The 68908-nt window shown below is 56.3% G+C and overlaps 2 protein-coding genes and 1 pseudogene across 6 annotated transcripts; all 3 read left to right on the forward strand.

The window, feature by feature from the left end:
• Positions 1 to 10515: 10515 nt before the first annotated feature.
• On the forward strand, positions 10516 to 15591 carry LOC308234871 (BOLA class I histocompatibility antigen, alpha chain BL3-7-like). Of its 3 annotated transcripts, XM_080643291.1 has the most exons (8): positions 10543 to 10662; positions 10779 to 10952; positions 11296 to 11421; positions 11541 to 11825; positions 12073 to 12348; positions 12924 to 13199; positions 13322 to 13501; positions 13648 to 15591. In XM_080643291.1, exons 1-7 carry the CDS (start codon positions 10590 to 10592, stop codon positions 13459 to 13461), a joined length of 1350 nt encoding a protein of 449 aa, XP_080499417.1. In that variant the 5' UTR covers positions 10543 to 10589; the 3' UTR covers positions 13462 to 13501; positions 13648 to 15591. The 3 variants fall into 3 exon arrangements, with proteins under 3 accessions (XP_080499418.1, XP_080499419.1, XP_080499417.1); XM_080643292.1 differs by lacking the exon at positions 13322 to 13501 and having other exon boundaries at positions 10516 to 10662; positions 13648 to 13958; XM_080643293.1 differs by lacking the exon at positions 10779 to 10952 and having other exon boundaries at positions 10529 to 10662.
• Positions 10555 to 52788, forward strand: LOC308234884 (popy Class I histocompatibility antigen, A-1 alpha chain-like). Of its 2 annotated transcripts, XM_080643305.1 has the most exons (9): positions 10555 to 10662; positions 30937 to 31062; positions 49798 to 50082; positions 50313 to 50588; positions 51178 to 51453; positions 51574 to 51675; positions 52102 to 52131; positions 52262 to 52309; positions 52455 to 52788. In XM_080643305.1, exons 2-9 carry the CDS (start codon positions 30990 to 30992, stop codon positions 52457 to 52459), a joined length of 1095 nt encoding a protein of 364 aa, XP_080499431.1. In that variant the 5' UTR covers positions 10555 to 10662; positions 30937 to 30989; the 3' UTR covers positions 52460 to 52788. The 2 variants fall into 2 exon arrangements, with proteins under 2 accessions (XP_080499431.1, XP_080499432.1); XM_080643306.1 differs by lacking the exons at positions 10555 to 10662; positions 30937 to 31062; positions 51574 to 51675 and adding an exon at positions 49554 to 49682 and having other exon boundaries at positions 52455 to 52784.
• Positions 52789 to 59359: 6571 nt separating this feature from the next.
• On the forward strand, positions 59360 to 60611 carry LOC308234876 (phosphatidylinositol 5-phosphate 4-kinase type-2 gamma-like; annotated as a pseudogene). Its single transcript has one exon. The product of its transcript is annotated as a phosphatidylinositol 5-phosphate 4-kinase type-2 gamma-like (transcript).
• The last annotated feature ends 8297 nt before the right edge of the window (positions 60612 to 68908 follow it).

Raw genomic sequence — 68908 nt, forward strand, 5'->3', positions numbered from 1 at the left:
CAAAGAGCTTCCAGCAAACAAAAGCCCGGGGCCAGACGGCTTCACAGGAGAGTTCTACCAAACATTCAAGGAAGAACTAAAACCTATCCTCCTCAGACTATTCCAAAAAATTCAAGAGGAAGGAACACTTCCAAGCTCCTTCTATGAAGCCAGCATCACCCTAATACCAAAACCAGATAAAGACAACACAATGAAGGAGAATTACAGGCCAATATCCCTCATGAATGTAGATGCCAAAATCCTCAATAAAATTCTAGCAAATAGGATCCAGCAGTACATCAGAAAGATCATACACCATGACCAAGTAGGATTTATCCCAGGAATGCAAGGATGGTTCAATATCCGCAAATCAATAAATGTGATACATCACATAAACAAATTGAGAGATAAAAATCACATAGTCATATCAATTGATGCAGAAAAAGCATTTGACAAAATCCAACACCCTTTCTTGATAAAAACTCTCAACAAGGTGGGAATAGAAGGATCATACCTCAACATAATAAAAGCTATATATGATAAACCCACAGCTAACATCATACTCAATGGGCAAAAACTAAAACCATTTCCCCTAAGAACAGGAACAAGACAGGGATGCCCACTCTCACCACTCCTGTTTGACATAGTACTGGAAGTATTAGCCACTGCAATTAGACAAGAAGAAGAAATAAAAGGCATCCAAATTGGAAAAGAAGAAGTAAAGCTGTCCTTATTTGCAGATGACATGATATTGTACATAAAAAACCCAAAAGACTCCATCAAAAAACTAACAGACTTAATAAATGAATTCGGCAATGTAGCAGGATACAAAATTAACACCAAGAAATCTATGGCATTTCTATACACCAACAATGAACTTACAGAAAGAGAGACTAAAAAAGCAATCCCATTTTCCATCGCACCAAAAAAATTAAGATACTTAGGAATAAACCTAACCAAGGAGGTAAAAGACCTATATGCGGAAAACTACAGGACACTGAAAAAAGAGATAGAGGAAGATGTAAACAGATGGAAGAACATACCATGTTCATGGATTGGTAGAATCAACATCATTAAAATGTCCATACTACCCAAAGCAATCTATAGATTCAATGCACTCCCCATTAAAATACCAACAGCGTATTTCACAGACCTAGAAAGAACTCTCCAAAAATTCATCTGGAATAAAAAAAGACCCCGAATAGCCACAGCAATCCTGAGAAAGAAGAATAAAGTAGGAGGGATCTCAATACCAGATTTCAAGCTGTATTACAAAGCCACTGTCCTCAAAACAGCCTGGTACTGGCACAAGAACAGACATATAGATCAATGGAACAGAATAGAGAATCCAGATATCGACCCAAACCAATATGCGCATTTAATATTTGACAAAGGAGGCATGAGCATACAATGGAGTCAAGACAGTCTCTTTAATAAATGGTGTTGGGAAAATTGGACAGATACATGCAAAAAAATGAAACTAGATCACCAACTTACACCATACACAAAAATAAACTCAAAATGGGTACAGGACTTAAATATAAGACGGGAAACCATAAAAATACTAGAGGAATCCACAGGCAGCAAAATCTCAGACATATGCCAAAAGAACTTTTTCAGTGATACTGCCCCTAGGGCAATGGAAGCCAAACAGAAAATAAACAAATGGGACTACATCAAAATAAAAAGCTTTTGCACAGCAAAAGAAACCATCAACAAAACAACAAGAAACCCCACTGTATGGGAGAACATATTTGCAAATGGTATCACTGATAAAGGTTTAATTTCCAACATCTACAGGCAGCTTATACAACTTAATAAAAGGAAGATAAAGGATCCAATAAAAAAATGGGCAACGGACCTAAATAGAATCTTTTCGAAAGAAGACAGAAGGAAGGCCAAGAGACACATGAAAACATGCTCAAAGTCACTAATTATCCGAGAGATGCAAATCAAAACAACAATGCGATACCATCTCACACCTGTCAGAATGGCTATCATCAACAAATCAACAAATGACAAGTGTTGGCGAGGATGCGGAGAAAAAGGAACCCTCGTGCACTGCTGGTGGGAATGCAGACTGGTGCAGCCACTGTGGAGAACAGTATGGAGTTTCCTCAAAAAACTGAAAATGGAACTCCCATTTGACCCAGTAATCCCACTCCTAGGAATATATCCTAAGAAACCAGAAACACCAATCAGAAAGGATATATGCACCCCTATGTTCATAGCAGCACAATTTACAATAGCTAAGATTTGGAAACAGCCTAGGTGCCCATCAGCAGATGACTGGATCAGAAAACTATGGTACATCTACACAATGGAATACTATGCTGCCGTAAAAAAGAAGGAATTACTACCATTTGTAGGCACTTGGATGGAATTAGAGAACATTATGCTAAGTGAAATAAGCCAGTCAATGAAAGAAAAATACCACATGATCCCACTCATTTGGGGATAATGAAAAACATTATAAACTGATGAACAAAAAGATAGTTACAGAGGCAGTAAAGCATCAAACAGACTGTCAAATTACAGGGGTAAGGTTAGGGAGAGGTGGGGGAAATAAGAGATCAACTGAAGGACTTATATGCATGTATATAAGAGTAACCAACGGATGCAAAACATTGGGGGGTGAGGGCATGTATGGGAGTGGGGTGGGGGTGGGGGGCAATGGTAAGATATGTACACATATAATACCTTAATAAAAATTTGAAAAGAAAAAAAAATAAAAAAAATAAAAAAATAAAATTAAAAGAAAAACAAATAAATAAAAAATCCTCCAGGTCCAGGTAGAGCCTGCACACACATTGCTCCCAGCGAGCGGCCCCGAGAGGCCATGACTGGAGGCCCCTCCGCCCCGTGAGGCCCAGGGAACAGCACAGCCCTGAGATGGGAACCAGCGCCAGGCTGCCCCGCTTCTGAGCGTGACACGCCCCTCCCGATGTCAGCCTTGGACAACGGGACAGGGTCTGAGGTTGGGTGTAAACACAACACTTTATTTTCTTAAAGGTAATGTTATTGGTTTCAGAGAGGAAGGGAGAGAGAAACATCAATGAGGAGAGGGAATCATGGGCCGGCTGCCTCCTGCACGCCCCGCCCCCCCACTGGGGAGGAGCCCACACCCTGGCACGTGCCCTGGACCGCAATCAAGCCCAGGACCCTTCAGTCTGCAGGCGGCCGCTCTCTCCACTGAGCCACACCAGCTGGGGCCACATGGTTGATCTCCTTGCTGAAATGCAGCATAAAGAGAGGGAAACCTCGCTCGATGAGGCACGCAGGTTGCTGATGTGGTTTCTCTCTCTCTCTCTCTCTCTCTCTCTCTCTCTCTCTCTCTCTCTCTCTCTCTCTCTCTCTCTGGTTTCTGCAGCGCTGGGCAGTGGGGAGAACCTCTGACCTGCTGGGAGCTTCCCCAGCTTCTCCCGCGGAGCCGCTGTTTCCCTCCATCCACTCTCTCAGCAAACGGGGCTGAAGCGAGGCCATTAGGAGCTTGAGTCGCGGGCTCCGTGCGTGCCCCTGTCTCAGGGTCCTCTGCACATGCGCGGGCGCCTGTCCCCCGCCCTCTGCGTGGGCAGCAGACATTCCTGTCGTCGTCAGATGGGACCTGGGCACCATGACCCTTTCCCGGGCCACGGGGTGCTGTGCACAGAAATCCACTGGGGTCCCGTCCCCCCACTCAACGTCGCCTGAAGTGAGTGCCCCTTGCTTTGCCGAGGGACGTCCATCCCGGCTCAGGGCCACTCCTCCAGCGGCAGGACACATGTTTCTTGGTGCCTTTGCTGATTCTGAGGCTCATGGCGCCACCTTTTCAGGCTGTTCCCTGTTCTGGAAGGAATGACCTTCATTCCCACCAAGGGCAGCACGGCCATTTCTCCAAGATCCTTGAACGTCTCGTCCTGAAGTCCCACATAGTTCTATCTCTTAAAACTGCCAGGCCGTCTCCCTCCAGGTCACATCCTGGCTTCCTCTTCTCCTTCTTTTTAATCCTCACCCGAAGTTATTTTACCCATTGATTTCAGAGAGAGTGGGAGGGAGAGGGACAGACAGAGAGAAACACCCATGTGAGACACACATTGATTGGTTGCCTCCACTTGCCCCAGACCAGGCCAGGAGCCTGCAACTGAGCTACATGCCCTAGACCCGAATCGAACCCGGGACCCTTCCATCCGCAGGCCCACGCTCTATCCGCTGAGGCAAACTGGCCAGGACTGGCTTCCTTATTCTTATGTGTGTGTTTGTGTGTGTTGACCAAGAGTTGAGGTCCTTCCTCTTTAAGTTGAGCTCCTCCTTCTCTGTCAAGAAAGTGATTAAGCCCTAGCCCTAGCTGGTGTGGCTCAGTGGATGGAGCGTTGGCCTGCGGACTGAAGGCTCCCGGGTTCGATTCCAGGTCGGGGCACATGCCTGGGTTGCGGGCTCCATCCCCAGTGCGGGGCGTGCAAGGAGGCAGCGATCAGTGATTCTCTCTCCTCATTGATGTTTCTCTCTCTCTGTGTGTCCCTCTCCCTTCCTCTCTGACATCAATAAAAATAATTTTTAAAAAAGAAAGTGATTAAGAGCATCCTCCCCTCGGGCTCCTGGACCCGCAGACACTCCCGGAGCCTGGGCCCAGGGAGCACTTCCGGCTGCGCAGGCGGCGCCCAGGTGACCCCCCAGCTGCTCCGTGTGGGGGGGCGGCCCCAGGGCGCAGGGAGCAGCAGGGAGCCCTCGGGATGTCTGGAGACAGGAAGGGCCACTCCCGAGGCTCCTGAGAGAAACCTGGGAGGCATGGCACCCCCTCCTCTGGGGGCCCCGGCCTGGGCCAGCAGGGCACCCCTGCCCCTGGCGGCCCTGGCGCGGCTGCGGGTGCCAATGGGCTCAGCGCCAGGACAGGGGCGTCCTGTCCAAGGGGACGGTGAGGGGCGCGGGCGTCTGCTCCGTGGGAATGACCGGATCACTTTTCCTTGAAGACATCGCCGCCTCCCACAAGCCCAGCCTGCGGCCCTGTCTGCCCTGCACTCCAGGTCGTGGCCCCCCAGCCTTTCCCGTGCGACACGCTCTGCAGCCGGAGCCCCCGGGGGCCACCCCTCCGGCCTGGAGCGGAGCAGGAGGGAGGCAGGCTGCGCGGGCGCCCACCCGCTGTGGGGCTCCCCTCGCCCTGCCCCCCCCCCCTACCAGGCCCCCATGGAGGGCGCTGCCTCCCAGGGGAAAGCCGGATTCCTGGAGGAGGAGCAGGAGCTGGGACCCAGGCCGCAGGGTCTCGGGGTTCAGCACCTGCGCCCCAGGCGCCGGCGGAGGCTGGGAGGCCGCAGGGGCGCACGAATCCCCCGCCCTCAGTCAATATGTGTGTTTCTAGGACGCGTGGGATCTTCTAGAATAAATGCTGAAGGGCAGGGAGGAACGTGTCAGACGCGGGCACATTTACATTAATGGGACGGCGGCAGAGGCAGCCTTAGAAACGGGTTCAGTGTCCACTTCCCGCTGAGACGCTCACCATCCCTCATCTTTATGAACGGACAGGGTCAATTAATTCATTCCTTTAATTTTTGAACGGACGGATTTTATTTCTTTATTTTTTAAATATATTTTATTGATGTTTTACAGAGAGGAAGGGAGAGGGATAGAGAGTTAGAAACATCGATCAGCTGCCTCCTGCACACCCCCCACTGAGGATGTGCCCCCAACCAAGATACATGCCCTTGACCAGAACCAAACCTGGGACCCTTCAGTCCGCAGGCCGACGCTCTATCCACTGAGCCACACCGGTCAGGGCTGAATGGATGGATTTCCATTTCATTCCTGTTTCTCTTGTTCCACGTTCTCATTATTGTCCCCATGTGTCTGTCACACAGACAGGTGTTTGACATCCGCATTTCTTCTTCCCACGTTGTCCCTCACGTGCTTCACGTGCGGATTGGGCTGTGGATGCTTTTAGACATTGGGCTTCGGAGAGAAGGACACGCAGCCCCCACGGGTCCTGGTCTGACCCGCGAGGCCTCAGTGCTGTCGGGAGCTGGCCTGGAGCTCACAGCGGGGCCGGTTCCTCTCCCGTTGGACACGAGTCACCTCTCAGAGTGTCACCCTCAGACACGCCATCCCGAGGCCATGACAAGGGAGACAGAGCCACACCACCCTCCCTGCGTCTACACACAGACACACACAGGCCACACAGCTCACAGAGGACCACACAGCCCCCTGCGCGGGCTCATGGCAGCGAGGCTGCTTCTCTCCAGCTGCGCCCCATCCTTGCTGCCGGCGGCCTTGTCCCTGGACAGTCACTGAGCTGCCCACCCACAGCGCTGCCCCCTGACACCACCCATCCGATGAGCCTGCTTCCCCAGACCCTCCCCAGGTCACCATCCAGAGCCCACCTCCTAGATGTGCCCATCTCCCCCTTCCCGCTCAGATGCCCCATGGCCCCCGAGGGACGCGATCTCCCCCAGCAATGATGACTAACCCACCTCGCCTGCCCACAGGGGTCCCCCTGGGCTTTGGCTGAGGAACACTGGTCCACGGGGCCCTTTCTCTGTCAACATCTTTGTGCGTGTCTGAGTTTGATTCTGGCCTGAGTTTGTCTCTCCCGAGTGTGAGGTTGACATGGACAAGTTTTATATTTTCCTTCCTGGTTTCCATCTTTGGGTGTTGGTTTGAGAAATTCTCATCCACAACTGCAAACGCTTCACATATAATGTCCTCTGTGGGAGAGCATTCCAGGGCGAAGGAAAAGGGGGCTGTTAGAGTGTTGGGGGGAGCTAAGGGGAGGAACAGCAGGTAAGGGGTTCTAGGGTGGAATCTACAGCGACCTCCTCCGCTTTCTGTTCTCCAAGTACGTGCGGGGCCTCCAGGGAGCTGCGCCTGCTGGTTCAATAGACACTTTCTGTTGCGGGAAAGCCTGCTGTGCCTGCTCCTGTCACCGGGTCACCAAACACAGCACCGAGGTCCGGGGGACGCACACAGGAAGGCTGCAGGGAGGGGCGTTGTGAGCCCTTACACCCTGAGGGCGCTAACTCACATCTGAAGTCATGCCTGTGAGCTCGGTGTCACATGCGTGTTCATTACACGCTCCTGGGCAGCTGGGATTGAGGATCACCGAGACCCACACACACAACTGGCGTCAGTGACACATGCAGCCCCGTGGCTTCCACGTGCAGACACGGTCACCTCCATCCGTCTGTGAGCCCACGGGGCCTGCGGGGCAGGGACTGGACACTGAGAGCATTCAGCCGGGCGCCGTCTCATGGGGCGGCTACACGCCCCCCGGCGGCTGGATGACAGGTCCCTGAAGGGAAGTCCCTGCTCCGCACAGGAGCCACGTGTCAGGGGCGCAGTGGCCACGGCAGCTGGTGGCCGCCACGTGGGAGAAAGCAGGGCAGAGCGAGTTCTGGCTCACAGAATGTGCTGCTGGACAGACTGCTCCGCTGTGGGCGGGGCCTCAGGGCTGAGCACGCGGCTCATTTGCATAAAAGGGCCTGGCCTGGCAGGGTTCAGGGTGAGTGCTGTCCTGGGCACTGGAAGGTCTCAGGTGTGACCCCTGGTCAGGGCGTGTGGGGGAGGCAAACATCAGTGCTTCTCTCCCATCCCCGTTCCTCTCTCTCTCCCTCTCCCGTCCTCTCTCTCTGAATCAGTAACAACATGTTTTAATTAAAAGGAATAAAATAAAGGGCCAAGATGGCTGCTCCTACAGACACGTCAGGTGTCTGTGTGGGATGGGAGCGCTCACTCAGCTGGGGTGTAGACGCCACAGGAGGGGTCTGGGGGACTGGTGTCTTCAGGCACAAACTGCTCCCTGTCCCAGAGGGGACACCCCTGTCCCTCCCCCCACCTCCCAGGCTAAGGGCTCTCCCTGTCGGATTTCCAGGGTGAGCCCTCTTCTAGAAGGTCCCAGGGGCAATGCTGTGAGCTCAGTTTTGGGGCGCAGGATCCTCCTCATGGAGAGGGATTCTGGGAAGAGAAGAGGAGGCAGAGGCAGGGACAGTTGGGAAACCCTCTCTGGTTTATCCAGAACAACCTTTCTCAAAGTGTGGTCCGTGGAACCCTGCACTCTCTGAGAGCCTTTCCCGGGATGTGGGGTCAACACTGTTGGCAGGAGATGAAGGACATCCTGGCCTTTTCACTCCGCTGACAGGGGCGCTGAGGCCAAGCTCAGCACGAATGGGCTGACACCCGGCCTCCATCGTCGTTCCTCCCACCAGCACTGCCCTGCAGAGAGAAGACAGACAGACAGAGAACAGAACCAGTTTCCCTTTAAACGACACGGTGGAAGGAGGTGAAATTACTCTCTTCACTGAAGCCTCATCCTTCCATCCACATTTTAAAACACCGTGGTCTCTGGTGGACATGCCCCAAAGGTGATCGCGGTGCCTGCATCCGCCCACAACCACAGAACAATGACCACCCTCCCCACAGCCTGCACTCAGAGCCCCTGGGATCAGCCCAACAGAACCTACAGCAGCCACAGACTCAGAGCCACAGGGAGCAGACTGCTGGCTGCCGGAGGGCGGGGGACTGGGCAGAGCAGGTGGAGGAGGAGGAACTACAACACGGTCCCTACAGTGTGGTCATGGGGAGGAAAGCACAGCACAGGGAACACAGTCACTCATGTTGTAACAGCTACATGTGAGGTCACATGGTCCTACATGTATGGGGCGATCCCTGTATAAGTTCTATGAATGTCTAACCACAGAGTTGTCCACTTAACTAATACAATATTGTACATCAAGTGTAATTGAAAAATAAAAAAAAAATTTTTTAAAAGAAGATATATACATATATCTTGCTTTCATTACACAAGTGGATTAATGTCTTAACTGTCTTTAATAAAAATGGAGGATTAAAATAACCTTATGTGATGACCTGGGAAGTACACAGAAAACCCTCTGACACATTCCCTGGTGTCATGTACCAGGGAGATCATGTGTATGAGCGGGGCTAGGCTCTTCTCATGGGATCCCATGTTTACCTTTTAAAAAATTTCATTTCAGAGAAAAACTGAGAGGGAGAGAGAAACAGAAACATCCAGGATGGGAGAGAACCATGGATAGGCTGCCTCCTGCACGCCCCCCACTGGGGATCCAGCCTGCAACCCAGCAGGTGCCTCACCGGGAATGGAACCCTGACCCCCTGGTTCTTTGGTCCATGCTCAGCCACTGAGCCACACCGGCCTGGCCCATGTTCATGTAACAGAATGAATGACACAGACACTAGGATTGCTGAGATTGGGTGAACTGGCACACACTTTCTCAAACAGGAACGAGAGCTTCTCCCTTCAGGACATGTCACCTGGCAGGGGAGCACGGACAGGCCTGTTGTCTTGATGAAATGGGAGCCCCTGAGAGAAAACCAGAAGTTGGAACAGGGGTGTCCCACCACGTCAGCTAGACCCTCCCCAGTGCGGACACACTTTCCTAGGGGCTCTGTGGGAACAGACTCACATGTGAGCTTTGATGCCGGTGATTAATGCACCAGCACGGGAAGGGCTCTGGGACTTAGAGACACAGGCATCACTTTAACTAACCTGCATGAGGACAGAGCCACCCAGCAAGACAGCCCTGGGGACAGTGACATGACAGAACAGGAAATATTCAATATTCCCCAGCCAGCGGGGCTCGGGGGTTAAACATTGATCTATGAACCAGGAGGTCACACTTCACCTTTTTGTCAGAGCATATTCCCGGGTAAGAGGCTCGATCCAAAGTGTGGGGCCTGTGGGAGGCAGCTGATCAATGATTCTTTCTCATCATTGATGTTTCTATGTCTCTCTCCCTCTCTGAAATAAAAATATATATTTAAAAAACAAAACAAGAAGAATACAGTCAATATGGTTTCAGGTCTCACTGTGCAGAGCCCTTTCAGAAACGACCACTTGTGTCGCTGCAGTGACTGTCACAGGTGAGCACCCACACTGACCTGAAAAGGTAAGGAAAAGGCTGCTCCTGCCCATTTCTGTGAGGCCGGCTGTGTCCTAAGAAGCTGCATCCACAATAACAGATAAAACGCAGAAGCAAATGTGAACACCCAGCGTCTCCCAGGGAGACGGGGAGGATGAGAAAGGGGAGCAGGTCCCTCCTCCCTCCTCCTTGTTCTCTGGGAAATGGGTGTTTTCCATAAAAACATGCTTCTGTTACCCTCTCACGGGCAGTGAGCATGCGACGTGCATTAATACCTGTTTCCCGTGTGATTCCGGGAGTGGTGACTGTGACAGACGGAACCACATAAACAGGAGTATTGGGCGCCTTCCTCCTGTGTGAGGTGCACAGAGATGGTGAACCCCAAACCTTGGAAAGTCCCTGAACAGCACAGCGCCTGGGCCAGGCCTCGGGGGACAGTGTGACGGGCGCTCCGCGCAGGAGGGGGATCAGGACCGAGTCCAGGGCCCAGGCCTGCGCGCAGGTCTCAGCAAGGGACAGAGTCTGGGGGGGCAGCTCCGTGGTGGGGATTCCCCAGCGCCCTGGGTTCACTTCTCCTCTCCCAACCTGTGTCGGCGCCTCCATCCTGGATACTCGTGACGCGTGCTCATTCCTCACTCCCATTGGCTGAGCGGTTTCCAGCGCAGCCAATCAGCGTCACCGCGGCTCCCGGTGAGAATCTCTCTGCGGAAGCGCCCGGACTCAGAAGGTCCCCCCGGGACACCGAGGATGCGGGTCCTGAGACCCCCCACCCTCCTCCTGCTGCTCTCGGGGGCCCTGGTCCTGACCCCCAGCTGGGCCGGTGAGTGCGGGGTCGGAGAGGTCGGCTGTGCGGGGAGGAGCGAGGGGACCCGGCGGGGGCGCGGGGCCGGGAAGTCGCGTGTCCAGCCCCGGCCCTGCCCTCCGTCCGCCCCCCAGGCCCCCACTCCCTGAGGTATTTCTACACCATCGTGTCCCGGCCCGGCCGCGGGGAGCCCCGCTTCCTCGCCGTCGGCTACGTGGACGACACGCAGTTCCTGCGGTTCGACAGCGACGCGGCGAGTCCGAGGATGGAGCCGCGGGCGCCGTGGATGCAGCAGCCGTGGGTGGAGCGTGAGAGGCCGGGGTATTGGGAGGAGCAGATGCTGAGGGCCAAGGAAACCGCACAGCTGTGAGGGCCGCCTCGCACGTTCTGGGTGAAGTGGAGCTCAGAGCACCAGCCTGAGGCTCCTTTAGGGAGAAGTGGGCAGAGCGCTCCCCCTGCAGGAGGAGGGGCAGGCCCAGGCCTGGCACTCAGGTCTCAGCCCAGGGAGGAGTCTGGAGCAGGGCCGCTCAGTGTTGGGGCTCCCCTTCTCCTTGGGGTTCCCTTCTCCATCTCACATCCCTGCTGAGTCCTCCTTCCCGGATACGCATGACGCAGCCTCACTGCTCACTCCCATTGGGTGTCTGGTCCCAGGTTATAACATCTCCAGGAGCCCCCGGGACTCAGATGGTCCCTGGACACCGAGGATGCGGGTCCTGAGGCCCCCCACCCTCCTCCTGCTGCTCTCCAGGGCGCTGGTCCTGACCCCCAGCTGGGCCGGTGAGTGCGGGGTCGTAGGGGGGGGGCTGTGCGGGGAGGAGCGGGGGACCCCAGGGGGGGGGGCGCGAGGCCGGGAAGGGGCGTGTCACCCCCGGCCCTGCCCTCCGTCCGCCCCCCAGGCCCCCACTCCCTGAGGTATTTCGACACGGCCGTGTCCCGGCCCGGCCGCGGGGAGCCCCTTTACCTCTCCGTCGGCTACGTGGACGACACGCAGTTCCTGGGGTTCGACAGCGACGCGGCGAATCCGAGGGAAGAGCCGCGGACGCCGTGGATGCAGCAGCCGTGGGTGGAGCAGGTGTACCCGGGGTATTGGGACCGGAACACGCAGATCTACAAGAAGAACGCACAGACTTTCCGAGTGGGCCTGAAGAACCTGCGCGGCTACTACAACCAGAGCGAGGACGGTGAGCCGCGCGCCGGGCCCGTCACGACCCCCCTCCCCACGGACGGGCCGGGGTCGCCCCGAGGGTCCGGGTCCCAGCGTCACCCGAGGCGGCGAGACCCGCCCGGCCCCCACCCGGGAGCAGCCCGCGGGGACTTTGACCCGATTTCACTTTCAGTTCAGATTCAGGCCCGGCGGGGCGGGCGGGGCGGGGCTAACCTCAGGGCGCGGTTGACCTCGGGGCGGGGCTGACCTCGGGGCGGGGTCAGGGTCTCACACCTTCCAGAACAGGTATGGCTGCGACGTGGGACCCGACGGGCGCCTCCTCCGCGGGTACAGTCAGTTCGCCTACGACGGCACCGACTACCTCGCCCTGAACGAGGACCTGACCTCCTGGACCGCGGCCGACATGGCGGCTCAGATCACAAAGTGCAAGTGGGAGGCGGAGGGTGCGGCAGAGTCTTGGAGGAACTACCTGGAGGGGGAGTGTGTGGAGTCACTGCGCATGTTCCTGGAAAAAGGGAAGGAGAACCTGCAGCGCTCAGGTACCAGGGGCCCTGGGGCCGCCCCCTCTCCCCGGGGCTGGGGCTCCTACAAGGAGACTGGACAGGGGGTCAGTGTCAGACACCCCTCCTTGGGGTCAGGAAGGGTGTCCTCTGGATGTCCAGGTCAGGTACCAGAGGGACTCCCCTCCTCTCAGGAACAGGTAGGGGTGCAGGCTCTCCTGGGGTGCAGGGAGATCCCCTGAAATAACTCATCACCTGCAGGGGCTCTGGGACCCACGGGGACCTTCTCTCTCAGGCCTTGTGCGTTGCCCACAGCCCTGTGTCTGAGGCCTGACCCCAGCTTTTCTGAGTCACGTGGCCTCCACCCAGATCAGGACCACAAATCCCTTTTCTCCCCTCAGAGACCTGCCTCCTGCCCTGGACTGTGTCTCTCTGAGTCTAGAACTTTCCAAAGACTAGAAGGGCCTTCCAGGTGCTTCGGTCCAGGCTGGTGTGGGGGCTGTGAGCTGCCTCCCCTACCCAGGTGTCTGTCCACTCTCAGGATGGTCACATGTGCACTGCTGGAGTGTCCCATGGAGGATGCAAAGGTCCTGCATTTTCTCCCCCCCCTTCAGAACCCCCAAAGGCACACGTGACCCACCACCCCGTGTCTTCCCGTGAGGTCACCCTGAGGTGCTGGGCGCTGGGCTTCTACCCTGCGGACATCAACCTGAGCTGGCAGCGTGACGGGGAGGACCAGACCCAGGACATGGAGCTGGTAGAGACCAGGCCTGCGGGGGACGGCACCTTCCAGAAGTGGGCGGCCGTGGGGGTGCCCCCCGGAGAGGAGCAGAGATACACGTGCCATGTGCAGCACGAGGGGCTGCCCGAGCCCCTGACCCTGAGATGGGGTGAGGAGGGCCGTGGGCACAGAGCCTCTTCTCAGGGCAGCAGGGACCCTGGGGGACCTCAGTGGGGTCGGGGCTGAGACCTGGGGTCAGGGCCCTCACCCTCCCTTCCCTTCTCCTCCCAGAGCTGCCTTCTCACACCTTCATCATCATCATGGGCATGGCTGGGGGCCTGGTTCTGCTAGGAGCTGTGGCTGGAGCTGTGATGTGGGGGAGAAGGCACTCAGGATGGGGAGAGTGGGGTCTGAGTGTGCACTCTAGGTAGTGACAGCGCCCAGGGCTCTGATGTGTCTCGGCTTCTAAAGGTGAGACCTGCCGTGGGGAGGGGTGGGCAGAGGGAGGCCTGAGTGATGGGGACTCTGTGAGACATTGTAAAAATGAAGTGAACTTTGAGAATGTCACCAGTTACAGCCAATGACCTGAATCTGCTCATGATGATTGTCCTCCACAGCGTGAGGCGACTGCCCTGTGGAGACTGAGTGATGGAAGATGTGTTCACGCTCCCACTTCCTGACTCAAGAACCTCTGATGGGGGGCTGGCCCCGCCCTGCTCCCCACACTTTCTGGTCCAGCAGAGGCGGCTGGGCCCTCACTATCGCTGTCTTACCTTCCTCATGCTCTGAGCTGCAAGCTGTTCCTTCCGCATTGAAATGAGGTTCTGGGGGTGACTTTGTTCATTTCTTGCCATGAAGGGTGGTGGGTAAATTAAAGGAGAAGATGCTACATTTTGAGGGAAATAAATATAAACACCAAGAACATTCCAGAGCTCATGTGTTTGCTGTGCTGAGCTGTCCCAGGTGTGGACAGGGGAGGTGGTGAGGACCGAGTGTGGTCGGGGCCTGTTCCCAGGGCGTGCTCAGTACATCGTGGGCTTGGACGTGGTCACTCCCTGGCTGGGTCACTTCTCTGCTCCTCTGACCTTGTCCCTCAGGGTACCCTGTCCCACCAGGACCTGTGGTCACTGGAACTCAGACATCACTGAGGCCTTGAAATGTGTCCTAATGCAGCGCATCTTCAGGACCCTGGACAGCGAGGGCTTCCTGGGGCGGGTCAGCCTGGGCTCAGGCCTGGATGGGGCCCCAGCACCCATTTTCTGGGTGTTCGTTATTTCTTTGATTTTGTAGATATAATGCCTGTTAGTGCTTTCATGTGTGAGTTATGATCTCATTCTCTGGGTGTCCCCGTCTGACAGCAACAGGGTACATGTTCCCCGTCTGTGTCCCGCAGGCCCAGGGTCCCCGCACACAGGACTGTGGTGTGGACAGATGGCTTTTCAGGCTCCTCCTGCTCTGCCTTTTTCTAGAGCCTGAACGTTCCAACCCTCTGATCAGCTTGGTCTTTCTTGGGACCAGCCCCCACCCTGATGCTCTCCAGGACCCTCAGCCAAGAGCCATCTCATCAGCATCCCAAAGACACTTGTCACTCAGGAGGTGCCCAGGGTGTTAAGAGCTCAGTGCCAGGGGCAAAGACCAGACATTTCTCTCATCCCACAGGTCTGTGCCCACAGATCCATTAATAGCCAACATGTCCCAGTAGTTAAGGACGCTGGCACCTTACTAGGGTCCACTCACTCATGAACAAGAGTCCAGTCCATTGTCCTATTGAGGATGCTTACATGGTCCACACATTGATTAAAATTGCCCAACATATTTAGTCAGAGGGGAAACTCAAGTTCAGCCACCATGTGATATTGGTGCCCACCTCCCAGGAGAGCAAAAATGAGAGAGTCAGATAAAGTCAATTATTAGCAGGAATTTGGACTCATTGTTTCTCTCCTATATTCCTGGTGGGGGAGGAAGTGCTTTCAAATACTGTGAAAATGCTCTGGCAGCACTCACTACCTCCAGCATTTGGCAGGATTCACCACACCCACTGCCCCAGCAATTCCCTTCCTGGTTATATCCCCAAAGACACTCATACATATGTGTGCCAGAACATATGGAGAACTTACTCAAAGCTGCACAGTTTGCAAAATCTGCGTATAAGACAAATGCGCGTGAGCAGTAGCGGAGGAGTGTGGTGTGTTCATAGGACAGAACCTTGTAGCCCTGAGAGTGGATAAGCTACAACCACAAGAGCCAGTGGGACGAGGATGGACATGATGTGGAGAGAGAGCAGGTGCAGGGAGGAGGCCCCTGTGACATTCCTTCCCTCAAAAGCTGATGGGACTCACCTGTGGGGTAGAAATCTAGGTAGGGGTGAGTCGGGATGGGGCCAGTGTGTGACCAAATAAAACTGAAGAGGGTCCGCTGAGGACTGGAATTTTCTGTGTTGTTGATCGCACCTTCACTCTGTGAAAATCCACTGTATACATAGGATTTGTCCACGTCTCTCTGGGCATGTGATCCTTCATCTTTTCATCTATTATTAAAATTTTATCTTTGTCATTTCACCCCATTTCCTATTTGTTCTGGTTCTTTCCCAATTTTAGGTTCTGAGGGTATCTCTCTGTCTGTCCTAATTATTACTTTCCCTAAATCCTGTCTGTATGTCAAGAATAATTCTTTCCAGGGTAAAACCTCAAAAAAAGAAGCAGAAGCAGAAGTGGAGTAAGAGGAGGAAGAAGAAAAAGTAAGGGGAAGAGAATGGGGAGGAGGAGGAGAGCTAGTGGTTATACAGTGAGTCACCAAAGAGCAGGACTCTGTGTGGCTAAGGAAGCACATCATGGTCTCCTGTGGGGTCGTGTGGACATTAGGGACTCCCAGGACTCTGAGCAGGGTTAGCACAGCTCACAGGGGACAGTCTCCAGGCTTACCATCCCTGGGGCCCCCGGAGGAAGAACCGTGGCGTTTCCATCAGGGGAGAGACCAGCTTCCTGAACCAGTGGAGATGCTCAGCCTGCACCATCCTGGTGTCAGCCTGACGTTGGGAGCAGGGGAGGCCTGAGGACGGTGCCCACGTGGGAATGGGGGTGTGATTGTACCATGAATGGAGGGGGAGGGATGTGCCACAGCCGTGGGATTCAGTTCACCCCAGAGAACAGCTGTGACTCGGAACTCAGACCCGTCCACAGGGAACAGAGACACCTGTTCCTGCCCGTTGTTCAGCTGCTGGTGAGGATCCTGAGGACAGCCCTTCCGGAAGGAAGGTCTAGATGTCCATGACGAGGGAGATGATGTCACAGGCTTGGGGTTGGCCTCCCACAATCCCGGTGGGGGCGCAGGAGTCCATGGGGTTGGCCTCCCACAAACCCGGTGGGGGCGCAGGAGTCCTTGGGGTTGGCTTCCCACAAACCCGGTGGGGGCGTAGGAGTCCATGGGGTTGGCTTCCCACAAACCCGGTGGGGGCGCAGGAATCCATGGGGTTGGCTTCCCACAAACCCGGTGGGGGCGCAGGAATCTATGCGGTTGGCTTCCCCCAAAATGGGGTCCCTGTCAGAACGCCCTCTCCCCTTCAGGACAGGGAGGCGTCGCCAGCTTACTCAGTGACTCACCCTTAGGCCCACCTCAGGAGTGTTGGGAACTCCCCTTCTCCCTGGGGTTCCCTTCTCTATTTGACACATTAATGGCCAAATTACCAATAATCACCGCAGTGGCGGGTAGAGATTTGAGTGGGATAAAGTCGCTCGTCTTTGGAGACGTCCCAGACTCCACGCAGACAGTGTCACCTGTGCCTCAGGTGACCTGATAATGGCATCTCTGTGGGAAGATAAGGTCCAGGAACCCTGTCCCTGTAACTATGGGCTCAGGGACCCCGGCTCGTCCTCAATGACACGTCCCTGCCCACAGCTCGAGAGCAAAGACCAGCCAGGTGAGGGCTCCCTCATGTGCCACCTCAGGGCAGACACCAGGAGAGGAGGGTGGTCCCAGGAGGAGACAGGGAACTGGGGTGGTCGTCCCATGGGGCAGGACAGGCGCTGCCCCACCTGTATCTGAGCTGCTTCTGCTGGCTCTGCTGGGCCGGGGAGGAGGGGGGCATGTGCTGGGGAGTGTCCCAGGTGGGGTTCCCGCCAATGCTGGGCTTCCCGCACCTCTCTGTGTCCTCGAGTCCCCGACAATGAGGGACCCAAGCACGGGGCTGCCTTTGGAATCTGAGCCAAGGGTAGGGCGGCCAGGGCCACTGAGCTGCTCAGCCGTGTGCAGAAGGGTCTGCTTCTCTTCGCAGACCTGACCGAGCTTGAGGCGTGGGTGTGAAATCCATTGTAAAATGGATTAAATTGGTGTGTAGAATTTGGGGGATAACTTTAACATTCTGACATAAAATAAGGTCCTTTCACACAGACACACACACACACACACACAAACACACACACACACACACACACACACACACACATACACACACACAGATGTTCACCCAGAATCCTAGTCTGTGGTGTAACAACATGATATACAGACCACTGAACAATGTATGTCTCAGTGATTTTTAAGGAGAGCGGGAAGGAGAGGGAGAGGGAGAGAGAAACGTTGATGAGAAACATCTGCTGCCTCCATAACGCTCCCCCCTGGGGACTGAGCTGCAACCCAGGCAGGAGCCGGACTGGGACCGGAACCGGCCATCCCTTGGTGTACGGGGGTGCCGGAGGCCAATCATTCTACCACTGATGGAAGGATGTGGACAGGAAACTGGGAAGGCTGGTCAACAACCTTAATTGTTTTGCTCACTCACTGTTTAGTTGAAACATTGTTAGCTGAAGCAGCCTCCACCTCTGTTTCTCCTATGTAAATTTCTGTTATTGGAATTTCCTGCCTAAAGGTTATGGGCCTATCCCATAGTCTCAATAAAAGGGATTGCAAGGCCAGAGCAAACGGTAGTCCTTCCACTAGAGTTGGGCTCCCGCCTGGCCCCCAATATTTCCAAATTAATACTTTTCCAAGTCTCTTTTCATTTGTGTGTGGCCTTCTCCAGAACCCGAACCCTGAACCGGAACCCTGAACCGGAACCCTGAACCACGCGGGACGTGAAAAGGGGTTCCCACATCTGGCGCCTGACTGCGGGACTTCTGGAGGAGATGATATTTTTTGCCTAAGAGCGAAGGAAAGGAAAAAATTCACCGAGAAAAAGGTGAGGGAGGTTCACTGCACGCAAAGCCCACAGACTAACTGCAGAGTCTCGAACTGTAAGTAGGGTGGGAACGTCTTTTTCAGCCAGGCTAATGGGGAAGAATTAGGTTATAAAATAATGTGGTTTCTTATTCAAATTAAAATCTTAATTGGTATTTGGAATTTAAAATCTGTAATAAGAAATGAAACTCCACTGCAAAAACCACCTCTGGTGCGGAGAAATTCAAAGGTGGCAGGAGAGGGCAGGGCTATCCGCTCTCTCGCAATGCGATTACTTAAGGTTTCCTTTAAAAATTATAAAAGAACTCACAGGGAAATGCAAATCTTGGCCAAATTGGGTGCTAGTTATTACTTCGGAAAGCGAAAAAGAAAGAAAAAATTTAAGATCTATCTTTTAAGCATGAAAAGAAATTCGGCCAGATCTGTTGCTGAAACTTCCCCCGAAGTAAGCAGGATGTTGTTATTAATCTAGGAACTGCTAAATGTTTGACTTGCCAGCTTCAAAAGTTCAAAGTGCAAATTAAATTGGGAGAAATTATATAGTTGTGGTAATTAAATCATATATGGATATATATATATATATATATATTTGATCATTTTTTCCATGTTAAAATTTCAAGGCTTTAACAGAGATGATTCTTGGAAAGCTCCAAGGGCCCGGAGTAATACAGGAAATTTGTTCTCTCTTCTCAAAGGAAATATTTTTGAAATTTAACCGATTGATACTTGAAATCGCATGGAAAGCTTTATCAAATAAAAATTAATAACTATATTTTACTTTTAGATGTTATAAAGGTTTTGGCCTTTAAAGTAGGGGACTATCACTACTTGCTCCTGGGAGAGGTGCAAAAAATGTAACTAAGACCTTGTCTATACAAAAAGAAAAATTGACAGCCAGTTTGAAATTGAATTGCCATGGCCTAGAGCAAAGAATATCCTTACATGATATTATTCTACAATGTCATTATAATTTTTTGATATTTTACAACAGCATATTGAACAATTATCCCAAACAAACTTACAAACTAATTCTTTGCATGTTAGGCAGCAATTTAAAAAAGGACATGAAAGGATTTAATCCCTTCCAGAAAGGAATTAAGGCCTCCCTGGGAAGGCACTTGAGCATTCTATACTGGCCTTTCTGACAAGAGGGACCCTCCCACAGCTGTTGCCTGACCTTTCTGTTTATGCTGAGGTTGAAAGCCTCGTGATGGCTGGTACCATGGATCTGTCTCTGTCCCAATGGCATGAGCTGGGCCCTCTCTGGAGAAGAAACCTGGGTTCCCCAAGATATGTGATCAGTGCCGGGGCCCTGCCAGCAGGCAAGGGGATCCCAAGGCAGGTGCTGGGCGTGGAGGCCACGGGGGCATAGGCCACCAAGGAGACAGAACTGAACCTCACATCACCCTGCTTGGCCCCAGAGGATGGCTGGTTAGTCAATGACGGGTAAGACTCCTCAAGGGAGGGGCAACCTAAGACAGGCACAGTCGCAGGGGGCCATCAGGAGAGAACTTGGGGATCAACAGAGGTGGGGCACAGTCCCTCACCCCCCCAACCTTGCAGGGGCTTGAACCCTCACCGCGTCTGAGGGAGGTCTCCTGCCCCCATGGCTGCTTTGCGCTACCCACACCCAGCTCAGATCGGGACCCAGGTTATGGAGCCCAGCTCAGATTGGGACCCAGACAGACTTGGCCAACAGCAGTTGCCCTATATCTAAATCCAGCCTAGCACCAGGAATGCTCAGGGCCTACTCAAAGAATGCAAATAATCCTTTCCATTAATATTTACAGGGTAAACTAAGATTGTTAAGAGTATTAAATTTGACAGTAAAATAGAAGCCAAGTTTTCAGATTAATTTAAATTGGCTAATTGAAATAAGTGAATATTCAAGAAAATTTAATTGTACTGGACAAAAAGCTGTTCCTAAACTATTAACTAAAATTTCTATTGGTAGTTTCTCTCATGGTAAATTTGTTTAACATGCAAAGAACCTAAAGCAGTCATATTTTTGTGCAAAAAAAATTAAAACTTAAAGTTATCAAGACTGCATTATAAAATTTCCAAAAGCCTCCATTAATCAAAAAAGGGGGGGATAGTGGAAAAATAGCATGTAAGGAAAAATACTCTGTAAGTAAATTACATCTAGAAAAGTTTTACTTTAAAAAAATTTAATTTTCATTTGTAATGCTAACAGCAAGACACCAATGAAAAACATATGGTATCAAATAGGCCAAAAGGAAAATCGTCTGGGCAAAAAATAAAAAGGATTCCAAGTAAAATTTATAGAAAAGATTCCTTTATTAACTTTTGGTCGAGAATATGTTTGTATATTTTCAGAAAACAACTCCAAGACCATGTGGATTCCTGCAACAGAGAGGAATTGACAGTAATCCTCCAGCCATGAAGACAAAGAGGAGAAACAGTCTAGAGATGGAAGATGCTGACGACACCTTGCCATGCTAGCAGTCAGCAGCTGTGCGTCGCTGCAGGTTGCCCAGGACCAAACCAGAGAGGGTCGGACCTGCATTGCCACCATCCAGATATCATTGCTGACATGTACATATAAAGAACTGTTGGACATTGAAACTGGAACTCAGAACTGTTGAACATTGAAATTGGGACTCAAACATTTTTGTTCTTATGTGTTTATTTCTGGTCTACAGATGTAAGATTTTTTTTAAGGAAAGAAACGGGGGAGATGCCGGAGGCCAATCATTCTACCACTGATGGAAGGATGTGGACAGGAAACTGGGAAGGCTGGTCAACAACCTTAATTGTTTTGCTCACTCACTGTTTAGTTGAAACATTGTTAGCTGAAGAGCCTCCACCTCTGTTTCTCCTATGTAAATTTCTGTTATTGGAATTTCCTGCCTAAAGGTTATGGGCGTATCCCATAGTCTCAATAAAAGGGATTGCAAGGCCAGAGCAAAGGGTAGTCCTTCCACTAGAGTTGGGCTCCCGCCTGGCTCCCAATATTCCCAAATTAATACTTTTCCAAGTCTCTTTTCATTTGTGTGCGGCCTTCTCCAGAACACGAACCCTGAACCGGAACCCTAAACCACGCGGGACGTGAAAAGGGGTTCCCACACGGGGGGATGCCCAACCGCTGAGCCACGCTGGCCCGGTGACATCAGGACCCCGTGTGTTTCCTCCTGAAATGCTGCCTTGGGCTGCAATGGTCTGCGGCTCCCTGGGAGGTGGGGCTCATTTCTCTCTGTGCCTTCTCTGTGGTGTCAGTGAGAGATGCTCTGTGCATGGGAGGCAGCAAAGGGAGAGAGAGAAATGGCTGCAGAGATCATCTCATTTGTCAAATAGTTTGACGGGTGCAACAGGCCGGGTCTGTCCTTCCCATTTGACAGTTTAATGTTCTATCCTCTCATCCCAGGTCGCCACATCAACCCAACAAGGAACCCAGTCCCGTCTCCCATCCCCGTGGCTGCTGCTCCCCTGTGAACTCTGGGTGAGAGCTCACATGTCCCAGCCGTGTGAGCACAGTGAGCATGGAGAGCACATGGTGTGCACCCCCCCCCCCCCGACCTCTGTTCTGCATTAACGTCCCGTTCCTCTCTCCCAGGAGGAGGCAGAGGCACAGAGTGGGAAGCTACATCCCCAGGCGGCACTGAGCTCACTCCTGAGGGACCCTGACACCAGGTCGGAGCTGTGGGGTCAGAGGCCGGAGCTCCCACCCCCTGCCCTGCGCTCCTCCCCACGGTCCTGTCACCATCCCGTGTGACAGATGAGGGAACGGGGTCCTGAGAACTCAATGCCGGGGTCCCGGTGTCCTGAGCCAGCGAGTGGGGAGGGGAGAGGGGAGCAGATCTGGAGGTGCAGGAGCTGAGGGTTATGGGGCTCACTGGCCCCTTCCTGTGCGGCCTGCACAGAGTTTCATAAGCTGCACCCACTGCTCCTGAGGGAAAGGGCGTTTGCTGACTCGGGGATTTTTTAAAAGATTTTTATTAATTTCATAAAGGAAGGGAGAGGGAGTGATAGAAACATTAATGATGAGAATCATTAATCGGCTGAATCCTAAATCCCCCCCCTACTGGGGATCAAGCCCACAACCGGGGCATGTGTCCTTGCCTGGCATCGGGACCCTTCAGTCCGCAGGCTGACACTCTATCCACCGAGGCAAACCGGCCTGGGTTCTACAATTTTATAAAATATTGGACTCTCCCTGCTTGCACTCGGTAATGGCGTCAGGGTCTGTAGGGGCAGGAAGACCGTGCCTCTGACTGACGTCACTCACTGAGCCGCCCATGGCCCCTGTGGGCTGTGCCTGAGGGACCCTTGCTGTTCACTCATAGAAGCTTCCACAGCTGTGAGGGCCACCTCGCACTTTCTGGGTGAAGTGGAGCTCAGAGCACCAGCCTGAGGCTCCTTTAGGGAGAAGTGGGCAGAGCGCTCCCCCTGCAGGAGGAGGGGCAGGCCCAGTCCCAGGCCCAGGCCTGGCGCTCAGGTCTCAGCCCAGGGAGGAGTCTGGAGCAGGGCCGCTCAGTGTTGGGGCTCCCCTTCTCCCTGGGGTTCCCTTCTCCAACTCACATCCCTGCTGAGTCCTCCTTCCCGGATACGCATGACGCAGCCTCACTGCTCACTCCCATTGGGTGTCTGCTCCCAGGTTAGAACATCTCCAGGAGCCCCTGGACTCAGATGGTCCCCAGACACCAAGGATGCAGGTCCTGAGGCCCCCCACCCTCCTCCTGCTGCTCTCGGGGGCGCTGGTCCTGACCCCCAGCTGGGCCGGTGAGTGCTGGGTCGGAGGGGGCGGCTGTGCGGGGAGGAGCGAGGGGACCCGGCGGGGGCGCGGGGCCGGGAAGGCGCGTGTCAGCCCCGGCCCTGCGCCCCCGTCCGCCCCCCAGGCCCCCACTCCCTGAGGTATTTCCGCACCGCCGTGTCCCAGCCCGGCCGCGGGGAGCCCCGCTTCCTCTCCATCGGCTACGTGGACGACACGCAGTTCGTGCGGTTCGACAGCGACGCGGAGAGTCCGAAGGCGGAGCCGCGGGCGCAGTGGATGCAGCAGCCCTGGGTGGAGCGGGAGGACCCCGGGTATTGGGAGGAGCAGACGCATATCTACAAGGAGAACGCACAGACTTTCCGAGTGTTTCTGCAGACCCTGCGCGGCTACTACAACCAGAGCGAGGACGGTGAGCCGCGCGCCGGGCCCGTCACGACCCCCCTCCCCACGGACGGGCCGGGGTCGCCCCGAGGGTCCAGATCGGAGCATCACCCGGAGGCGGCGGGACCCGCCCGGACCCCACCCGGGAGGAAGCCCCGGGGACTTTGACCCGAATTCTCTTTATGTTCAGATTCAGTCCCGGGGGGGGGGGGGGGGGGGGCTTACCGGGCGGAGCTGACCTCTGGGCGGGGCTGACCTCGGGGCGGGGTCAGGGTCTCACACCATCCAGAACATGTTTGGCTGCGACGTGGGACCTGACGGGCGCCTCCTCCGCGGGTACAGTCAACACGCCTACGACGGCGCCGACTACATCGCCCTGAATGAGGACCTGACCTCCTGGACCGCGGCCAACTCTGCTGCTGAGATCACAAAGCGCAAGTGGGAGGCGGAGGGTGCAGCAGAGTGTTGGAGGAACTACCTGGAGGGCGAGTGTGTGGAGTCACTGCGCATGTACCTGGACAAAGGGAAGGAGACCCTGCAGCGCGCAGGTACCAGGGGCCCTGGGGCCCCCCCCTCTCCCCGGGGCTGGGGCTCCTACAAGGAGACAGGACAGGGGGTCAGTGTCAGACACCCCTCCTTGGGTCAGGGAGGGAGTCCCCCTGGATGTCCAGGTCAGGTACCAGAGGGACTCCCCCTCCTCTCAGGGACAGTTAGGGGTGCAGGCTCTCCTGGGGTGCAGGAAGACCCCCTGAAATAACCCATCAGCGGTTCCCATGGGCCCTGCAGGGGCTCTGGGACCCATGGGGACCTTCTCTCTCAGGCCTTGTGCGCTGCCCACACCCCTGTGTCTGAGGCTTGACCCCAGTTTTTCTGCGTCACCTGGCCTCCACCCAGGTCAGGACCACAAATCCCTTTTCTCCCCTCAGAGACCTGCCTCCCGCTCTGGTATGTGTCTCTCTGAGTCTAGAACTTTCTAAAGAATAGGAGGTCCTTCCAGCTGCCTCTGCCCAGGCTGGTGTGGGGGCTGTGTGTTCCCTCCCCCACCCTGGTGTCTGTCCACTCTCAGGATGGTGACATGGGCGCTGCTGGAGTGTCCCATGGCGGATGCAAAGGTCCTGCATTTTCTCCCCTCCCCTCAGACCCCCCAAAGGCACACGTGACCCACCACCCCGTGTCTGCCCATGAGGTCACCCTGAGGTGCTCGGCGCTGGGCTTCTACCCTGCAACCATCAGCCTGAGCTGGCAGCGTGACGGGGAGGACCAGACCCAGGACATGGAGCTGGTGGAGACCAGGCCTGCGGGGGATGGCACCTTCCAGAAGTGGGCGGCCGTGGGGGTGCCCCCTGGAGAGGAGCAGAGATACACGTGCCATGTGCTGCATGAGGGGCTGCCCGAGCCCCTGACCCTGAGATGGGGTGAGGAGGGCCATGGGCACAGAGCCTCTTCTCAGGGCAGCAGGGGCCCTGGGGGACCTCAGTGGGGTCGGGGCTGAGGCCTGGGGTCAGGGCCCTCACCCTGCCTTCCCTTCTCCCCGCAGAGCCACCTTCTCACACCTTCATCATCATCATGGGCATCGCTGGGGGCCTGGTTCTGCTGGGAGCTGTGGCTGTAGCTGTGATGTGGGGGAGGAGGCGCTCAGGTGGCCAGGGGTGGGGTCTGAGTGTGCACTCTAGGCAGTGACAGCGCCCAGGCCTCTGATGTGTCTCTCTTGGCTTCTAAAGGTGAGACTTGTCATGGGGAGGGGTGGGCAGAGGGAGGACTGGGTGGTGGGAAGTCTGTGGGACACTGTGAGCATGAAGTGAACTTTGAAAATGTCACCAGTTACAGCCAATGACCTGAATCTGCTCATGATGATTGTCCTCCACAGCGTGAGGCGGCTGCCCTGTGGGGACTGAGTGATGGAAGATGTGTTCACGCTCCCACTTCCTGACTCGAGAACCTCTGATGGGGGGGCTGGCCCAGCCCTGCTCCCCACACTTTCTGGTCCAGCAGAGGCGGCTGGGCCCTCACTATCGCTGTCTTACCTTCCTCATGCTCTGAGCTGCAAGCTGTTCCTTCCGCATTGAAATGAGGTTCTGGGGGTGACTTTGTTCATTTCTTGCCATGAAGGGTGGTGGGTAAATTAAAGGAGAAGATGCTACATTTTGAGGGAAATAAATATGAACACCAAGAACATTCCAGAGCTCATGTGTTTGCTGTGCTGAGCTGTCCCAGGTGTGGACAGGGGAGGTGGTGAGGACCGAGTGCGGTCGGGGCCTGTGCCCAGGGCGTGCTCAGTGCATCGTGGGCTTGGACGTGGTCACTTCCTGGCTGGGTCACTTCTCTGCTCCTCTGACCTTGTCCCTCAGTAGAACCTTGTCCCACCAGGACCTGTGGTCACTGGAACTCAGACATCACTGAGGCCTTGAAACGTGTCCTAATGCAGCGCATCTTCAGGACCCTGGACAGCGAGGGCTTCCTGGGCGGGTCAGCCTGGGCTCAGGCCTGGATGGGGCCCAGCACCCATTTTCTGGGTGTTCGTTGTTTCTTTGATTTTGTAGATATTATGCCTGTTAGTGCTTTCATGTATGAGTTATGGTCTCATTCTCTGGGTGTCCCTGTCTGACAGCAACAGGGTACATGTTCCCCGTCAGTGTCCCGCAGACCTAGGGTCCCTGCACACAGGACTGTGGTGTGGAGAGATGGCTTTTCAGGCTCCTCCTGCTCTGCCTCCTTCTAGGGCCTGAACGTTCCCACCCTCTGATCAGCTTGGTCTTTCTGGGGACCAGCCCCCACCCTGATGCTCTCCAGGACCCTCAGCCAAGAGCCATCTCATCAGCATCCCAAAGACACTTGTCACTCAGGAGGTGCCCAGGGTGTTAGGAGCTAAATGCCAGGAGCCAGGGGCAAAGACCAGACATTTCTCTCATCCCACAGTCTGTGCCCACAGATCCATTAACAGCCAAAGGGTCCCAGTAGTTAAGGACGCTGGCACCTTACTAGAGTCCACTCACTCATGAACAAGAGTCCACTCCATCCTCCTTTTGAGGATGGTTACATGGTCCACACACATGAAAATTGCCCAACAGTTTTAGTCAGAGGGGAAACTCAAGTTCAGCCACCATGTGATATTGGTGCCCACCTCCCAGGAGAGCAAAAATGAAAGAGTCAGACAAAGTGAGTTGTTAGCAGGAATTTGGACTCACTGTTTCTCTCCTATATTCCTGGTGGGGGAGGAAGTGCTTTCAAATACTGTGAAAATGCTCTGGCAACACTCACTACCTCCAGCATTTGGCAGGACTCACCACACCCAATGCTCCAGCAATTGCCCTCCTGGTTATATCCCCAAAGACATTCATACATATGTGTGCCAGAACATATGGAGAACTTACTCATAGCGGCACAGTTTGCAAAATCTGCTTATAAGACAAATGCACGTGAGCAGTAGCGGAGGAGTGTGGTGTGTTCATAGGACAGAACCCTGTAGCCCTGAGAGTGGATAAGCTACAACCACAAGAGCCAGTGGGACGAGGATGGACATGATGTGGAGAGAGAGCAGGTGCAGGGAGGAGGCCCCTGTGACATTCCTTCCCTCAAAAGCTGACGGGACTCACCTGTGGGGTAGGAATCTAGGTAGGGGTGAGTCAGGATGGGGCCAGTGTGTGACCAAATAAAACTGAAGAGGGTCCGCTGAGGACTGGAATTTTCTGTGAGTGTTGTTGATCGCACCTTCACTCTGTGAAAATCCACTGTATACATAGGATTTGTCCACGTCTCTCTGGGCATGTGATCCTTCATCTTTTCATCTATTATTAAAATTTTATCTTTGTCATTTCACCCCATTTCCTATTTGTTCTGGTTCTTTCCCAATTTTAGATTCTGAGGGTATCTCTCTGTCTGTCCTAATTATTACTTTCCCTAGATCCTGTCTGTATGTCACGAATAATTGTTTCCAGGGTAAAACCTCAAAAAAAGAAGCAGAAGCAGAAGTGGAGGAAGAAGAGGAAGAGGAGGAAGGAGAAGAACAAGAAAGGGGAAGAGAATGGGGAGGAGGAGGAGAGCTAGTGGTTATACAGTGAGTCACCAAAGAGCAGGACGGTGTGTGTGGCTAAGGAAGCACATCATGGTCTCCTGTGGGGTCGTGTGGACATTAGGGACTCCCAGGACTCTGAGCAGGGTTAGCACAGCTCACAGGGGACAGTCTCCAGGCTTACCATCCCTGGGGCCCCCGGAGGAAGAACCGTGGCGTTTCCATCAGGGGAGAGACCAGCTTCCTGACCCGGTGGAGATGCTCAGCCTGCACCATCGAGGTGTCAGCCTGATGTTGGGAGCAGGGGAGCCCTGAGGACGGTGCCCACGTGGGAATGGGGTGTGATTGTACCATGAATGGAGGGGGAGGGATGTGACGCAGCCGTGGGTATCAGCTCACCCCAGAGAACAGCTGTGACTCGGAACTCAGACCCGTCCACAGGGAACACAGACACCTGTTCCTGCCCGTTGTTCAGCTGCTGGTGAGGACCGTGAGGACAGCCCTTCTGGAAGGAAGGTCTAGATGTCCACGACGTGGGAGATGATGTCACAGGCTTGGGGTTGGCTTCCCACAAACCCGGTGGGGGCGCAGGAATCCATGGGGTTGGCTTCTCACAAACCCGGTGAGGGCCCAGGAGTCCATGGGGTTGGCTTCTCACTAAATGGGGTCCGTGTCAGAACGCCCTCTCCCCATCAGGACAGGGAGGCGTCGCCAGCTTACTCAGTGACTCACCCTCAGGTCGACCTCAGGAGTGTTGGGAACTCCCCTTCTCCCTGGGGTTCCCTTCTCTATTTGTCACATTAATGGCCAAATTACCAATAATCACTGCAGGGTCGGGTAGAGATTTGAGTGGGATAAAGTCGCTCCTCTTCGGAGACGTCCCAGACTCCACGCAGACAGTGTCACCTGTGCCTCAGGTGACATGATAATGGCATCTCTGTGGGAAGATAAGGTCCAGGAACCCTGTCCCTGTAACTATGGGCTCAGGGACCCCGGTTCATCCTCAATGACCCGTCCCTGCCCAGAGCTGGAGAGCAAAGACCAGCCAGGTGAGGGCTCCCTCATGTGCCACCTCAGGGCAGACACCAGGAGAGGAGGGTGGTCCCAAGAGGGGACAGGGAACTGGGGGTGGTCGTCCCATGGGGCAGGACAGGCGCTGTCCCACCTGTATCTGAGCTGCTTCTGCTGGCTCTGCTGGGCTGGGGAGGAGGGGGGCATGTGCTGGGGAGAGTCCCAGGGTGGGGTTCCCGCCAATGCTGGGCTTCCCGCACCTCTCTGTGTCCTCGAGTCCCCAACAATGAGGGACCCAAGCACGGGGCTCCCTTTGGGATCTGAGCCAAGGGTAGGGCGGCCAGGGCCACTGAGCTGCTCAGCGTGTTCAGAAGGGTCTGCTTCTCGTCTCAGACCTGACCGAGCTTGAGGTGGGTGTGAAAGCCATTGTAAAATGGATGAAGTTGGTGTGTAGGGTTTGGGTGATAACATTAAAATTCTGACATAAAATAAGGTCCTTTCACACACACACACACACACACACACACACACACACACACACACACACAGATACTTACTGAGAATCTCAGTGTGTGGTGTAATAGCATCTACACTAATAAAAGGGTAATATGCTAATTAGACCAGACACCTTCCAGATGTTCTTCCGGACAAAGCCATGGTTTTGGGGGCCAAGGCAGAGGCGGTTAGGGCGATCAGGCCAGCAATGGAGAAGAATTAGGCTTGACCAGTCCAGCAGGGGAGGGCAGTTAGGGGCCATCAGACCATCAGGCCATCAGGGGAGGGCAGTTAGGGGCCATCAGGCTATCAGGGGAGGGCAGTTAGGGGCCATCAGGCCATCAGGGGAGGGCAGTTATGGGCAATCAGGCCCCCATGGGAGAGCAGCTGAGGGCAATCAGGCCGGCAAGCAGAGGTGTTTAAGGGTGACCAGGCCGGCAGGCAGAGGTAGTTAGGGGTGATCAGGCAGGCAGGCAGGTGAACTGTTAGGAGGCAGCAGTCCCGGATTGTGAGAGGGAAGTCTCCCGAGGGGTCCAAGATTGGAGAGGGTGCAGGCCGGGCTGAGGGACGGCCCTCCCCGTGCACGAATTTCATACACCGGGCCTCTGGTTATGATATGAGGACCATGCGTGTTCCTTCCTGAAATCCTGCAGGGGATGCCCTAGTCTCCGTCTCCCTGGGAGGTTGGGGCTCTTCTCTGTGTGTTCCCTGGAGTGTGAGTGTGAGCGTTGCTTTGTGTACATGAGGCAGCAAAGGGAGAGAAATCCCTACAGGGACTATGTCCACTGGGCAGGGCTCAGAAGCGGTTTGATGGGCGCAAAAGGCCGGGTCTGTCCTTCCCATTTGACATTTTAATGTTCTATCCTCTCATCCCAGGTCGCCACATCAATCCAACAAGGAACCCAGTCCCGTCCCCATCCCCATGGCTTCTGCTCCTCCTGTGAACTCTGGGTGAGAGCTCACATGTCCCAGCCGTGTGAGCACAGTGAGCATGGAGAGCACATGGTGTGCACCCTCCTTGACCTCGGTTCTGCATTCACGTCCCCGTTCCTCTCTCCCAGGAGGAGGCAGAGGCGCAGACTGGGAAGCTACATCCCCAGGTGGCACCAAGCTCACTCCTGAGGGACCTTGACCCCAGGTCGGAGCTGTGAGGTCAGAGGCCAGAGGCCAGAGCTCCCACCCCCTGCCCTGGGCTCGTCCCCACGGTCCTGTCACCATCCCGAGTCACAGATGAGGGAACGGGGTCCTGAGAACTCAATGCCGGGGTCCCGATGCCCTGAGCCAGCGAGTGGGGAGGTGAGAGGAGAGCAGATCTGGAGGTGCAGGAGCTGAGGGTTATGGGGCTCACTGGCCCCTTCCCGTGCGGCCTGCACAGAGTTTCATAAGCGGCACCCACTGCTTCTGAGCGAAAGGGCATTTGGTGACTCTGGGATTTTTTTAAAGATTTTTATTGATTTCATAAAGGAAGGGAGAGGGAGTGATAGAAACATTAATAATGAGAATCATTAATCCGATGCCTTCTAAATGCTCCCCCTACTGGGGATCAAGCCCACAACCAGGGCATGTGCCCTTGCCTGGCATCGGGACCCCTCAGTCCGCAGGCTGACACTCTGTCCACCGAGGCAAACTGGCCTGGGTTCTACAATTTTATAAAATATTGGAGTCTCCCTGCTTGTACTCGGTTATGGTGTCAGGGTCTCTAGGGGCAGGAAGACCGTGCCTCTGACTGACGTCACTCACTGAGCAGCCCATGGCCCCTGTGGGCTGTGCCTGAGGGACCCTTGCTGTTCACTCATAGAAGCTTCCACAGCTCTGAGGGCCGCCTCGCATGTTCAGGGTGAACTGGAGCTCAGAGCACCAGCCTGAGGCTCCTTTAGGGAGAAGGGGGCAGAGCGCTCCCCCTGCAGGAGGAGGGGCAGGCCCAGTCCCAGGCCCAGGCTTGGTGCTCAGGTCTCAGCCCAGGGAGGAGTCTGGAGCAGGGCCACTCAGTGTTGGGGCTCCCCTTCTCCCTGGGGTTCCCTTCTCCATCTCACATCCCTGCTGAGTCCTCCTTCCCGGATACGCATGACGCAGCCTCACTGCTCACTCCCATTGGGTGTCTGCTCCCAGGTTAGAACATCTCCAGGAGCACCCTGGACTCAGATGGTCCCTGGACACCGAGGATGCGGGTCCTGAGGCCCCCCACCCTCCTCCTGCTGCTCTCGGGGGCGCTGGTCCTGACCCCCAGCTGGGCCGGTGAGTGCGGGGTTGGAGGGGGCGGCTGTGCGGGGAGGAGCGAGGGGACCCATGGGGGCGCGGGTCGGGAAGGCGCGTGTCAGCCCCGGCCCTGCCCTCCGTCCGCCCCCCAGGCCCCCACTCCCTGAGGTATTTCTACACCATCGTGTCCCGGCCCGGCCGCGGGGAGCCCCGCTTCCTCAAAGTCGGCTACGTGGACGACACGCAGTTCGTGCGGTTCGACAGCGACGCGGCGAATCCGAGGATGGAGCCGCGGGCGGCGTGGATGCAGCAGCCGTGGGTGGAGGGAGAGGACCCGGGGTATTGGACCCGGGAGAAGTTCTTTGCCAAGAGAGAAGCACATGATTTCCGAGTGTTTCTGCAGACCCTGCGCGGCCACTACAACCAGAGCGAGGACGGTGAGCCGCGCGCCGGGCCCGTCATGAACCCCCTTCCCACGGACGGGCCGGGGTCGCCCCGAGGGTCCGGGTCCGTGCGTCACCCCGAGGCGGCGGGACCCGCCCGGCCCCCACCCGGGAGGAGCCCGCGGGGTCTTTGACCGGATTTCACTTTCAGTTTAGATTCAGGCCCCGCGGGGCGGGCGGCGGGGCTGACCTCGGGAAGGGGCTGACCTCCGGGCGGGGTCAGGGTCTCACACCATCCAGAGGATGCAGGGCTGTGATGTTGGATCAGAGGGGCGCCTCCTCCGCGGGTACTGGCAATTCGCCTACGACGGCGCCGACTACCTCGCCCTGAACAAGGACCTGACCTCCTGGACCGCGGCCGACATGGTGGCTCAAATCACAAAGCGCAAATTTGAACGCATCGGTGAGGCAGAGCGTAGGAGGAGCTACGTGGAGGGCCTTTGTGTGAAGCGGCTCCTCCTTTACCTGGAAAAAGGGAAGGAGACCCTGCAGCGCACAGGTACCAGGGGCCCTGGGGCCGCCCCACTCCCCGGGGCTGGGGCTCCTACAAGGAGACAGGACAGGGGGTCACTGTCAGACACCCCTCCTTGGGATCGGGGAGGGAGTCCCCCTGGATGTCCAGATTAGGTTCCAGAGGGACTCCCCCTCCGCTCAGGGACCGTTAGGGGTGAGGCTCTACTGGGGTGCAGGGAGACCCCCTGAAATAGCCCATCACCTGCAGGAGCTCTGGGACCCACGGGGACCTTCTCTCTCAGGCCTTGTGCGCTGCCCACACCCCCTGTGTCTGAGGCCTGACCCCAGCTTTTCTGAGTCACATGGCCTCCACCCAGGTCAGGACCACAAATCCCTTTCTCCCCTCAGAGACCTGCCTCCTGCCCTGGGCTCTGTCTCTCTGAGTCTAGAACTTTCTAAAGACTAGGAGGTCCTTCCAGGTGCCTCTGCCCAGGCTGGTGTGGGGGATGCGTACTCCCTCCCCCACCCAGGTGTCTGTCCACTCTCAGGATGGTCACATGGGCGCTGCTGGAGTGTCCCATGGCGGATGCAAAGGTCCTGCATTTTCTCCCCCCCCCTCTTCAGAACCCCCAAAGGCACAGGTGACCCACCACCCCGTGTCTGCCCGTGAGGTCACCCTGAGGTGCTGGACGCTGGGCTTCTACCCTGCGGACATCAGCCTGAGCTGGCAGCGTGACGGGGAGGACCAGACCCAGGACATGGAGCTGGTGGAGACCAGGCCTGCGGGGGACGGCACCTTCCAGAAGTGGGCGGCCGTGGGGGTGCCCCCCGGAGAGGAGCAGAGATACACGTGCCATGTGCAGCATGAGGGGCTGCCCGAGCCCCTGACCCTGAGATGGGGTGAGGAGGGCCGTGGGCACAGAGCCTCTTCTCAGGGCAGCAGGGCCCTGGGGGACCTCAGTGGGGTCGGGGCTGAGGCCTGGGGTCAGGGCCCTCACCCTCCCTTCCCTTCTCCCCCCAGAGCCGCCTTCTCACACCTTCATCATCATCATCATGGGCATCGCTGGGAGCCTGGTTCTGCTGGGAGCTGTGGCTGGAGCTGTGATGTGGGGGAGGAGGCGCTCAGGTGGGCAGGGGTGGTGTCTGAGTGTGCACTCTAGGCAGTGACAGCGCCCAGGGCTCTGATGTGTCCCTCTCGGCCTCTAAAGGTGAGACCTGCCATGGGGAGGGGTGGGCAGAGAGAGCCCTTGGTGGTGGGGAGTCTGTGGGACACTGTGAGCATGAAGTGGGTTTGAAAATGTCACCAGTTACAGCCACTGCCCTGAATCTGCTCATGATGATTGTCCTCCACAGCGTGAGGCGGCTGCCCTGTGGGGACTGAGTGATGGAAGATGTGTTCACGCTCCCACTTCCCGACTCAAGAACCTCTGATGGGGGGCTGCCCCGCCCTGCTCCCCACACTTTCTGGTCCAGCAGAGGTGGGCTGGCCCCTCACTATCGCTGTCTTACCTTCCTCATGCTCTGAGCTGCAAGCTGTTCCTTCCTCATTGAAATGAGGTTCTGGGGGTGACTTTGTTCATTTCTTGCCATGAAGGGTGGGTGGGTAAATTAAAGGAGAAGATGCTACATTTTGAGGGAAATAAATATAAACACCAAGAACATTCCAGAGCTCATGTGTTTGCTGTACTGAGCTGTCCCAGGTGTGCACAGGGGAGGTGGTGAGGACCGAGTGTGGTCGGGGCCTGTGCCCAGGGCGTGCTCAGTGCATCGTGGGCTTGGATGTGGTCACTCCCTGGCTGGGTCACTTCTCTGCTCCTCTGACCTTTTCCCTCAGGGTACCCTGTCCCAACAGGACCTGTGGTCACTGGAACTCAGACATCACTGAGGCCTTGAAACATGTCCTAATGCAGCGCATCTTCAGGACCCTGGACAGCGAGGGCTTCCTGGGGCGGGTCAGCCTAGGCTCAGGCCTGGATGGGGGGCCCTAGCACCCATCTTCTGGGTGTTTGTTGCTTCTTTGATTTTGTAGATATTATGCCTGTTAGTGCTTTCATGTGTGAGTTATGGTCTCATTCTCTGGGTCTCCCCCTCTGACAGCAACAGGGTACATGTTCCCCGTCAGTGTCCCGCAGACCTAGGGTCCCTGCAAACAAGACTCTGTGGTGTAGAGAGATGGCTTTTCAGGCTCCTCCTGCTCTGCCTCCTTCTAGGGCCTGAACGTTCCCACCCTCTGATCAGCTTGGTCTTTCTGGGGACCAGCCCCACCCTGAAGCCTCCAGGCCCCTCAGCCAAGAGCCATCACATCAGCATCCCAAAGACACTTGTCACTCAGGAGGTGCCCAGGGTGTTAGGAGCTCAGTGCCAGGAGCCAGGGGCAAAGACCAGACATTTCTCTCATCCCACAGGTCTCTGCCCACAGATCCATTAATAGCCAAAGTGTCCCAGAAGTTAAGGACGCTGGCACCTTAGTAGAGTCCCACTCACTCATGAACAAGAGTCCAGTTTATTGTCCTATTGAGGATGGTTACATGGTCCACACATTGATGAAAATTGCCCAACAGTTTTAGTCAGAGGGGAAACTCAAGTTCAGCCACCATGTGATATTGGTGCCCACCTCCCAGGAGAGCAAAAATGAAAGAGTCAGACAAAGTCAGTTGTTAGCAGGAATTTGGACTCACTGTTTCTCTGCTATATTCCTGGTGGGGGAGGAAGTTGTTTCAAATACTGTGAAAATGCTCTGGCAGCACTCACTACCTTCAGCATTTGGCAGGACTCACCACACCCAATGCCCCAGCAATTCCCCTCTTGGTTATATCCCCAAAGACACTCATACATATGTGTGCCAGAACATATGGAGAACTTACTCATAGCGGCACAGTTTGCAAAATCTGCATATAAGACAAATGCACGTGAGCAGTAGCGGAGGAGTGTGGTGTGTTCATAGGACAGAACCCTGTAGCCCTGAGAGTGGATACGTTACAACCACAAGAGCCAGTGGGACGAGGATGGACATGATGTGGAGAGAGAGCAGGTGCAGGGAGGAGGCCCCTGTGACATTCCTTCCCTCAAAAGCTGACCGGAATCACCTGTGGGGTAGAAATCTAGGTAGGGGTGAGTCGGGATGGGGCCAGTGTGTGACCAAATAAAACTGAAGAGGGTCCGCTGAGGACTGGAATGTTCTGTGAGTGTTGTTGATCGCACCTTCACCCTGAGAAAATCCACTGTATACATAGGATTTGTCCACGTCTCTCTGGGCATGTGATCCTTCATCTTTTCATCTATTATTAAAATTTTATCTTCGTAATTTCACCCCATTTCCTATTTGTTCTGGTTCTTTCCCAATTTTAGGTTCTTAGGGTATCTCTCTGTCTGTCCTAATTATTACTTTCCCTAAATCCTGTCTGTATGTCAAGAATAATTCTTTCCAGGGTAAAACCTCAAAAGAAGAAGCAGAAGCAGAAGTGGAAGAAGAATAGGAGGAAGAAGAAGAAGAAGAAAGGGGAAGAGAATGCGGAGGAAGAGGAGAGCTAGTGGTTATACAGTGAGTCACCAAAGAGCAGGACTCTGCGTGGCTAAGGAAGCACATCATGGTCTCCTGTGGGGTCGTGTGGACATTAGGGATTCCCAGGACTCTGAGCAGGGTTATCACAGCTCACAGGCGACAGTCTCCAGGCTTACCATCCCTGGGGCCCCGTAGGAAGAACCGTGGCGTTTCCATCAGGGGAGAGACCAGCTTCCTGACCCAGTGGAGATGCTCAGCCTGCACCATCCTGGTGTCAGCCTGACGTTGGGAGCAGGGGAGTCCTGAGGATGGTGCCCACGTGGGAATGGGGTGTGATTGTACAATGAATGGAGGGGGAGGGATGTGACGCAGCTGTGGGTGTCAGTTCACCCCAGTGAACAGCTGTGACTCAGAACTCAGACCCGTCAACAGGTACCACAGACACCTTTTCCTGTTCGTTGTCCAGCTGCTCCTCAGGACCATCTGGTTAAATGCCAAATTACCAATAATCCCTCAGCGGCCGGTGATGATTTGATTAGGGGGAAAGTTGCTCCCTTCAGAGACGTCCCTGACTCTCCATGCACAGAGTCAACCTTCCTCCCTGTGTCAGGTCAGCTGTAAGGACCTGTTCCCAGCATACATCCATCCATCTATTCATTCATCCATCCATCCTTCCATCCATTCATTCATCCATTCGTTTATCCATCCATCCATTCACTCATCCACCCATCCATCCATCTATTCATCCAGCCATCCATTCACTTATCCATCCTTCATTCATCCATTCATCCATTCACCCAGCCATCCATCCATTCATTCATCCATCCATTCATCCATACATTTATCCATCTATTCATTCATTCATTCATTCATTCATTCATACATACATTCATCCATCGATCCTTCCATCCATTCATTCATCCATTTATTTATCCATCCATTCATTCACTCATCCACCCATCCATCCATCTATTCATTCATACATACATACATACATATACATACATTCATTCATCCATCCATCCATCCTTCCATCCATTCATTCATCCATTCATTTATGCATCCATCCATTCACTCATCCACCCATACATCCATATATTCATCCAGCCATCCATTCACTTATCCATCCTTCATTCATCCATCCATCAATTCATCCAGCCATCCATTCATTCATCCATCCGTCCATGCATTCATCCATCCATCCATTCACCCATCCATATATTCATTCATCCATCCATCCATTCATTCATCCATCCATTCATTCATCCATCCATCCATTCATTCATCCATCCATCCATCCATCCATTCATCCATCCATCCATTCATTCATCGATCCATCCTTCATTCATCCATTCATCCAGCCATCCATTCATTCATCCATCCATCCATCCATTCATCCATCCATCCATCCATCTATCCATTCATTCATCCATCCATCCATTCATCCAGCCATCCATTCATTCATCCATCCATCCATGCATCCACCCAGCCATCCATTCATTAATCCATCCATCCATCCATCCATTCATTCATCCATCCATTCATTCCTACATCCATTCATTCGTCCATCCATTCATTTGTCCATCCATTCATTCATTCACCCATCCATTCATCCATTCATTCATTCGTCCTTCCATCCATTCACTCATCAGTAATATGTAGTGAGGCCTCTGCTCCAGGCTTCCTGTCCGCCTACTACTTGTGTAAAGAAGACAGAACACACGCTTTCCAGCCTGGCCAGTGTGGCTCAGGGTGAGGGTGGCCCAGGCACCAGGAGGCCCCAGGTTCCATTCCCCATTAGGGCACCTGCCCTGGTGTCTGACTGGATCCTCAGCAGGGGGCCTGCAGGGGGCAACCGATCCATGTTTCTACCTGCCTCTGCCTCTCCCTTCCTCTGGCTCTAAACGTCTTTAAAGCAAAGAAACTAATGAAAACCCCGCTCTCCTGGTGCGCACAGTGGGACAGGAAGGACCCAGGTGCCAGGGTTGCAGACTCCTCCCCGCGTGCAAGGCAGCCAATGTTCGTGCCTCTCAACATGGGTGCTCCCTCCCTCTCTCCCTCTCCTCCTCCCTCCCTTGTGCTCTCTCTAAAAGAGAGAAAAATCACTGGAAACATATCCCCCAGTAAGAATTAACCTCTCCTATCTCTCCCGCTCTCTCTCGCCTCCCCCACCTCTTCATATATAAAAGTTTATATGTGTGTGTGATCTCATGTGAGTCTCACTTACTTGCATGTTGGATGTGCTCACCCTTTAGCGCCAATAAAGACAGGACAGAGCAGGGCGGGCTGCGGCCAAACCGCTCGCTCCTCGCCATCCATCCTCCCGCGGAAGCCAGCCCACCCCGAGGACCGGCCGCTGCAGACGTAGGAGGCGGGGGGCGGGGCTGCCGCGTGAGAGGCGGCGGCCCGGGGCCCAGGAAGGGGCTGCGGAACCGGGGTCCCCTGCCTTCGTCTCAGCCCCGCCCCAACTCGACCCCGACCCCGACCCCCACCCTGAGTCAGGCTCAACACTGCCAGGGCCGCCCCGGGGTCGGTGGGCTCGGCCGAGGGGCAGGACCCGCAGCGCTGGCGTTGGGGCGCTCACCAGGGTGCGGGGGGCACCACCCAACCTCAGCAGCCGGCGGGGCGGGCGCAGTCCCAGCTCCACCCGTGGCGCCAGGGCCGCGTCTCCAGAAGGGCTCCCGCTGTGGCCCCGAGGCCGCCGCCCCCGCTGCTCGCTGGGCGCCGGGTCTGGGGCTGCGGGTCTCAGGGCACCGGAGCCTCTGCGGAGCCTCGCCCTGTTCCTGACGCCCTTCCCGCCTGCCCGCCCCGCGGCCACGGCTCCCCCAGGGCTGACCTCCGCGGGGGGAACCCCGGGCCCCCCGACAGGCCGTGGCTGAGGAGCCGAGGAGGGACTGCGGGCCGCGTCACGGCCGCGGAGGAGGGACTGGCGGGTCCAGGAGGGACAGTCGGGCGCCGGGAACCCTACAAGGAGGCTGCGCGTCTCCCAGCATCTCTGTGGGTGAGTCCTGGGCTGGTCCCTCCCGCTGCCCCCTCCGGGAAGGCCTCCTGGTCGCCCTGCGCCCGCGGGGCCTCCTCGCGTCCCGGGCGCCGTGTCCCCAGAGGCGGGGGGTCCGGGAAGCTGCGTGCGCGGGGCCGTCTCAATGGACGCGCAGGAGACGGCCTGCGCGGTGTGATCGCGAGTCCCAGAGACGCGGTCAGGGGACTGAGAGCGGGACCCCTCCATGTGGGGGGGTGTCTCCCACAAACACAGTCACCTCCTCAGCAAGTCGCCCCGCTCACGGGCGCTGCGCTCGCTCCCAGCCTCCCCGCTGGAGGCCTGTCGGAGGGGGCGCGGCTGGAGAAACCCCTGCCCCCCCTCCCCGCTCCGCCCCGTCCCCTGAGAACCCGCCCCGGCCCCTCAGCAAGGCCGTCCGCTCTGGCTCCCGGGGGTGCACCCCTCTTTCTGAGAGAGAGGGGGGGCTGCATCAGGCTGAGCACAGTGTTCAGTGAGCAAAGGAGCCGCACGTACCAACCGTCCTGATGACAGAGGGGAGGCCAGGGCCTCCCTCCCAGCCCGGAGCGCGTGGGTCCTGCGAAATGGGGGCGTGTGGAGTGAGCCCCCTGGTGCGCACCCTCCGGAGGAAGGCATTTCCATTGTGGGGACAGACACGCACCTGAGAGAGAAACAACAAACCCCCACTTTACAGCCTTGGGGCTGGGCCGGGGGCGTGGCCTTTGGGGTCCCCGTGCACGTGCTGCCCCCTGGGGGCGCCCAGAGGTGCGGGCGCAGGAGCCGCGTCCCTCCCGCGGGGGCGACCGCACAGGAGACTCGCAACAGGACCGCGATTCAGGGGCCGCTTTACAGGCCCAGGAGCTCGGGGTGCGCCCCCCTCAGCTGACGGGCTCCGCGCACTCCGGCTGCAAAGCAGGCGAGTGGCCGCAGGAGGCAGAGGGAGGGGGTCAGAGACCCCACGTCCCCGGGGTGTCATGGCCACGGGGCCCAGCGCCCCCTCCTCACCCGCGCAGCCTCCCTGGGGGAGAAGGAAACCAGGTGTGGGGACCAGAACCCCAAAGGGAAGAGGAGCCCCCTTCGCTGCCCGCAGGCCAGAGCTGAGGCCCCGCAGCAGCACCCAACCCGCGGGGTCCCGCCCCTCACTCCTGGGAGGGCCCCCCGCGGGTCGGGGCCCAGGAGGGAGCCGCCCCAGCACCAGGCCGGGCTCCTGGGCGGCGGGTCCCGCTCCGGGGCCTGAAGGGGCCACAGCGCCACCCCCTCTGCTGCGCTCAGCTCAGCTTGTTGGAGGGCCGCCCCCTCCTGGGACCGTCCTCAGGGGGAGGCTTTGGGGGGACGCCTCAGCCCTTCCTGACGCTCCACCCACAGGCCCTGCTCAGCGCCCACAAGATGGGGCCAGGGAGCCGGCAGGGCCCTGGGGGTGTCCGCATCGCCCCCGCGGGGGGCGCTCCAGACTCTCCCTCCTGCAGCGACCTGGCCGCCTGGAGGGACCGCGCTGTGGTTTGGGGGTGAAGGGACCCGCCCCTGGCTGTCCTCCTGCGCTCCGGGCCCAGCAGCCTCCCGTCACAGAACATTCTGGAACGTGGCAGCCGCTCCCCTGCCAGGAGGGCAGAGCCCTGGCTGCCCCGGATGGACAGGGAGCCAGTGAGAGGGGACCAGCAGGGCCCTGAGCAAACCCCCGGGCCCTCCCCCGCTCCAGCCCCGCTGCGCCTCTCTGCCGCCCCCTCCCCGTCCACCCGACAGCGTCCCCTCCGGGCGCCTCGTGGGTTTGCGCTGCGGAGTCAGTTCGACCCTCCACGTGGGTCACAGGGGGTGAGGCCTGAGGTCAGTAAGCGCTCCCCTCCCCCAGTTACCATGGTGACAGGGGTCAGAGGCTTCCCTGCATCCCGTTCTGTGCCTCCTACGCCACGAGGAGAACAGCCCCCTTCAATGTGTGTGCATATTTTTATAAGGATAATTAACTCTTTGTTCTCTGTCCTCTCGAAAGTAATGACTAAGCTGCTCAGAAGCGCGTTTCCCTGGCCTGGCCGCTCGCTGGTCCTGAGGGCGGTGGCCCCCCCGTGAACTGTCCTGAGGTCCTGTTCCCGCTTCTCCTGGGCTTCCCAGCTGAGTCCACACCCTACATACCGGTACCTGCCACGCTTTCCGCTGGTCCCACCCGCACAGCCCCGCAGCCCCGCCCCCACCCAGTAGGCAGTGTAACTCCCAAAGGAGAAGGCTGGGTCGTAGTGCCCCCAGCTCACAGGGCTCCTCACCCCCTTCCAGAAACCGGCAGCCTCCGGGACGCACTGCTCCGTTCTGACCGCAGAACCGCCAATGTCCTCGCACGTTCACGTCTGGAACAGGCGCCTTTGCAAACAGCCAGGTCCCGGCTGTTCAAAGGCCCTGACAGAGCAGGCGGGACAGCCCCTCTGGTGAGAAAGAATTAAGAACCCTCCAGGCCCAGCTGTAAAAGAGAAGGAACTCGTACCATTTGCAGCAGCATGGATGGAGCTGGAGAGCATCATGCTAAGCGAAATAGGCCAGCCGGAGAAAGAGAGATGGCACAGGATCTCACTCACCTGTGGGAGATAACGATCAACAGATACTGATGGACCAGAATGGATCCGGAGACAAATGGCAGGGGAGCGGGGAGGGGTGGTTAGAGAGCAACCGAAGGCCTTGTGTGCCTGCCTATTAGCATCACCAATGGACACAGACACTGGGGCAGTGGGGGCCTGTCCTCGGGGGTGGGAATGGCCCAGGGGGCGGGGTGGTCAATCAGGGGAAAAGGAGACACATGTGAAACTTCAGACAGTAAAATATATACATAATGGAAATAGTAATTGGATAAGGAAGTGATAGATGCGAACAGAGGTAAAAAACTGATTCAGCTGTATAATTTTGTTAACCAGGGTCACTCAATGTATCAATTCAAAGAAAAACAAATAAATAAAAAATCCTCCAGGTCCAGGTAGAGCCTGCGCACACATTGCTCCCAGCGAGAGGCCCCGAGAGGCCATGGCTGGAGGCCCCTCCCGCCCCGTGAGGCCCAGGGAACAGCACAGCCCTGAGATGGGAACCAACGCCAGGCTGCCCCGCTTCTGAGCATGACACGCCCCTCCCGATGTCAGCCTTGGACAATGGGACAGGGTCTGAGGTTGGGTGTAAACACAACACTTTATTTTCTTAAAGGTAATTTTATTGGTTTCAGAGAGGAAGGGAGAGAGAAACATCAATGATGAGAGGGAATCATGGGCCGGCTGCCCCCTGCACGCCCCCCCACTGGGGAGGAGCCCACACCCTGGCACGTGCCCTGGACCGCAATCAAGCCCAGGACCCTTCAGTCTGCAGGCGGCCGCTCTCTCCACTGAGCCACACCAGCTGGGGCCACATGGTTGATCTCCTTGTTTAAATGCAGCATAAAGAGAGGGAAACCTCGCTCGATGAGGCACGCAGGTTGCTGATATGGTTTCTCTCTTTCTCTCTCTCTCTCTCTCTCTCTCTCTCTCTCTCTCTCTCTCTCTCTCTGGTTTCTGCAGCGCTGGGCAGTGGGGAGAACCTCTGACCTGCTGGGAGCTTCCCCAGCTTCTCCCGCGGAGCCGCTGTTTCCCTCCATCCACTCTCTCAGCAAACAGGGCTGAAGCGAGGCCATTAGGAGCTTGAGTCGCGGGCTCCGTGCGTGCCCCTGTCTCAGGGTCCTCTGCACATGCGCGGGCGCCTGTCCCTCGCCCTCTGCGTGGGCAGCAGACATTCCTGTAGTCGTCAGATGGGACCTGGGCACCGTGACCCTTTCCCGGGCCACGGGGTGCTGTGCACAGAAATCCACTGGGGTCCCGTCCCCCCACTCAACGTCGCCTGAAGTGAGTGCCCCTTGCTTTGCCGAGGGACGTCCATCCCGGCTCAGGGCCACTCCTCCAGCGGCAGGACACATGTTTCTTGGTGCCTTTGCTGGTTCTGAGGCTCATGGCGCCACCTTTTCAGGCTGTTCCCTGTTCTGGAAGGAATGACCTTCATTCCCACCAAGGGCAGCACGGCCATTTCTCAAAGATCCTTGAACGTCTCGTCCTGAAGTCCCACATAGTTCTATCTCTTAAAACTGCCAGGCCGTCTCCCTCCAGGTCACATCCTGGCTTCCTCTTCTCCTTCTTTTTAATCCTCACCCGAAGTTATTTTACCCATTGATTTCAGAGAGAGTGGGAGGGAGAGGGGCAGACAGAGAGAAACACCCATGTGAGAGACACATTGATTGGTTGCCTCCCACTTGCCCCCGACCAGGCCAGGAGCCTGCAACTGAGCTACATGCCCTGGACCCGAATCGAACCCGGGACCCTTCCGTCCGCAGGCCCCCGCTCTATCCGCTGAGGCAAACTGGCCAGGCCTGGCTTCCTTATTCTTATGTGTGTGTTTGTGTGTGTGTTGACCAAGAGTTGAGGTCCTTCCTCTTTAAGTTGAGCTCCTCCTTCTCTGTCAAGAAAGTGATTAAGCCCTAGCCCTAGCTGGTGTGGCTCAGTGGATGGAGCGTTGGCCTGCGGACTGAAGGCTCCCGGGTTCGATTCCAGGTCGGGGCACATGCCTGGGTTGCGGGCTCCATCCCCAGTGCGGGGCGTGCAAGGAGGCAGCGATCAGTGATTCTCTCCTCATTGATGTTTCTCTCTCTCTGTGTCCCTCTCCCTTCCTCTCTGACATCAATAAAAATAATTTTTAAAAAATAAAGTGATTAAGAGCATCCTCCCCTCGGGCTCCTGGACCCGCAGACACTCCCGGAGCCTGGGCCCAGGGAGCACTTCCGGCTGCGCAGGCGTCGCCCAGGTGACCCCCCAGCTGCTCCGTGTGGGGGGGCGGCCCCAGGGCGCAGGGAGCAGCAGGGAGCCCTGGGGATGTCTGGAGACAGGAAGGGCCACTCCCGAGGCTCCTGAGAGGAACCTGGGAGGCATGGCACCCCCTCCTCCGGGGGCCCGGCCTCGGCCAGCAGGGCACCCCTGCCCCTGGCGGCCCTGGCGCGGCTGCGGGTGCCAATGGGCTCAGCGCCCGGACAGGGGCGTCCTGTCCAAGGGGACGGGAGGGGCGCGGGCGTCTGCTCCGTGGGAATGACCCGATCACTTTTCCTTGAAGACATCGCCGCCTCCCACAAGCCCAGCCTGCGGCCCTGTCTGCCCTGCACTCCAGGTCGTGGCCCCCCAGCCTTTCCGGTGCGACACGCTCTGCAGTCGGAGCCCCCGGGGGGGCCACCCCTCCGGCCTGGAGCGGAGCAGGAGGGAGGCAGGCTGCGCGGGCGCCCACCCGCTGTGGGGCTCCCCTCGCCCTGCCCCCTGACCCCCCGCCCCCGTACCAGGCCCCCATGGAGAGCGCTGCCTCCCAGGGGAAAGCCGGATTCCTGGAGGAGGAGCAGGAGCGGGGACCCAGGCCGCAGGGTCTCGGGGTTCAGCACCCGCGCCCCAGGCGCCGGGGGGGGGCTGGGAGGCCGCAGGGGCGCACGAATCCCCCGCCCTCAGTCAATATGTGTGTTTCTAGGACGCGTGTGGGATCTTCTAGAATAAATGCTGAAGGGCAGGGAGGAACGTGTCAGACGCGGGCACATTTACATTAATGGGACGGCGGCAGAGGCAGCCTTAGAAACGGGCCCAGTGTCCACTTCCCGCTGAGACGCTCACCATCCCTCATCTTTATGAACGGACAGGGTCAATTAATTCATTCCTTTAATTTTTGAATGGACGGATTTTATTTCTTTATTTTTTTAAAATATATTTTATTGATGTTTTACAGAGAGGAAGGGAGAGGGATAGAGAATTAGAAACATCGATGAGGGAGAAACATCAATCAGCTGCCTCCTGCACACCCCCTACTGGGGATGTGCCCTCAACCAAGATACATGCCCGTGACCAGAACCGAACCTGGGACCCTTCAGTCCGCAGGCTGACGCTCTATCCACTGAGCCACACCGGTCAGGGCTGAATGGATGGATTTCCATTTCATCCCTGTTCCTCTAGTTCCACGTTCTCATTATTGTCCCCATGTGTCTGTCACACAGACAGATGTTTGACACCGCATTTCTTCTTCCCACGTTGTCCCTCACGTGCTTCACTGGCGGATTGGGCTGTGGATGCTTTTAGACATTGGGCTTCGGAGAGAAGGACACGCAGCCCCCACGGGACCTGGTCTGACCCGCGAGGCCTCAGTGCTGTCGGGAGCTGGCCCGGAGCTCACAGCGGGGCCGGTTCCTCTCCCGTTGGACACGATTCACCTCTCAGAGTGTCAACCTCAGACACGCCGTCCCGAGGCCATGACAAGGGAGACACAGCCACACCACCCTCCCTGCGTCTACACACAGACACACACAGGCCGCACAGCTCACAGAGGACCACACAGCCCCCTGCGCGGGCTCATGGCAGCGAGGCCGCTTCCCTCCAGCTGCGCCCCATCCTCCCTGCAGGCGGCCTTGTCCCTGGACAGTCACTGAGCTGCCCACCCACAGCCCTGCCCCCTGACACCACCCATCCGATGAGCCTGCTTCCCCAGACCCTCCCGAGGTCGCCATGCAGAGCCCACCTCCTAGATGTGCCCCATCTCCCCCTTCCCGCTAGGATGCCCCATGGCCCCCGAGGGACGCGATCTCCCCCAGCAATGATGACTAACCCACCTCGCCTGCCCACAGGGGTCCCCTGGGCTTTGGCTGAGGAACACTGGTCCCCGGGGCCCTTTCTCTGTCAACATCTTGGTGCGTCTCTGAGTTTGATTCTGGGCCTGAGGTTGTCTCTCTCGAGTGTGAGGTTGACATGGACAAGTTTTATGTTTTCCTTCCTGGTTTCCATCTTTGGGTGTTGGTTTGAGAAATTCTCATCCACAACTGCAAACGCTTCACATATAATGTCCTCTGTGGGAGAGCATTCCAGGGCGAGGGAAACGGGGCTGTTAGAGTGTTGGGGGGAGTTAAGGGGAGGAGCAGCAGGTAAGGGGTTCTAGGGTGGAATCTACAGTGACCTCCTCTGCTTTCTGTCCTCTAAGTACGTGCGGGGCCTCCAGGGAGCTGCGCCTGCTGGTTCAACAGACACTTTCTCTTGCGGGAAAGCCTGCTGTGCCTGCTCCTGTCACCGGGTCACCAAACACAGCACCGAGGTCCGGGGGACGCACACAGGAAGGCTGCAGGGAGGGGCGTGGTGAGCCCTACACCCTGAGGGCGCTAACTCTCATCTGAGGTCATGCCTGTGCGCTCCTGGGCAGCTGGGATTGAGGATCACCGAGACCCACACACACAACTGGCGTCAGTGACACATGCAGCCCCGTGGCTTCCACGTGCAGACACGGTCACCTCCATCCGTCTGTGAGCCCACGGGGCCTGCGGGGCAGAGACTGGACACTGAGAGCATTCAGCCGGGCGCCGTCTCATGGGGCGGCTACACGACCCCCGGCGGCTGGATGACAGGTCCCTGAAGGGAAGTCCCTGCTCAACACAGGAGCCACGTGTCAGGGGCGCAGTGGCCACGGCAGCTGGTGGCCGCCACGTGGGAGAAAGCGGTGCAGAGCGAGTCCTGGCTCTCAGAATGTGCTGCTGGACAGACTGCTCCGCTGTGGGCGGGGCCTCAGGACAGAGCAAGGGGTTCATTTGCATAAAAGGCCCGGCTTGGTGGTGCTGGGGGGGGGCGGGGGGGGGCTGTCCTGGGCACTGGAAGGTCTCAGGTGTGACCCCTGGTCAAGGCGTGTGGGGGAGGCAACCATCAGTGCTTCCCTCCCCATCCCTGTTCCTCTCTTTCTCCCTCTCCCGTCCTCTCTCTCTAAATCAATAACAACATTTTTTAATTAAAAGGAATAAAATAAAGGGCCTAGATGGCTGCCCCTACAGACACGTCAGGTGTCTGTGGGATGGGAGCGCTCACTCAGCTGGGGTGTAGAAGCCACAGGAGGGGTCTGGGGGACTGGTGTCTTCAGGCACAAACTGCTCCCTGTCCCAGAGGGGACACCCCTGTCCCTCCGCCCACCTCCCAGGCTGAGGGCTCTCCCTGTGGGATTTCCAGGGTGAGCTCTCTTCTAGAAGGTCCCAGGGGCAATGCTGTGACCTCAGTTTGGGGCGCAGGATCTGCCTCATGGAGAGGGATTCTGGGAAGAAAAGAGGAGGCAGAGGCAGGGACAGTTGGGAGACGCCCTCTGGTTTATCCCGAACAACCTTTCTCAAAGTGTGGTCCGTGGAACCCTGAAGTCTCTGAGAGCCTTTCCCGGGATGTGGGGTCGACACTGTTGGCAGGAGATGAAGGACATCCTGGCCTTTTCACTCCGCTGACAGGGGCGCTGAGGCCAAGCTCAGCACGAATGGGCTGACACCCGACCTCCATCGTCGTTCCTCCCACCAGCACTGACCTGCAGAGAGAAGACAGACAGACAGAGAACAGAACCAGTTCCCTTTAAAGGACGCGGTGGAAGTAGGTGAAATTATTCTCTTCACTGAAGCCTCATCCTTCCATCCACATTTTAAAACACCGTGGCCTCCGGTGGAGATACCCCAAAGGTGAACAGGGTGCCTGCATCGGCCCACAACCACAGAACAATGACCCCCCTCCCCACAGCCCGCACTCAGAGCCCCTGGGATCAGCCCAACAGAACCTACAGCAGCCACAGACTCAGAGCCACAGGGAGCAGACTGCTGGCTGCCGGAGGGCGGGGGGGACTGGGCAGAGCAGGTGGAGGAGGAGGAACTACAACACGGTCCCTACAGTGTGGTCATGGGGGGGAAAGCACAGCACAGGGAACACAGTCACTCATGTTGTAACAGTTACATGTGAGGTCACATGGTCCTACATGTATGGGGCGATCCCTGTATAAGTTCTATGAATGTCTAACCACAGACTTGTCCAAGTAAACTAATACAATATTGTACATCAACTGTAATTGAAAAATAAAAATATTCTCAAAAAGAAGATATATACATATATCTTGCCTTCATTACACAAGTGGATTATTCATTTGTTAATGGTCTTTAATAAAAATGGAGGATAAAAACCCCACATATGATGGCCCGGGAAATACACAGAAAACCCTCTGCCACATCCCAAGTGTCATGTACCAGGGAGATCATGTGTGTGAGTGGGGCTAGCCTCTTTCTCATGGGATCCATGTTTACTTTTTAAAAAGTTGAGCCCTAGCTGGTTTGTCTCAGTGGATGGAGCATAGGTGTGCGGACTGGAGGGTCCCAGGTTTCATTCAGGTCAAGGTCACAGGCCCTGGATGTGTTCTCAATTCCCAGTAGGGGGCGTGCAGGAGGCAGCAGGTCCTTGATTCTCTGTCATTATGGATGTTTCTATCTCTGTCTCCCTTCCTCTCTGAAATCAAGAAAAACTATACTTTTAAAAATTTGATATCAGAGAGGAACTGAGAGGGAGACAGAGATGGAAACATCCAGGATGGGGGAGAACCATGGGAAGGCTGGCTCCTGCACGCCCCCCACCCCCCACCCCTGGGGATGGAGCCTGCACACTGAGCCACACCGGCCTGGCCCTGTTTACTTAAAAGAATGAATGACACAGACACTAGGATTGCTGAGATTGGGTGAAGTGGCACACACTTTCTCAAACAGGAATGTGAGTGCCCAAGCTGGTTTGGCCCGGTGGGTAGAGCATCAGCCTTCGCACTGAAGGGTCCCAACTTTGATTCCAGTCCAGGGCACATGCCCGAGTTGTGGGCCTAATCCCCAATGGGGTGAGCAAGAGGGGGCCAATCAAAGATTCTCTGTCATCATTCATGTTTCTCTCTCTCTCTCTCTCTCTCTCTCTCTCTCTCTCTCTCTCTCTCTCCCTCCCTCTCCTTCCGCTCTGAAATCAATAAAAATGTATTTTTAAAAATAAACATGAGCTTCTCCCTTCAGGATATGTCACCTGGCAGGGGACCACGGACAGGCCTGTTGTCTTGATGAAATGTGAGCCCCCGAGAGAAAACCAGAAGTTGGAACAGGGGTGTCCCACCACGTCAGCTAGACCCTCCCCAGTGCGGACACACTTTCCTAGGGGCTCTGTGGGAACAGACTCACATGTGAGCTTTGATGACGGTGATTAATGCACCAGCACGGGAAGGGCTCTGGGACTTAGAGACACAGGCATCACTTTAACTAACCTGCATGAGGACAGAGCCACCCAGCAAGACGGCCCTGGGGACGGTGACATGACAGAACAGGAATTATTCAATATTCCCCAACCAGCAGGGCTTGGGGGTTGAACATTGACCTATGAACCAGGAGGTCACACTTCACCTTTTTGTCAGAACACAAGCCTGGGTTAGAGGCTCCATCCCCAGTGTGGGGAATGTAGCAGGCAGCGGATCTATGATTCTTTCTCATCATTGATGTATCTCTCTCTCTCTCCCTACTTGAAATAAAAGAATATATATTTAAAAAACTAAAACAAGAAGAACACAGTCAATATGGTTTCAGGTCTCACTGTGCAGAGCCCTTTCAGAAACGACCGCTTGTGTCGCTGCAGTGACTGTCACAGGTGAGCACCCACACTGACCTGAAAAGGTCAGGAAAACGCTGCTCCTGCCCATTTCTGTGAGGCCGGCTGTGTCCTAAGAAGCTGCAGCCACAATAACAGATAAAACGCAGAAGCAAATGTGAACACCCAGCGTCTCCCAGGGAGACGGGAGGATGTGAAAGGGGAGCAGGTCCCTCCTCTCTCCTCCTTGTTCTCTGGGAAATGGGTGTTTTCCATAAAAACATGCCTCTGTTACCCTCTCACGGGCAGTGAGCATGCGACGTGCATTAATACTTGTTTCCCGTGTGACTCCGGGAGTGGTGACTGTGACAGACGGAACCACATAAACAGGATTATTGCGGGCCTCCCTCCTGTGTGAGGTGCACAGAGATGGTGAACCCCAAACCTTGGAAAGTCCCTGAACAGCACAGCGCCTGGGCCAGGCCTCGGGGGACAGTGTGACGGGAGCTCCGCGCAGGAGGGGGGTCAGGACCGAGTCCAGGGCCCAGGCCTGCGCGCAGGTCTCAGCAGGGGACAGAGTCTGGGGGGGGCAGCTCCGTGTTGGGGACTCCCCAGCGCCCTGGTTTCACTTCTCCTCTCCCAACCTGTGTCGGCGCCTCCTTCCTGGATACTCGTGACGCGTCCCCACTCACACTCCCATTGGCTCAGCGGTTTCCAGAGCAGCCAATCAGCGTCCCCGCGGCTCCGGTTATAACTCCTCCGCGGAAGCGCCCGGACTCAGAAGGTTCCCCCGACGCGGAAGATGCAGGTCCTGAGGCCCCCCACCCTCCTCCTGCTGCTCTCGGGGGCGCTGGTCCTGACCCCCAGCTGGGCCGGTGAGTGCGGGGTCGGAGGGGGCGGCTGTGCGGGGAGGAGCGAGGGGACCCGGCGGGGGCGCGGTGCCGGGAAGGCGCGTGTCAGCCCCGGCCCTGCCCTCCGTCCGCCCCCCAGGCCCCCACTCCCTGAGGTATTTCAGCACCATCGTGTCCCGGCCCGGCCGCGGGGAGCCCCGGTACCTCGAAGTCGGCTACGTGGACGACACGCAGTTCGTGCGGTTCGACAGCGACGCGGCGAGTCCGAGGATGGAGCCCCGGACGCCGTGGATGCAGCAGCCGTGGGTGGAGCAGGTGTACCCGGGGTATTGGGAGGAGGAGACGCAGAAAATGAAGGGACACGCACAGGCTTTCCGAGTGAGCCTGAAGAACCTGCGCGGCTACTACAACCAGAGCGAGGACGGTGAGCCGCGCGCCGGGCCCGTCACAACCCCCCTCCCCACGGACGGGCCGGGGTCGCCCCGAGGGTCCGAGTCCGAGCCTCACCCCGAGGCGGCGGGACCCGCCCGTCCCCCACCCGGGAGGAGCCCGCGGGGACTTTGACCCGATTTCACTTTCAGTTTAGATTCAGGCCCCGCGGGGCGGGCGGGGCGGGGTGACCTCGGGGCGGGGCTGACCTCGGGGCGGGGTCAGGGTCTCACACCTTCCAGTGGATGTATGGCTGCGACGTGGGACCCGACGGGCGCCTCCTCCGCGGATACTGGCAATACGCCTACGACGGCACCGACTACATCGCCCTGAACGAGGACCTGACCTCCTGGACCGCGGCCGACATGGCGGCTCAGATCACAAAGCGCAAGTGGGAGGCGGAGGGTGTGGCAGAGCCTGAGAGGAGCTACCTGGAGGGCCTGTGTTTGGAGTCACTGCGCATGTACCTGGAAAAAGGGAAGGAGACCCTGCAGCGCGCAGGTACCAGGGGCCCTGGGGCCGCCCCCTCTCCCCGGGGCTGGGGTCCTACAAGGAGACAGGACAGGGGGTCAGTGTCAGACACCCCTCCTAGGGTCGGGGATGGCGCCCCGATGGATGTCCAGATCAGGTACCAGAGGGACTCCCCCTCCTCTCAGGGACAGTTAGGGGTGCAGGCTCTCCTGGGGTGCAGGGAGACCCCCGTGAAATAATCCATCAGCGGTTCCCATGGGCCCTGCAGGGGCTCTGGGACCCACGGGGACCTTCTCTCTCAGGCCTTGTGCGCTGCCCACACCCCCGTGTCTGAGGCCTGACCCCAGCTTTTCTGAGTCACGTGGCCTCCACCCAGGTCAGGACCACAAATCCCTTTCTCCCCTCAGAGACCTGCCTCCTGCCCTGGGCTGTGTCTCTCTGATTCTAGAACTTTCTAAAGAACATGAGGTCCTTCCAGGTGCCTCTGTCCAGGCTGGTGTGGGGGCTGTGTGCTCCCTCCCCCACCCAGGTGTCTGTCCACTCTCAGGATGGTCACATGGGCGCTGCTGGAGTGTCCCATGGCAGATGCAAAGGTCCTGCATTTTCTCCCTCCCCTCAGACCCCCCAAAGGCACACGTGACCCACCACCCCGTGTCTGCCCATGAGGTCACCCTGAGGTGCTGGGCGCTGGGCTTCTACCCTGCGGACATCAGCCTGAGCTGGCAGCGTGACGGGGAGGACCAGACCCAGGACATGGAGCTGGTGGAGACCAGGCCTGCGGGGGACGGCACCTTCCAGAAGTGGGCGACCGTAGGGGTGCCCCCCGGAGAGGAACAGAGATACACGTGCCATGTGCAGCACGAGGGGCTGCCCGAGCCCCTGACCCTGAGATGGGGTGAGGAGGGCCGTGGGCACAGAGCCTCTTCTCAGGGCAGCGGGGTCCTGGTGGACTCATTGGGTTTGGGGCTGAGGCCTGGGGTCAGGGCCCTCACCCTCCCTTCCCTTGTCCTCCCAGAGCCGCCTTCTCACACCTTCATCATCATCATGGGCATCGTTGGGGGCCTGGTTCTGCTGGGCGCTGTGGCTGTTGCTGTGATGTGGGGGAGGCGGCGCTCAGGTGGGCAGGGGTGGAATCTGAGTGTCTGTCCCACTGGGGGTTCAAGCCCAGGTAGATGTGTGTCCCGCCTCATTCACGGGAAGCACCGTCCCCACGCGTGTGATGGCCAGTGTCGGGCTCTGTGCTCACCCTTACTCCTTAGTGAGGCCCGTGGGAAATGAGGGACCATTTACCACCTGATGATGCTGGTGGTGGGGACCCCGTTCCCAGCATCCCCAGGTCAGAGGGCAGGTCCCTGCTGAGCACAGACTCCAGGAGGGCGGAGGGTCCAGTCCCCACACATGCACTTCCCTCAGGTTTCCTGGTCCTGCCCTGGGTTTATACACTCGGTTCTGGAAACTTCTCTGGGGCCCAGGACTAGGGCTTCCTTTAGGACCTCATGGCCCTGCCTCCTCCCTGGTCTCACGGGATGTTTTCTTCCCGCAGGTGGAAAAGGGAGCTACGCTCAGGCTGCCAGTGAGTATGGAGGGGTGACCCCTGAGTCCCTGCGACAGTGCAGAGGGGAGCCATTGGGGACCCCACCCCCATAGTTCCTCCTTAGTCTCCTATCCTGGGCTCTGACCCCATCCTGCTGTGTCCCCCGCAGGCAGTGACAGCGCCCAGGGCTCTGATGTGTCTCTCTCGGCTTCTAAAGGTGAGACCTGCCGTGGGGAGGGGTGGGCAGAGGGAGGCCTGGGTGGTGGGGAGTCTGTGGGACACTGTGAGCATGAAGTGGGTTTGAGAATGTCACCAGTTACAGCCACTGCCCTGAATCTGCTCCTGATGATTGTCCTCCACAGCGTGAGGCGGCTGCCTTGTGGGGACTGAGTGATGGATGGTGTTTTCACGCTCCCACTTCCTGACTCAAGAACCTCTGATGGGGGGCTGGCCCAGCCCTGCTCCCCACACTTTTCTGTCCCCAGAGGCGGCTGGGCCCTCCCCATCCCCATCCCCATCCCTGCCTTTCCTCCCTGGTGCTCTGAGCTCAACTTCCTGCTCCGTATTGAAAGGAGACTGTGGATTGACCTGGTTCTTCAATTCTTGTCCTGATTGGTGACGGTAATTAAAGGAGACCCTCTAATTAAATGTCTTCTGAGAGGAAATAAACGGAAACACCAAGAATTTTGCAGATTCCCGTGTATTCTGAGCTCTTTGCAGGCGGGACAGGAGGGGTGGGAGGACGGAGCGTGGTCGGGTTCTGTGCCTGGTCAGGGCTCAGTGCATCGTGGGCTTTGACGTTGTCACTCCACTACCTTGTCACCTCTCTGCTCCTCTGACCTTCTCCCTCTGGGGACCCTGTCCCACCAGGACCTGTGGTCACTGGGACTCCCATCCCCAGGCCTTGTCACGTGTCCTAATGCAGCGCCTCTCCTGAACCCTGGACAGCGAGGTCTTCCTGGGCAGGTCAGCCTGGGCTCAGGCCTGGGTCCGCCCTCCGCCCTCCTGTCCTGGGTGTTTGTGGTGTCTTTGCTCTTGGGAACCTTATGCCTGTTGCTGTGTTTGTGTAGGAGTTTTGGTCTCATTCTCTGGGTGTCCCCGTCTGACAGTATCAGGGCTCATTTTGGGGTCAGTGTCCCGCAGGCCCAGGGTCCCCGCACACAGGACTGTGGTGTGGAGAGATGGCTTTTCAGGCTCCTCCTGCTCTGCCTCCTTCTAGGGCCTGAACGTTCCCACCCTCTGATCAGCTTGGTCTTTCTGGGGACCAGCCCCCACCCTGAAGCCTCCCGGCCCCTCAGCCAAGAGCCATCTCATCAGCATCCCAAAGACACTTGTCACTCAGGAGGTTCCCAGGGTGTTAGGAGCTCAGTGCCAGGAGCCAGGGGCAAAGACCAGACATTTCTCTCATCCCACAGTCTCTGCCCACAGATCCATTAATAGCCAAAGGGTCCCAGTAGTTAAGGACGCTGGCACCTTACTAGAGTCCCACTCACTCATGAACAAGAGTCCAGTCCATCCTCCTGTTGAGGATGTTTACATGGTCCACACACATGAAATTGCCCAACAGTTTTAGTCAGAGGGGAAACTCAAGTTCAGCCACCATGTGATGTTGGGGCTCACCTCCCCGCATGGTGAAAATGACAGAGTCAGACAAAACCAACTCTTCACAGGAATGTGGACTCCTCTCTCAGATATTCCTGGTGGGAAAGTGAGTTGTGTCAAACCCGGTGGGAAATGGTTTCGCCGACTCCCTGCACCTGGAGACTGAGAGCAGGATGGATGTCGGGGAGTCAGAGGCTGAGCGTCACCCACGGGAGGACGGGAGATCACAAATGGGACGAGGGGGAGAGTGAAAGGCTCAGAAGGACAGATGGACCGAAGGGAGAGACGCCTGTTGGCAAACGTGTGGAGAAAAGAGAAGCCCTCCCCCTGTTGGTGAGAACGTCCTTGTACTCCAGAACCAGACGTTCAGCCCTTACGTTCCTCCAACCGCCCAACTTCAATGATGGCTCCCTTTCACGGGTTGGGCACTCCTACCGTGTCCCCCAATCTTCCCAATGGGGTGCCACACATGTGCTGTCACAGCCGGGAAAGTTAGTGAGGATGTCAGCTGTCCCACCCCATCCTCTGAAAGAAATAATAAAGGGAGAGGATTTAATGAGGTCACAGGATCTCACGTATCTTGGAATTTAGGGGAAGTCGCTCTCTGCCCCATGGGACACCTGTACATCGTGAGCAGAGACGGGGGAGAAAGGGGAACCAACTCCATTGGAGGCGTGAGGAAATCGGGATGAAGCAGTCGATGTGGAAGCACAAAGGTGGGAGTGGAACCCGAGTTTCTTCTCAGGGGACGCTGAGGGGCACCTGCTGGCATCTCTACCTGGACAGGAGTGACGGGACCACGGGTCTCCAATCCAATCAGGGACTCCACACGGCCCTTGATAGAAGGGAACTTTTTCCCGATGCATTGTGACCTTTTATTACTGCCCAGCATGCTTTTACTACTCCTGTGGACAGTGTAGGGATGTTACAGAGAAAGTGGTTGACTCGTCAAGTCCCCAAACAAATATGGACAAGAAACGCTAACCCGTTCTCCTGCATCCCAGCCGCGATGGGAATTCATGCCCCACACAGTGCAGGGAGGGCAGGATGGAGGCAGGTGCTCAGAGCGGTGGCTGATTTCTTCTGGAGTCTGAGGAGAGTAACTGCCAGGGCAGGTCAGGCAGCCGCAGGATGGACCGAGAAAGACTTAAGTCCCCCAGGTTACCACTGACCTCCCTGCCTTCCTTCTTGGCCCAGGATTGGTCGTGATGTGCAGGTGGGAGTTTCTGTTTGTTACAGTCGTGAACACCATCATGGTTTCTGCGTTCAGATCCTTTACGTCGAGCCTGAGAAAATACCGAGGGACGACTCTGTTATTCCTGTTCTCTCCTTTGGCTTGGTGGCCTCAGGGACTCTTTTCCCCATGCATCATCCTTCGAGCATTATCGGGAGCCTTCCATGTGGACTCTGAGGGAAAAGGAGACCGCTCTCCAGACGAAAAACTCTCATTCTGGCAGGAGACAGAGTGGTCTCCATTAAGCATGGATCACAAGACAAGAATTCCATTGGAAGAAGAGTTTAATAATAAGCAGTGACACTGTGGAAATCAATAATCAATACTCCCCATGCATGGAGCTTTACATGGTCACCACAAATGATACGGTCCATACTTTGTTCACTACGACATGGAGGGTCACAGTTTTATAACTAAAGTATGATTCCATGCCGAGGGGAAATAGTCAATAAGATGGTTAATTACTACGGGTGGTGCCAGGTGGGGACTGGACTTCTCGGGGGGTCACTTGGTGAATTATACAAATGTCTAACCACTATGATGTACACTGGAAATCAATATAATCTTGAACTGTAATTGAAAAATAAAAACTAGCCCTGACCCGTTTGGCTCAGTGGATAGAGCATCGGCAGAGACTCAAGGGTCCCAGGTGTGATTCCGGTCAAGGGCATGTACCTTGGTTGCGGGCACATCCACAGTAGGGGGTGTGAAGGAGGCAGCTGATCGATGTTTGTCTCTTATGGATGTTTCTCTTTTATGGATGTTTCTAACTCTCGATCCCTCTCCCTTGCTGTCTGGAAAAAATCAATAAAATATATTTAAAAAAATAAATAAATAAGAAAAATAAAAACTATGTACGTTTACATGATTAGAGAATGGGGGAGCACTTACTCCAGCGCCATAATCATAGCATTTGATTCAATTTTTTTAAAAAGAGGAGGGGGGTTGGGAGGCACATTCCCTTCCTGTATGTCCCATGGCAGATGCAAAGGTCCTGCATTTTCTCCCCTCCGCTCAGACCCCCCAAAGGCACACGTGACCCATCACCCCGTCTCTGCCCGTGAGGTCACCCTGAGGTGCTGGGCGCTGGGCCTCTACCCTGCGGACATCAGCCTGAGCTGGCAGCATGACGGGGAGGACCAGACGCAGGACATGGAGCTGGTGGAGACCAGGCCTGCGGGGGACGGCACCTTCCAGAAGTGGGCGGCCGTGGGGGTGCCCCCCGGAGAGGAGCAGAGATACACGTGCCATGTGCAGCACGAGGGGCTGACCGAGCCCCTGACCCTGAGATGGGGTGAGGAGGAGTGGGCACAGAGCCTCTTCTCAGGGCAGCAGGGGCCCTGGGGGACCTCAGTGGGGTCGGGGCTGAGGCCTGGGGTCAGGGCCCTCACCCTCCCTTCCCTTCTCCCCCCTAGCTGCCTTCTCACCTTCATCTTCATCATCCTGGGCATCGCTGGGGGCCTGGTTCTGCTGGGAGCTGTGGCTGGAGCTGTGATGTGGGGGAGGAGGCGCTCAGATGGGCAGGGGTGGGGTCTGAGTGTCTGTCCCACTGGGGGTTCATCCCAGGTAGGCGTGTGTCCCGCCTCATTCACAGGAAGCACCGTCCCCACGCCTGTGATTGCCAGTGTGGGGCTCTGTGCTGACCCTTACTCCTTAGTGAGGCCCATGGGAAAATGAGGGACCCACTTACCACCTGATGGTGCTGGTGGTGGGGACCCCGTTCCCAGCAGTCCCAGGTCAGAGGTCAGGTCCCTGCTGAGCACAGACTCCAGGAGGGCGGAGGGTCCCGTCCCCACACATGCACTTCCCTCAGGTTTCCTGGTCCTGCCCTGGGTCTATACACAGGGTTCTGGAAACTTCTCTGGGCCCAGGACTAGGGCTTTTCTTAGGACCTCCTGGCCCTGTCTCGTCCCTGGTCTCTCACGGGATGTTTTCTTCCCGCAGGTGGAAAAGGAGGGAGCTACGCTCAGGCTGCCAGTGAGTATAGAGGGGTGACCCCTGAGTTTCTGGGACAGTGCCTATGGGAGGCATGCAGGACCTGACTCCATAGTTCCTCCTTAGTTTCTTGACCTGGGGCTCTGACCCAATCCCGGTGTGCCTAAGCCAGGCAATGACAGCGCCCAGGGTTCTGATGTGTTTCTCTCGGCTTCTTAAGGGGATACCTGATCTGCGGATGGGGTGGGCAGAGGGGAGGACTGGGTCATGGGGATTCTGTGGGACATTGTGACCATGAAGTGGTCTTTGAGAACGTCACCAGTTTCAGAAACTCCCCTGAATCTGTTCATGATGATTGTCCTCCACAGCGTGAGGCAGCTGCCTTGTGGGGACTGAGTGATGGAAGATGTGTTCACCCTCCCACATCCTGACTCAAGAACGTCTGATTGGGGTGCTGGCTGTAGGAAGCCTTCGATTGTCTTCACTATCAGAGAAGTGTAAACAAGGAGCTCGGAATGCTGGTGAACCTTGAGCCCTGGCAAGGGCCAGAGCTATGCACTGATTGTTGAGTCCAGACAGTGATGGCTCAAGCAATTTCCTGACCAAATAGTCTCAGAGTAAATCTTTCTAACATTTACTGATCCTTAAGAGAGTCTGTCTGTTACCGGAATTGCCTGCCTGCCTAAGAGCTATTTGTATGTCCAAAGTTGAATAAAAGGTTGGCAAGGCCTGGGCACCAGGGGAAGTTCTTCCCGTTGTGTTGGGCTTCCTGCCTGGCCCCCAGTATTTCCAAATTATTATTTCTTGTCTCCTCTCTGTCATTTGCGCGCGGCCCTCCTCCAGATTCCGAACCCGGAACCACACAGGACGTGGCTCACACATCTGGTGCCACAACAGGGGACATCTAGAGGAGAAGATTTCGTCTAGATAGGAAAAATGTAGCTTCGGCGGCAAGGTAGAGAAGATTTCACCGGATAGGTGGGGAACAATTCACTGGATAGGTGGGGAAATTCACCACGTGCAAAGCATACAGCCAGCTGCAGAAGTTGCGATCTGTAAGGGTGGGAATCTTTTTTTAAGCCAGGCTAGTGGGGCAGAATTCAGTTAAAAAGTAAGAAACTATATTGTAGACTTTTGGTTTGCATGCTTAAGAATAAAGAAATTAAAGTGTCAGGAGGTATTCTCTTATAGTTTTTGCATGATGTTATAGAACATAACCCTTGGTTTCCTGAAGAAGGTACATTAGATCTTGAATGTTGGGAAAGATTGGGTCAAAACTTGAAAAAAGCTCAGCAGCAAGAGACATGTTAATTCAGCAATTAGCTTATGAAAATGCCAATGCTGATTGTAAGAAATGCCTGACGCCTCTGAGAAAAAAAAGTTCCATTACAGAAATAATTCAGGCTTGTCAGAACGTGGGGTCAGGCACTTTTCAAGCAAACTTACTCGCTGCCGCTGTAACAGTGGGGAATATAAGGTGCTATAATTGTGGTAGAACAGGACATTTTAAAAGGGAATGTACGCAGCCAAGAAGGACACAAGGTGGCGCTCCAGGGAAAGGCGTGAGCATTCTGCCTCCAGATTCAGTCAATGCAGATTCAACCTCTTTTATGTCCTAGATATTAAACAGGAAATTATTAGATACTTGTGTATTAGTTATTGTTTATTGTTAGTTTATTAAGCACGACTTTAATTTAATTTAATGAGAAAGAAATGATAGATGGCCAGGCGATTGCCGAGTTTCCCCAGAACAAACAGAATGCGGGAATGGGGAGAGAGAGAATAGGCGTGGTACACGTGGCCAATAATACAGGTTCTAGGAAAATTCTCTGGGCAGAGGGAAGTAATGAAAAAATTACTAGGTCTTTTGGCGATCCTGGAGAATGGACGCCCACTCGAGAATGTTATTAAAAGTCTCATTTTTGCCATGTTTTTATTTCACAATCCATCATTTAAAATTTAGACAAATGAAACATTTCCCAGAATTGAGGGATGCATCTGGGATTTCTGTACCTATGAGAAGAAAGTCTAGCTTAAGAGAAAAGCGCCCTCTGCCCGATTTTGGGTGACTTCTTGAGCCCCAATGTCTTCACGGATGCTACAGAAAGAACTAAGACTGTTTTTTCTTTAACAAATGGCAAAAATGACACAAAATATACAGGCTATATTTGGACAATAGGATTAATGTTTCCATAATGATGGTAATCTTTGAATAATAACGTAGCGCATTCCAAGGTTGCCTCCCAAATCTTGGGGGCACTCCTGTTTTTCCACAAAATAATAATAAAATAATACTTTAGCATGGAAGGCACTAAAAGTTAGCTCTGTTATAAAATTTGCCAAAAGAACACGGCCTTGTTAACTGGCTTTGAAATCTTAAAGTTGTTAGAACACAAATAATAAAAATAACTAAAATAAAGAATTTGTGGGCTTCCGGGGTCGGGATCCCGATCGCGGCCGGCTCTGGCTTCCCCGGGGTCGGGTACGCGGGAGGCCATGGCGTCCTCCTTGGCCCCGCCGGCCTCCATAGCGGTGAGCACAGCGGCCCCCGGCCAGGGTTTCGGCTTCGCCTCCAAAACCAGGCAGAAGCGTTTGGTGCAGCAGAAGGTGAAGGTGTCTCGGGCGGCTGACCCACCGGTGGGCGTGTTGCTGGGGGGCGTCGCCCACTTGATCATTGAGCTCAGCCAGGTGCCTCCCCCTGTGATGCTGCTGCTGCCAGATGGTTTTAAGGCCAGCTCCGAGGTCAAGGCCAACAATCACCTTTTCCACAGGGAAAATCTGCCCAGTCATTTCAAGTTCAAGGAGTAGTGTCCGCAGGTCTTCAGGAACCTCCGTGATCGATTGGGCATTGATGACCAGGAATGCTTGGTATCTCTTACCCGCAGTCCCCCGAGTGGAAGGGAAGGCAGTGACGGTCGCTTCCTTATCTCCTGTGATCGGATGCTGGTCATCACAGAAGTATCCGGGGAGGACATTGCTGACATGCACAGCAACCTCTCCAGCTCCCAGCAGTACATTGTGAAGTGCCATGGTAACACGCTGCTGCCCCAGTCCCCGGGGATGTACCGAGTTAGCGGGACAGTGAAGACAGCTACATGCTTGTGATGTGCTACATGTTTAGCCACCGTCTTCCTGTGCACAGGAAGTGTGACCTCAGGGGCTCCCTAGTGTCCCAGGAAGCCAGCGATAAAGAAAAGGTTAAGGAATTACCTACCCTTAAGGATAGGGACTTTCTCAACAAGAGCCAGAAAGTTTATAGTGGTGAAGAGGAGAAGAAAATATTTCTAGAGAAGCTAAAGAGAGGTGTGGAGTTCCTAGTGTGGCTGAAGATCATGGACCACAGCCTTCTGTTGGGCATCCGTGACGTAGTTGGTGGCTCCGAACCGGAGGAGGAGGGGCCTGTGCGGGAGGAGGAGTCCGAGGGGGATGGGGACCGTGGCCTGAGGGGACCTGCTCTGGTGGGCTCCTGTGGCACCTCCCCTGAGGGCATTGGCAGCTACATGCTTTCCCATCGGCCCCTGGGCCCTGGAGAGTTTGAATCCTTCATTGATGTCTACGCCATCCGGGGTGCTGAAGGGGCCCCCCAGAAGGAGGTGTATTTCATGGCCCTCACTGCCATCCTGACCCAGTGTGATGCCAAGAAGAAAGCAGCTCCTGCAGCCAAAACTGCCAAGCATGGGGCCGGGGCAGCGATCCTGAGCAGTATGCTCAGCGATTCCGGGATTTCATCACCAACATCTTTGCCTAAGAGACTTCGGGGTCACTGCCGCCTTATGTTCAGAGTAGACTTCACCAAGCCTTAATTACCTTACATTTTTTCACCTGTGATGCCCACGGCAAGACACCCATGGAAGTACACTGGTGTCAGAATAAGGCAAAGGAAAATGATCTGGTTAAATGGAAAGATCCCGAGTCTGGGTTCTGGAAGGGCCCTGATCCCCTCTTAACATTCGGTATATTTCCAGAAAATTTCTCCAAGCCCATGTGGATTCCTGCAAGAAATATTAAACCTCAGCATGGATCCCAGGGAAGAACGGGCCAGGTTAATGAGGACCTTGCACCTGGAGCCATGCCTTACAGCTGCAGACATTCGACTACCCCAGCCGCAGGCAGGCTGCACACCATCCCATTGTATCATTTCTACATTCCCAAGGGTTTCCCTCATGATTTTAAAACAACCGGCTTTCGCTTGGGTTCCTACCAACCTAGCCGAGCCTTGGGAATCTCATCACACCTACCACCTGTCCCAGGATCTGGTAAAAACCTTAACACAACAAGGATTTCTTGGAATGTTAATTGCAGGAATCTTTGCCCTCTTAATGTTAACGTCTGTGGGCGTTGCTGCTTCATCCATGGTACAAACTGTTCACACTTCTCAGTTTGTACAACAGGTTAAGGAAAATGTAACTAAGACCTTGTCTATACAAAAAAGAATTGACAGCCGATTTGAGATTGAATTGTGGGCCCTAAAGTCTACAGTCTTGTGGATGGGTGATAAAAACCACAGCCTAGAGCAAAGACTATCCTTGCAGTAATTTTTTCCAGATTTCTGTTACCCCCGTTTGCTATAATAGCACCTTGCACCCTTGGGAATCAATAAAAACTCACCTTCTTGGTGCTTGGGGTAAAGGTAACACAACCCTTGATATTTTAGAATTACAACAGCATATTGTGTAGTTATCCCAGGCAAACTTACAAACCAATTCCTTAGATGCCTGGCAGCAATGTAAAAAGGACATGAAAGAATTCAACCCCTTCAGGTGGATCTCCTTACATTTGCCTCCGCATAACCACTATTGCTTGTCTCATTTTTGTTCTCATATGTTTATTTCTAGTCTGCAGATACGGAATGAAGAGTCTGGAAGGGACTCGAACCCTTCAGGCCGCATTCACTTTTCAAGATTTACTAAGGAAAAGAAACGGGGGGAGATATAGGAAGCCACCCACTGTCTTCACTATCACAGAAGTGTAAACAAGGAGCCCAGAACGCTGGTGAACCTTGAGCCCTGGCAAGGGCCAGAGCTATCCACCCATTGTTTAGTTCAGACAGTGATGGCTCAAGCAATTTCCTGACCAAATAGTCTCAGAGTGAATCTTTCTAATATTTACTGACCTTTAAGATGGTCTGTCTGTTACTGAAATTGCCTGCCTGACTAAGGGCTATATGTGTATCCAAAATTAAATACAAGGTTGGCAAGGCCTGGGCACCAGAGAAAGTCCTTCCCCTTGCGTTGGGCTTCCTGCCAGGCCCCCAATATTTCCAAATTATTTCCTGTCCGGTCTCTGTCATTTGCACACGACCCTTCTCCAGATCCCGAACCCTGAACCACTCAGGATGTGGCTCGCACACTGGTCCAGCCCTGCTCCCCATACTTTCCTGTCCAGCAGAAGTGGGCTGGGCCCTCCTCATCCCTCCCTTTACTGCCTAGTGCTCTGAGCTGCAACTTCCTGCTCCCGTATTGAAAGGAGATTCTGGATGTGACTCTTCATTTCTTGTCATGAAAGGTTGATGGATTAAAGGATGGCTGAACATCTGAGAGGAAATTAATGGAAGCACCTTGAACTTTCATGGAGCCCATGTGATTTTATTGCTGAGCCAGTCACAGGTGGAGACAAGAGAGGCTGTGAGGATGGAGCATGCTCAGTGCATCGTGGGCTTTGACGTGGTCACTCCTCAGCCGGGTCACCTCTCTGCTCTTCTGACCTTGTACCTTCAGTGAAACCCTGTCCCACCAGGGCCTGTGGTCACAGGGACTCACATCCCCCAGGCCTTGTCCCCTGTCCTAATGCAGCGCATCTCCAGGACCCTGAACAGCGAGGAGCGGGGACAGGGCGGGGGTCTCAAGTCAGCTTGGAATCAGGCCTGAGTCTGGCCCTCAGCCCCCACCTTCAGGTGTTTGTTGTTTCGTTGGTTTGTGGCTATTATCCCAGTTATTGCGTGTGTGAACGTTGGTCTCATTCTCTGGGTGTCCCCGTCTGACTCAGGGTACATGTTCCCTGTCATTGTCCCACAGGCCCAGGTCCCTGCACACAGGAGCCCGCGGGGGGGAGAGATGGATTTCCGGTTCCTGCTGCTCTTGCCTCCTTCCCCAGCCTCATGTTCTTGCCGTGAACTCTCGGGGGAACCAGGTTGTGGAGTTAGCACAGAGGAGGGTCCCCCATTCCTCCTCTGAGATCAGGTCCTGCTGGGATTGTGCTCTGCCCACTGCCCTCTCTCCAGCCTCCGGTGGACCCCAGGATGTGGGGAGGGGAGGCAGCTGCAGGTTTAGGGGAGCAGCGCTGTGGGAAGGGCAGGTGCAGTGATGTCCCCGGGAGGCACCCGGAGCTGCAGCCCCCCCCAGGACAGCTGAGCTGGGGCCACAGCCATGAGGTCACTGTGTCCAGCACAGGGAGGGGCTCCCCCTGCAGGAGCAGCGGCTGGTTGAGTGACAGATGTGAGCGCTGGGGTTGCCTCTGGGGCCTCACTGAGGGGGAATGGGAGACCCGCTGGCCAGGGGCAGGTGTGTGGGGCACAGAGTGTGTAAGAGCCAGGGAACAGGGAGGGGGGAGGGCGAGAGAGGGAAGGGTTCTGGGGCCACCACGGGAAGGGGACCCAGGTGTGGGCTGTGGGACAGGGCAGGGGCTGTTTGATGGGTGGTCAGTGTGGGCCTTGCTAGGAGGTGACCTTGAGGAGAGATTGGAAAGTCATGACCCAGGAGGCCCTCTGGAGGGAGGTCTGCCCAGGCGGGAACCTGCAGTGCGCATGCCCCAGGTCAGGAGGGTTCTGGTCTCTGGGAAGAGCCAGGAGGCAGGTGTGGGTGGAGCAGAGAGAGATGGAGCTCAGACAGAGCCTGGGGGACCACGTGGTCGGGAGGGCTTTAGAAGGGCGAGGGCTGTGCTGAGGGAGGTGGGGTCCCAGGACAGTTTGGAGCAGGAGAGGGACGTGGGGTGACGTTCCCTTAAATGGGTCGCTGTGGCTGCTGAACTGAGGGCAGACCTAGGGGCAAGGGAGGCAGCGGGGGAGCTGGAGGACCTGCGGGGTGCAGGCAGGAGATCCCTCCGCGGGTGATCAGTGGGGATAGTGGGCCGGGTGGGATTCTGGAACCTTCTGAGGACTTCACAGCACTCCTCTGGGTCCATCCGGGGTCTGGGAGAGAGCGGGCACCGTCATCAGAAATGTGATTGGATGGAAGGAGGAGGATAGAGTTGCCCTCAGCGGAGATGGGAGCCCAGGGAGCAGCATATATCGGGGGGGGGGGGGATCACAGAGGTTGGTTGTAGGAGATGTTGGGGGGAGCTGTCTGCTGGGAACAAGGAGCCGGGGGGCTGGCAGGTGGACAGGAGCTGGAGGACGGAGGGGTGTCGCTGGAGAAACAGCCTTGGGCGGAGACGCACAGAAAGGCCGTCTCGGGCCTTAAACAGGGACGCGGCCCCCAGGGAGCGAGGCTGCAGGAGACAAGGGGGAGGGACCCACCAGGACCCCGTGCTGAGCGCCCCATCCCACCCGCACCCGCGCCCCCTCTGCAGTCCTGTCCCCGCGTCCCGAGGCCCTGCTTTCCGGGGCGCAGGAGGCCCTGGTCACTCGCTGAGACTCCGGGGTCCTGGCCGAGGGGGGCGTCGGGGTCCCCAGCGAGGCTGGTGCGGAGGCCGCGGGTCTCAGGTCACACGTTGAGCAGCAGGAACCCAGGAAGGACACCCTGGGGCCGTGAGCGCCCCTCCACCCTGCAGGGCTGGAGACCCTGGTCTGGCGCCCAGTTCCCTGAGACGGGGCCTGGGAGGAGCTGGGGGTGTGAGGAGCCCACCAGGGGTGCTGGGGCTCCGCCAGACGGGGAACCGCTGAGGTCAGCGACAGAGCTCCCATTGGGACGGGTCTGACACCCACAGTGAAGGGTTCTGTGGGTTTTTCCTCAGAAAGGAAAGGGGGGCCCCCGTGTGGTCAATGATGGATGTGAGGCTGGGAGTGGCCTGTCAGGGGGGGACTCAGGGAGCGGGTCCGGGTCAGCATGTCTCTAACCTGCTCCCAGGAAGGCACAGCTGTGCTCCCTGTTGGGGACCATGGACCCCACTTCTCCTGCCTCACACACAGCCGTGCGCACGCCATGGGCTCTGACAGGATGGGGGAGCCCCAGGTCAGGCTGAGGCCACGCAGCCAGGCGGAGCCCAGCCCAGCCCAGGTCGGGCCCACAGGGACCCCTGCCTGCTGCGGGCAGAGGGGCCACTGCCCACCCCCGAGTCCCCTGGCCCTGGCCCGGGGGGCGGACTGCTGTGTCTGCTGCCCCTGGTCCCCAGACACTGTTCCTGCCACTCCCGCCCTGCCCAGTGCTCTCCGCCAGCCCAGCCCCTCCGGGTCACCTGGTCTCGAGTCAGAGCCTGGCATGCGGTTGCCTGAGGGGGGAGCCTCAATTCGGGTGCAGATGCAGGAATGTTGGGGGGACGTGGGGTTCCCTCTTGTATGGAGGGACGTGGTCCCTGCCTCCCACCAGACTCTTCACGCGTGGATTCTCCTCGTGTGGGAAGAGCGAGCAGGGGCTGGGCTGAGGGGTGGGAAGAAGGGCCGTTTCCAGTTCTGGGGGCCAAGAGCTGGGCTGGACCTTCTGAGTGCGGGGCGGGAGCTCAGGCTGGGCTGGGGAACCAGTGACGGATGAGTGACAGGCGGGAGGGGGCGTCTCTCACTGAGAGTCTGTGCGATGGGAGGGGTGTCCCTCCGCTCACCCAGGTCTCTGCTTCTCTGCCCCCATCTGTGTTCCTCCCATTCAGCTCCGTTCCCACGGGACCCCCTGGAGGGAGCATCGCCCCCAGGGCAGGGCTCTGTCCCACAGGACCCCCCTCCATCCTCACCCAGGGCTCAGGCTCCCATCCCCATGGGACCTGCTCCGCTGACCGGTGCGACCACACAGTGAGGGCTCCCACCAAGGTCATGATCTGCTGCATGAACGCATGGCCCTCAGGGAAGGGCGGGCTCACTCTCACCGTTTATCACAGGGACCCAGGGAGCAGCCAGGTGAGGGGACAGGGCCAGGTGGGGAAGGTGCCCAGTGCAGGGGCCTCTGTCACGGGGAGTTGGCATGTGTCCCCCCCCCTCCCCCGTCCCCTCCAGCATGTGGGTGTGGCCACTGCTGCAGAAGCTCTCTGAGCCCCATGGGTAAGGGCTTTCTATAAAAGCTCCACTAGGTGGACACCATTGACTGGATCATGGGCCATTGGGGATGGATCTTGAACTCTAGCCCCTGTCCCCCCTGGTTGGGCCCTGAGGCTGAGAGTTCCAGCCTGTGATCAGCTTGGTCTTTCTGGGGACCAGTCCCCACCCTGAGGCCTCCACATCCTCAGCCAAGAGCCACCTCATCAGCGTCCCACAGGCACCTGTTACTCAGGAGAAGCCCAGGGTTTCAGGAGCTCAGGGCCAGGAGCCAGGGGCAAAGGCCAGACCCTGTCTCTTACCTCAGGGCAGAAATCAGGAGAGGAGGGTGGTCCCAGGAGAGGACATGGAACTGGGGGTGGTCGTCCCATGGGGAGGACAGGCGCTGCCCCACCTGTACCTGAGCTGCTTCTGCTGGCTCTGCTGGGCTGGGGGTGAGGGAGGACTGTGCTGGGGAGTGTCCCAGGGTGGGGTTCCCACCAATGCTGGGCTTCCTGCACCTCTCTGTGATCTAGAGTCTCCGAAAATGAGGGACCCGAGCCTGGGGTTCCCTTTGGGATCAGACCCAAGCCTGGGGTGACAGGGACAGTGAGCTGCTCAGCCACGTGCATAAGGTCTGCTCCTTCCTCAGCCTGAGGGAGGTGTGGGCTTAGGTGTGTATGCAATTGGACAATTGGTGAAATTTATGGGCAGACGTTGGGTTATAACTTCAAAATTCTGGCATAAAATAAGATCCATTCACACACACACACACACACAGATACTTACTGAGAATCTCAGTCTGTGGTGTAATGGCATCTACACTAATAAAGGGGTAATATGCTAATTAGACCAGACACCTTCCAGACTTTCTTCCGGACAAAGCCATGGTGGCAGGGGCCAAGGCAGAGGTAGTTAGGGCGATCAAGCCGGCAATGGAGAACAATTAGGCTTGACCAGTCCAGCAGGGGAGGGCAGTTAGGGGCCATCAGGCCATCAGGCGAACGCAGTTAGGGGCAATCAGGCCATCAGGGGAGGGCAGTTAGGGGCCATCAGGCCATCAGGGGAGGGCAGTTAGGGGCTATCAGGCCATCAGGGGAGGGCACTTAGGGGCCATCAGGCCATCAGGTGAGGGCAGTTAGGGGCCATCCGGCCATCAGGGGAGGGCAGTTATGGCTAATCAGGCCACAAGGGGAGGGGAGTTGGGGGCAATCAGGCCAGCAGGCAGAGGTGTTTAAGTGTGATCAGGCAGGCAGGCAGAGGTAGTTTGGGGTGATCAGGCAGGCAGGCAGGTGAACCGTTAGGAGGCAGCAGCCCCGGATTGTGAGAGGGAAGTCTCCCGAGCGGTCCTAGATATGAGAGGGTGCAGGCCGGGCTGAGGGACGCCCCTCCCTGTGCACGAATTTCATACACCGGGCCTCTGGTTATGATATAAGGACCATGCGTGTTCCTTCCTGAAATCCTGCAGGGGATGCCCTGTCTCCGTCTCCCTGGGAGGTTGGGGCTCTTCTCTATGTGTTCCCTGGAGTGTGAGTGTGAGCGTTGCTTTGTGTACATGAGGCAGCAAAGGGAGAGAAATCCCGAGAGGGACTATGTCCACTGGGCAGGGCTCAGAAGCGGTTTAATGGGAGCAACATGCCGGGTCTTTCCTTCCCATTTGACATTTTAATGTTCTATCCTCTCATCCCAGGTCGCCACATCAATCCAACAAGGAACCCAGTCCCGTCTCACATCCCCGTGGCCTCTGCTCCTCCTATGAACTCTGGGTGAGAGCTCACATGTCCCAGCCGTGTGAGCACAGTGAGCATGGAGAGCACATGGTGTGCACCCCCCCTGACCTCTGTTCTGCATTCACGTCCCCGTTCCTCTCTCCCAGGAGGAGGCAGAGGCACAGAGTGGGAAGCTACATCCCCAGGCGGCACTGAGGTCACTCCTGAGGGACCCTGACACCAGGTCGGAGCTGTGGGGTCAGAGGCCGGAGCTCCCAGCCCCTGCCCTGGGCTCCTCCCCACGGTCCTGTCACCATCCCGTGTGACAGATGAGGGAACGGGGTCCTGAGAACTCAATGCCGGGGTCCCGGTGTCCTGAGCCAGCGAGTGGGGAGGTGAGAGGGGAGCAGATCTGGAGGTGCAGGAGCTGAGGGTTATGGGGCTCACTGGCCCCTTCCCGTGTTGCCTGCACAAAGTTTCATCAGCTGCACCCACTGTTCCTGAGGGAAAGGGCGTTTGCTGACTCTGGGATTTTTTTAAAGATTTTTATTGATTTCATAAAGGAAGGGGGAGGGAGTGATAGAAACATTAATGATGAGAATCATTGATCGGCTGCCTCCTAAATGCCCCCCCTACTGGGGATCAAGCCCACAACCGGGGCATGTGCCCTTGCCTGGCATCGGGACCCCTCAGTCCGCAGGCTGACACTATGTCCACCGTGGCAAACCGGCCTGGGTTCCACAATTTTATAAAATATTGGAGTCTCCCTGCTTGCACTCGGTTATGGCGTCAGGGTATCTAGGGGCAGGAAGACCGTGCCTCTGACTGACGTCACTCACTGAGCGGCCCGTGGCCCCTGTGGGCTGTGCCTGAGGGACCCTTGCTGTTCACTCATAGAAGCTTCCACAGCTCTGAGGGGTTGCCTCGCACGTTCAGGGTGAAGTGGAGCTCAGAGCACCAGACTGAGGCTCCTTTAGGGAGAAGTGGGCAGAGCGCTCCCCCTGCAGGAGGAGGGGCAGGCCCAGTCCCAGGCCCAGGCCTGGCGCTCAGGTCTCAGCCCAGGGAGGAGTCTGGAGCAGGGCAGCTCAGTGTTGGGGCTCCCCTTCTCCCTGGGGTTCCCTTCTCTATCTCACATCCCTGCTGAGTCCTCCTTCCCGGATACGCATGACGCAGCCTCACTGCTCACTCCCATTGGGTGTCTGCTCCCAGGTTAGAACATCTCCAGGAGCACCCTGGACTCAG

This window comes from Plecotus auritus (assembly GCF_963455305.1).
Source record: "Plecotus auritus genome assembly, chromosome: 10".
Taxonomy (NCBI): Eukaryota; Metazoa; Chordata; class Mammalia; order Chiroptera; family Vespertilionidae; genus Plecotus; species Plecotus auritus.

Coding starts and splice junctions, on each gene's coding strand:
- LOC308234871 (XM_080643291.1), top strand. CDS start 10,590: ATGCGGGTCCTGAGACCCCCCACCCTCCTCCTGCTGCTCTCGGGGGCC. Junction 10,953..11,295: donor GCAGCAGCCGTGGGTGGAGC/GTGAGAGGCCGG, acceptor GTCTGGTCCCAG/GTTATAACATCTCCAGGAGC. Junction 11,826..12,072: donor CTACAACCAGAGCGAGGACG/GTGAGCCGCGCG, acceptor GGGCGGGGTCAG/GGTCTCACACCTTCCAGAAC.
- LOC308234884 (XM_080643305.1), top strand. CDS start 30,990: ATGCGGGTCCTGAGGCCCCCCACCCTCCTCCTGCTGCTCTCGGGGGCG. Junction 51,454..51,573: donor GCCCCTGACCCTGAGATGGG/GTGAGGAGGGCC, acceptor TTGTCCTCCCAG/AGCCGCCTTCTCACACCTTC. Junction 51,676..52,101: donor GTGGGGGAGGCGGCGCTCAG/GTGGGCAGGGGT, acceptor TTCTTCCCGCAG/GTGGAAAAGGGAGCTACGCT.